Source organism: Periplaneta americana, chromosome 13 (genome assembly GCF_040183065.1).
Source record: "Periplaneta americana isolate PAMFEO1 chromosome 13, P.americana_PAMFEO1_priV1, whole genome shotgun sequence".
NCBI lineage: Eukaryota > Metazoa > Arthropoda > Insecta > Blattodea > Blattidae > Periplaneta > Periplaneta americana.
The window spans coordinates 145,699,856-145,771,944 of NC_091129.1; the positions used below are offsets into that span (position 1 = coordinate 145,699,856).

Below are 72,089 nucleotides of genomic sequence, written 5' to 3' on the forward strand. Positions count from 1 at the left end.
ATATTAGAAATATGTTTCGTAAGTGCCAACGTACTGTCTGCATTTCACGAGAAGTCCGAGCAAGGAATGTGAGTTTTTCCCCCACTCTTATAACCTACCCCCGATACTGAACCGGCCAGCCATTGACTGAGCCTTGTTTGTCCCAGCCGGCCAATGACATCACCCCCATCCACCTTCTTCTTCAAGAACACCGAGTCACTGGCTTACTTTCTCCTCTTACCTCGCAAGGACCATACTCCCCTCGCAGGGATCCTCTCGTGAAATTTGGACAGTATCTTCTTGCATACCTGTATATAAAATTAAGACATGCTTTATCAAATGAAAAATTTATTTACATGAATTTTTTTTTTTAAATCAACTACATCCATTCGTACTTTGCATTCTGAATAAACTCAATTTACACATGCACACACATACATATACAAAGACACGCACATACACTTCTCATATATATCTTTAGAATCTATAAAAATGCTACATTAATTCATTATTTCCCTAATACATTAGATTTTGAATGAAGTCAAAGTGTTCTTAGTCAGATTATTTTATAGTATTATGAAGAAATGGCTCAAGATATGAAGTATGACCTCAAACAAAACAGTTATTCTGGACTTTATCATAGACACTTAAGTGATATCATCCCATATGAGCAAGTTTCGTCAGTAAATTGTAATACATCTGAGAGTGTAAATATGTATAAACTAAATACATATATTCATATAGACATGTGTAAAATACGGCTATAGTCTTACGAGATTTTTTACTTTCTTACTGAATGGTTTGTGAAGAATACTATAAAATTATCAAGCAATCTTCAGATTTACTTTCTCCGACATTTCAGAACTACTTAAGGTTCCATCATCAATACCAAACATTGCCCAAGGCCTAACATGATGTTGAATGCGTAATAGGCAGCAAATACTAGCTTACCAGTTGTTATTTTTAATGCTATTTTCTACACAGACATAATATGTGTGTGCGTCTCCAATGCCTACCCACTTCACTTGCGTGATTCAGATTCTGCATATTGCAGATAGATGGAAGGACTGTGACCCATTTTCAACTTACACACCACTTTGGCAGGCCACGATATGCATGATGTGTATTTGTGGGGAGTTATGTCGTGTACTGGGGTAAGTGTATGTGTAAATGCAGTATATGGAATGGGTGAGGATGATCATGAAGCTGAGAAAGGAAGAAAATTATTTTACACTTCGACAACATCAAAGAAATGCCAAATTCAATTAAGAGTGAGGTCTTCCATGAGCATACTCACTTACTTATACATGGCTTTTAAGGAACCCAAAGGTTCATTGCCACCCTCACATAAGCCCGCCATCGGTCCCTATCCTGTGCAAGATTAATCCACTCTCCATCATATCCCACCGCCCTCAAATCCACTTTAATATTATCCTCCCATCTACGTCTCAGCCTCCCCAAAGGTCTTTTTCCCTCCGGTCTCCCAACTAATGCTCTATATGCATTCCTGGATTCGCCTATACGTGCTACATGCCCTGCCCACCTCAAACATCTGAATTTAATGTTCCTAATTATGTCAGGTGAAAAATGCAATGCGTGCAGTTCTGCATTGTGTAACTTTCTTCATTCTCCTGTAACTTCAGCCCTCTTAGCCCCAAATATTTTTCTAAAACACCCTTAATCTCTGTTCCTCTCTCAAAGTGAGAGTCCAAGTTTCACAACCATAAAGAACAACCGGTAATATAACTGTTTTTATAAATTCTTTCAGATTTTTTGACAACAGACTAGATGACAATAATAAGACGCATTTCCCATATTTATTCTGCGTTTAATTTCCTCCCGAGTGTCACTTATATTTGTTACTGTTGCTCTCAAGATATTTGAATATTTCCACCTCTTCGAAGGATAAATTTTCAATTTTTATATTTCCATTTCGTACAATATTCCGGTCACGAGACATAACAATATTCTTTCTTCCATGAGCATACATTTAAGAATATTATGAATGGCGTCATAGTTCTAAATATAAAGTTTAATGTGTCCAAACATTTCCTAAAAAATTCTATCAATATTAAATTTAGACATTCACTTGGCTTCAGTAGTACAGCAACTATGCTTGTCATACTACATACACAGGCAATTCGTAGAGTACTGTGAACCTCTGGAAAAAGAACTAAAGAAGAGACTAGTGAAGCGCTTTGTGTGGAATGTGGCATTGTATGGAGCAGAAACATGGACATTACAACGAAGTGAAGAGGAGTGAATAGAAGCATTTGAAATGTAGATATGGAGAAGAATGGAGCGTGTGAAATGGACAGACAGAATAAGAAATGAAGCAGTGTTGGAAATAGTGGGTGAAGAAAAAATAATGCTGAAATTGATCAGGAAGAAAAAAAAAAGAATTAGCTGAGAAGAAACTGCCTACTGAAGGATGCACTGGAAGGAATGGTGAATGGGAGAAGAATTTGGGACAGAAGAAGATAGATGATAGATGACATTAAGATATATGCGGAGACTAAAAGGAAGGCAGAAAATAGGAAAGATTGGAGAATGCTGGGTTAGCAGTGAAAGACCTACTCTTGGGCAGAACACTATGTATGTATATGTACGTGTTTGTATAACTCTTAATGATTTGTTTGGATCTTTGTTCGTAGCCCATACTGTAACATCATCTGCATAAATGCTTATTTTTACCTCAGGTGGAACAACATCAGGTAAGTCATGTAACATTATATTAAATAAATTTGGGCTTAAAACAGAACCTTGAGGTATACCACCTGTAATTTTTTCGGATAAGATAGTCTACAGTGGACTATAGTGGACTTTATGTTGCCAGCAAATAGCTGGATACATTAAGAAGATTGATTGATATATATATACACGTGTCAGTTGAATTAGGCAAGTTCAACAGACAAAACAGACTAGGTGACCACTCAGATACTGGATAACATAACCTTGATGATGGAAACCTGAAAGTAGTTACAGAATTTCGGAGACAGTAAATCTCGAGACACATTTCATAATTCGAAGTTATTCTTCATACTTACATGGCCATATTATTATTTATTCCGTTACTCTTCTATTTCCAGCTATAAAAAAACGTTATATGCCATTTCTTTCTTGCTCAAATTAACTTCATGGGAAGATATGCTAATATTTGTGGCATGGGTAAATTTCTTGCACACCGAAGTATGTTCCATGAAGAGAGGAAACAAAATAAAACAACACGAAGAATGCTGCCTGTAACTGTAAGAACTTTAAAATAAGTATTCTTACACACAACACTACTTCCAACACTGAATTGGCAACGTAAAATTAAAGATCATTAATCATATTTAGCCATATTATATATGGAATGCATGTCCATTAAATGCAATAGGAAGAAATGTTTGGCATCTAACACAGTAAAAAAATATTTATATGCCAGCCACATGGTACACTATTTAACTTCTTATTATAATATGTTTAATTCCGTAAAAGGCTTTTAATTTCATTTAGTAACATAGAACCTATAACCATCTTCTCACAATTAACAGAAACATTAATTTGGTCACCCTCTAGTGCCTTAACTGTCACTAGGGCTAAGGACTTGGAAGACAGAGACTGACCAGCAAACCTGAAACAAAAGAAGTACCATTAGAGCAGTGATGTTTCTGCTAGACTTTAAAACTGACTGTACTGATTCAAAATAATTACATTTCTTCCTACTTAGCCATTTTATTAGGCTGACCAGATGTCCCCGGTTTTGAGTTGCTGTCCCTGGGGAGCAAACGTCCCCGTTTTTGTCCCCAGAAATTAATTTTGTCCCCAGAAGCTTTGATTTTGTTTCAATAATATTTTACACATAAATAATTATTTAAGTATCGTCACAGTCTACTACATACAGTCATACAGATAAATTGAAAATCAATGAGAAAGTGTACATTCTCGAATACTGTGGAAAGAATTGTGACAAACCAGAGTTTTGGACTGAAATCTAGCAAAGACAGGTGAATCAAGGCGCATTGAAACGGAGGTTCAATGGACGCGAAAATATGCGTACGTCAAGGCAGCATGCTAGGAAGAATGGAAAAATGCATACAACACAAAACTTCAATATCAATGAAACGAGAGATGGACAATGACGATACCTGAAGTCTACTTCGAGTACGAAACAGCAGACCAGAATAAACCAAGGAGGAAAACATAACGTGAGGCAGATATAAAATACTGCGGACGAAGGATTAGGGAAACAACTGGTAGTGTCTGAGGTCAGGAGCATAGACAAGACTAATGGACGAAAGGCAAGAGAAGACATGAGAAGAACGAGTGTAGGAATGAAGCGACTACGAGATATTAGTGATTGTGAGGACTGAATAGATAGGGCGTTGGAGAGGTTATAGCGAAGAAGAAGAGTGCTAAAAAGTGAGTGCAGGAAAGTTAGGGGTGGCAAAAGTGTAAGAAAAGGAACAGAGAAGAAAGTGTTAAGTGTAACAAGATAGGGTAAGAGTGTAATAAGATAAACTATCAAACAATGAATACAATGAGAATTAAAGTGGGGAAAAAAAAAAATATATATATATATATATGTGTGTGTGTGTGTGTGTGTGTGTGTGTGTGTACTGTATATATCTGAACAAATGTGAGGTGGAATGAGAGAGAAATTGGAAGTGTAATTTAAGTGTATTAGATATTTGATGTTTTTCAATGTTTTGGATTGGGAGTAGTAGCAGGGGTACTATAACTGTAGGAGTATTATCGAAATAAATATATGGATAGGGGTAATAAAATAGGAAATTTAGGAATGGAAGGGAAACAGTCTAGGTAGGAGGGAGAGAATAGAAGAGGATAGAGGGGGAAGGACATATAACAATTCAGTCATAACAGAACATTAGAAAGCAATCAAGAAATTCTCGGCAAAGAATACATTAATAGAAAAGAGTTATATGTATAAAGGGATGGTGGATCGAAAAACAGAAATGTGAAGGTCCACCATAACTGTGAATTGTAAAGTTGAATGACAAATAAATATCAATATCAATATCAATATACAGTCACGAAGCTTGGGGTGATTTTTTGCAAATCTCGCGATTGTTGCTAGCCGCTTGGAGCGCTGTGAGTACTAGGAACAATAGACTGTGCCACAGCCTTCGTGATCTAATACAGGCTGTAAGGCAGACCATGTAACTCGCTTAACCCGATCACGAAGGGCGGCATTTCAACCATATAAATATTTCGAAATTCTTGTACATTCATTTATGCACGATTTAATAATTTTCAATTGCACCACACGGATACTTAGATATGTTGAAATTATAGGTTATGTTTACTATACCAGTTGCCCCTTTCTGTTTAAATTTAGTGATCTCCAATGCCTTGCCATTCATATGAAAATTAAAGGTTATGTTTACTATATTTAACTTATATTCCTAAATTTGCAATCATACATTATAATTAAGCATAATGCCATGTATGATACCCGGACATTCAATTTGTCTATATTTTAATACTAAAATTGAGTACTGAATTACTGTATTTATCTACTACTTAAGAGATGAAGTAACACAATTGTAAGTACACTAATTTCATAGGAGTGGTATGGTAAATGTTTTGTCTAAAATTAAGGAAGGTAGATGTGCTAAATTGAAATCCCAATATAAATTCTTTTTTATTAAACCTCAAAATAGCTTCCATTCTAAACTTGAAATGTTGACGCGAACAGATTATGTTAACATGTAAAATTCTCTTCACATTAAAATAACACAGTTTTGTAATTATTTCCGCAACATATTATGCAACAAGGAGTAAACGGAACTTATAACACATTACACTAAATAAAGCTTAGCAACGATAAGCAATAAAGTTATAATATTTCACTGAGCTCCATACACTGAAATAGAAAACCCGAACAAACATTACGGCCTGGTCTAGATCGAAAAAGCATTGACTGTGCCGTATTTCGCATTTTTGTGAAAAGTTCGTTATCGGTTGTAATAACTGTAAATGGCTAAAATACAATAATTTGAATAATAATATGGGACAAGGAGACGTTTGTAGTACTATAAATTGTAAGAAAAGTAGGTTAGAGTTATCCTTCTGAAAGTTCCAGGAAGGTGAGTTTATAGAATATAATATATATTTTATGAAAATAATATATAAACCTTATGTATTTCACATTTCAATAGTGGAAGGAAGGTGTTAATTTTTTCAAAAGAACACGATATCGAAAGTACAATACATTTTATGGTCTGCTAGGGAAAGAGTCTGTGATGAGGCGATAGTAGTGATCCTGGTGGTGAGCAACTATCTATGGATGCATATTTCAACTGTTTACGTTTGCATATTTAGTACGTATTAAGCTTCGTGACTGTATATACTAGACTGTGGTATCGTGATGGAACTGCTGTGATTCATGCACATTTTTGAACAGTCCTTAGTATGAGACAGAAGCACCAGCGAGCACAGTATGAGATATCACACTCTTTTTCTTTGGTCATCTTAACATTTGCATTGCGCGAAAGCGTTACACTTGCCATAGCATCCATTTTTAAGTAGTTCAAAAAATGAGGAATTTTGTGACAAACCAACAGGTGAAAAGTGGTATGTTTTTCAACATTTAAAAAAAGAAAGCCATTCCACTTGAAAATCTTCTCAATATAGTGTCGTTAATCATGTGTCTTCCAGGCAGTAATTCATCAGTTGAAAGACTTTTCTCCACAGTGAACTCAATTGGAATAATGAAAAGTCAAGAATGTAAATTAAAACAGTTAAAGCTTTGTTACAAGTGAAAACAAACTGTCACTTCTCATGTGAAGAACTTAGTGTGAAGCTGTATGGAAATGAACAGATCCTTAAAAAGATACATTCTTCAGACAAGTACCGTAAAATGTGTGTGTGTTAGAGTACAGTGTGTACAATATTATGTGAAATACTTCCATGCATGCGTCAGTACTGAAATCGAATTCTTAGTGGCTATAATAATATTGTGAAAGCCATGTCAAGAGTCGATCACGGGTCCCGCAAAAGGGAGGGCGCGCGGGAGACAGAGGGGGCTGCAGCCACGCAAACTGGAGGGGACGGACGTAAGAGGAACAACGGCACACTGGGCCACGGCAGACAGGGGGAAGTAAAGCAGCTGCGACTGAGGGGAGAAATCCAGAGAAGTCTAGAAAGGTGCCATCCTCTCGGCATCTGTAGAAATTTCGAGCATCGTACTTTCTGGAAACTATGGTTTAGTGATAATAGGAGACGCGAAGGAGCCAGTTAGTTGTTGTTGGTATTGGACAGATTGGACAGCGAGTGAATCAGCAGCGCCCAGGAGTCTAGGGTTCGACATGCGAGTGAACTTGAGCAGCGTCCAGGCGGAAGCAACGCAGTTGGAAGACTTGAGTTCGAGTGCAGTGGACTGTCCCCGGAAGTCCTGAGTTCGAGTGCAGTGGACTGTCTCTAGAAGCCTTGGGTTCGATATACTGTGAACTTGAGTGAATGAGCTAGAAGAACTAGCCAAGGCAACGAACTGTGAACTGAGAACTGACAGTTCTGTTTTGTAAATAGTGCTTTGTGAACATTAGTTAAGATTAGCAGTACATTGTTGTTCTCAATAATCCAAGTAAATTGTCATTGTCGTCTGTGGAGTGCAATAACGAATACTGTGTTGCTGCGTGGAGTGGAAATCCCATTGTTGACGGGCGTGTTTAAATTCAGTATAGAAAGTGATTATTATTGTTGTAAATAAAAGTTACATTGTTGTGTTGAAATAAAAGTTACAATATATAGGAGTTACGTGTGTTTATGTATTTAATTTAAAAAGTTAAGATACTCTACAAATTTAGTGTGCAAAGTTCTGTCATTATATCTACTGCTACATGTATTTTCTACATTTCAAAGGAGAGTGACTAGGTAAGCGTTTGTGGTTCTTCTTGAAATTGCTGATGTCTCCTGTTGGGTCATAATAAATCTGGTCAGCCTACATTTTATACTATTTCTTCCTGTTCATTAAAGAAGTAAGAGTAGCACAATTAAAATAATCATGATGTTATTACTTTACCTTAGGGTTTTTGCATCAGTGCTAGGTATAGATGCCACGTTTGCTGCCTCAAAGACTCTCTGACTAATTATTTTCTGGTCATTATAGGCTGGAGGTAAATTCACTACAGCACTATGTTCATTCATTCCTCTCAATTTACCTGTAAATAAACATATGCCATTTGTGCAGTGTTTCTGGGTGGAAAGCTACGCATCCAATCTCATTATTTTATTTAAAAACCTCGTATAGCAATCACAAGTAAAACATGTAACTCACTTTGTTCTGTGATGAAGAGTGGTTCTGGCATTGTCACTGCTCGGATCAGTTCACCTACTGGAGCTTTTAGAGTGGCCTGATTACTTTGCACTCCTCCTACACTGATGGTGAAACTGACTGGCTGTGTTGAATCGTTGAAGTCCACGCCTATTGTGCCAGGAAGGACAGCATTCACTGGCAGGACTGAGATAGGAGCAAAGTCGTGCATAGACATCCCAGAGGGTAGACTCTGAAATATAACAGATACAGTGAAATCTCAGTATAACATACATCACAAAATAATATTTATACTTTATTTTGAAAAGTACACTATAACGAAAAGAGGAAGTTTTATCCAAAGAAAGCGGTTCTGATTCTACAATAGATAATATAGAGTTATTCCACAACATATATTATGTACTGCAGCTGTGTTTACAATCCATGTAAGATTCAACAAACTAAGGAAACCCTCTGCGCCTATACAAAAGTACGCTAAAGTGGAGAATTAGCACTGTAGCTTTGAACTGTGCAGTTACGGTTACAACCAAATTTAACTAAATACACAATGTTGCCAACATAAGAACATGACTTCGGTCTGTGGTGTCGTTAGAAGGAGAAATTTGTTTCTTTTTCTCTCTACCTTCTTCGTTCTGAACATTACTGAGAGATAGCACCATTGTTACTCTCAACTATTTCAATGATTTTTCCCTGGACCACCAATTTCTTTGGACGACATTTCTACATTAATAAATTGAATCAAATTTATTATTGTTACAGAAAATAAAGGATCCGTCATGGATGTTACAAGATTTGTAAACTCACTTCACACCTTATGAACAAAAAATGTAAAACTCAAGTCTCTACCTCAACCAAAAAGATTCATTATCATAAATTAATTAAATTAGGTTTTCTTTTAACGATGCAACTGCCGAGAATATATCAGCATCACCGGTATGCCGAAATTTTTGGAAAATGTTTTTTTAAGAGAAATTAAATATTAGGTATAAAGAATTTCTTTGATTTGACGTTGCAAGTTTGTCCAAGTTCTGGTTAAGCAGGTAAAAGGGAATGGCTTCTTGCCCTGTACTGAGGATTATTGTTGTTAGTAGTAACACATTGTGTGCAACACCTAAGCAATGTCTTAAGACAGTAGGAATCTTCACAGAACCTCGTTATATAGTATTGACATACTTTAATGCTGTCGTCATCATCCTCCTCCTCTTTCTTCTTCTTTAGGTATCATGCCTGTTATAGTCCCCATTAGTCATTTATTCAGTATCCCAAACTTCTCTTTCCTTTATATTTATAGTGTAGAAGCTGTTTGGGTATCCTGCCATTATTCAATTCAACCTGTAGTCTTCAATAACTTGGTATATATAGTCTTCTAAGATGTCAAAGTTCCTTTTACAATCTAAACGTGAATAACGAGGTGTTATTTTGATATATATTTTGGCATTTAATAATTTCGTTTTTCATAAAGTCGTAACTCGTAAAAGCAATAATAGAAATGTACAATGTTGTGTAACTGTTTCGAGTAAATTCGTGCAAGATTAGTTACATAATATAACTACTTAAGCTATAATGACTTACGGAGTAATTCAAATATCTTAATTTTGGAATTATAAAGAAATTATATTATGCATAATTCAGAAAAGGAACTGAAATGCATAAAAACATATAATGAGAGAGTATTTGTCAACTTCGCAATACGTTTCCTATGAAGGTGTCAAGAATTTGTACATGCAAATGGTCAGCTTTCCAGTAATATCTGTAAGTTAATTGTCGATAATGCATGCTATATCTGTTCTATATTGTTAGTGCTCTCAGGTATGTAGGTCAGCCTACTGGCTGCACAATCGCAGCAGAATATGAAGGAAATAATCACACTGTATAAGATAGATATTTAGATATGGTAACAGTGACAATGGCAGATCACTGTTATCTGAAGAGAGATACACAAGTCAAGGATGTAATTGATGATTGCAACCATAAGTGATGTTGAACGAAAGATAAAACTTCCTCACAGAAGATAAGACTTCCTCACATCCTGCTCCAATATCCTGAACTGCAGGGCAGGCATATATATCTTAGGAATTATTCTTTGGCCCCTGGGATGTTAAAGGAATTAACTTGTCTCTGGGTTGCCTGTTTAATTTGTGTGGATGAGTGGACAAAATGAATAGGCATCATTGCTTCAAATCATGTTAAGTTACCTTGAAAAAGAAGACCTGAACCGAACTTTCACTATATGAATTTTATAATCACGTGTATTAGCACAAATTTTATAATAAAAAAGTCGAAACTATCGGAACTAAATCCTCAAATTAATGAATTTAACAACACTTTCTAATAAATTCTATATTGGTACCCTATATGAAACAATTCACTTACTTTTTGGCTGACTTTAATATCTGCCAAATCTTCTGTACCCAAATTAGTGAAGGTGAGCTCAATAGACACCATAGCTGGAGAGAACAGATGTGGCGATCTTGTGAAACGAGACAATACATTGAGACCCCGACCACTTATTTTGTTCAGTAATTCTGTTGTCTTCAAGGGAATAAAACTTGGACTTGCAGGCTGAAACATGCAAGAATACAAAATTAAGTGTTCAATTCTGCATATTAGATGCTACTCAATATTATGTGTTATTTTATTACACTATTACAAAATAATTTACATATACATAAATACGTAACAGCCACTGAAAGGTAAGAATTAATTTACATTCAATATTTTTATTTAGTTTAGGATCAGCATGAACCACAACCAGATTTTCATTTTCTTTTGCACATGTTTAAAAGCACTGCAGGAATTTATGTAAAATTAGTCTATTCCTAATTTGAACATTTATTACTATTAGGTTAAAGTTAATGGCAATTAAGTCTTTTTCATTCAGGGTTTCATATACACAACATAATACAATAAACAAAAACACGATCAAAATATAAATGTCATCATTGTCATCATCATCAACAGTGTCACCACTATAATCATCATTAAAATTGTCTTTAGAGACAATTAATATTAGGTATCCTCCACAAAACTGGCTTCATTTATACACCGATGGATCCTTGATCTCCAGAGAACAAGGTGCCGGTGCAGGTGTTACGTGCTGTCTCTTCTCACTTTATAGATCTCTTGGATGTGGAACAACAGATTTTGATGGAGAAATCGTTGCAATAAGTGGAAGTCTCAGGAATCTTCTATTTCACATCAATACAGCCGTAGGACTGCAGCCGGATGGTCTATGGCGAGTCTATGGCGAGTCCTTGGCATCAACCCCTTTGATTTGATTACCTGGTTGGGTTTTTCCGAGGTTTTCCCCAACCAAAAGGCAAATGCCGGGTAATATTTTGGCGAAGCCTCGGACCTCACCTCATCTCACTACATCTCGCCAAAATATTGTAAAAAATTGCACAAAATTATAAAAATTGTAGAAAATTACTAAATTGTAAAACTATAAAAATTTGTAAAAATTGTAATTGTAATATTGTAAAATTTTGACTTGTTCCACATCTTAAAGCTTCATTGCTCATGTAAGATTTATGGAATAAAATAAATGAATGAAATGAAATGAGTGAATAAATTTAAAAATGCAGTTATATTGTCAGACTACAAAGCAGCTATTCTATCAATAGTCTCTAAACACACACCTTCATCTCAAACAGCAGAAATAACTAAAATGCTCTCTCAATTAATATCACTCAATAATAGAATTGTATTCCAATGGATACCATCCCATTATGGAATCCTGGGAAACGAGAATGAGGATGCACTAGCAAAGAAGGGTATTTATTAAATCTACATACTTAGACTTCAACAAACAAAATTTGATAACACAATCTCAAGGGAAAAAATGGAACTCTCTGCAACATAATCCACAGTTAATTCCTGATTTACCAAGAAAATCGTCTGTAGCTGCATTTAGATTGGCAACAGGCCATGACTGTTTGGCCAAACACCTGCATAGAATTGGAATATATCAGTCCCCTAACTGCCCATTGTGCAACTCAAACCAAGAAATGGATTTGGAACACCTCAAAATCTGTGCTTCAGTGGCTGACCATGATAATATCTTTGAAAAATATTGGAGTGCAAGAGGTCGAATGACTTGATTGTCAAACACCTGGCATTAGAAAACAACAACATGTATTATTATTAGGTTAAAGTTAAAGGCAATGAAGTCTTTTTCATTCACGTTTTCTTATACACAACATAATACAATAAACAAAAACACGATCAAAATATAAACGTCATCATTGTCGTCATCATCATCAACAGTATCAACACTATAATCATCATTAAACAACATGGATTAGAGCAACTCAACTGTTCTTACGAAACACTGTGTGCATTCACATGCACTCAATAGCAAAAGAGAGCAATGCTGGCATTGCAAGCATTGGACGATTTGTTACTGTATTCTGCTTGTGTGCAACGAAGAGTGCACAAGTTGGTCACCACTGTTCTGTTTTAATATTTCAGTTAATACCTCCATCTCTTCATGGGATGGCCAATGTCACCTTAACTCTTCATTCTTTTGAATTCTGTCTGCATTTACTCTATGTTGTGTCATTTTTTTATTAAAGTGTTATATTCCAAAATGCATATGATATTGTTACTTCCTTTCATTAACTTTCAATAACTACAGTTGTCTGCCAAGGATCTTGGTACACGTTTCTCTGCAGTCTCCACTCTCTCAGCTTGTGTCGTTATCAAAGTTTATATTTCAGATTCATACTACGAAATCGACACAACCATAGTTTCAAAAAAACTTTAACAGTTTCCTTCCTTCACTCGTTAAAAGTGCTCTTTTGATTATACAAATAGGATGAAGAAAATGAAGTGAAATAGCTGAATCATTGCAATACAAGTAAGAAATACTTCACCATGCAGCTCATATAATTAAAAATATTAATTTGTTACACATATTACTGCTTTGTAGCAGAACAAATCATCACCACCAATGAAATTGTTCCACCCTCTGAAGAAATTTCTGATATTCTACATAATATATTTAAAAACTCGTCTAGAAAAAGATAAATACGAGGATCATTTCATAAGTCATGGCAACTATATTATATCAGCCGACCAGCCTCATGGTCTAGTGGTCAGAGCTTCTGGCTATAGTTCATGAGGTCCCGGGTTCGATTCCCGGTTAGAGCACAGGAATTTTTCCTTTAGGTTAAGTTTAGATTTAAGACCTCTCCTGGCACCACATTGTCATAATAATCCTATCACATCATCGGGGTAATGTAACTCCGCCTTCCAGGCGCCCCAACTTCAGAAGTGAGTTACAACTAAGCCATGGCCAGGAGAGAATACCAGAAATGTCGAAAAGACAACCTGGTGGCATTGGATAATATATATATAAGAAACATAAAAATTGAACAATTTCAAGGGAAAAATTGTTCCAGGGTCGGAGATCGAACCCGGGACCTTTGGCTGAGCGCACCAACCTCTACTGACTGAACTACCCAGGAACTCTACCAGACTCTGGCTCAATTGGACGGAGTTACGCAATAATAGACCAACAGACAATTTGAAAAAAAAATGAGATATTTGCACAAATATGTCGATTGTAGGCTAATTTAACTCGGAAAAAATCAAGAATGCGATATATGATGAATTTTGCTGCTATTTATAAGCAAAAAATTCGTTTATTGCATGAAATTCATTTATTTATTTTGCTTTGAAATATTGATTCAACTGCTGGTCTCTCATTAAAAATCGGTCAGTCTTTTTTGGTATTATTTGTGCTATTTTTTGTAATAGTATGAATGTTATAATACTTCTTGCATAAAATGTTTTATAAAAAAAACAGATGTATTTCAATGGCCAATATCTCGAAACAGGTTTTTGGCGCTTGGTCTATTATTGCATAACTCCGTCCAATTATTCCCTTGAAATTATTCAAGTCAGCTTTACAGAGAGCTATACCTGAAAGCCACATTTGTATAATCATAAGTTACTCTTCGTTAACAGAAAACCACAATTTAAGTCACACAGAACGTGTGCACTCAATGTTGGGTCTCTGGCATCTTGTCAACCCACTTGAGGTATGTGGATAAAAAAAAGGGGAAAAAAGGAGGTGAGGGGCAAGGGGGAAAATTGAGCCGTCTAGTAGAGTTCCTGGGTAGCTCAGTCAGTAGAGCATTGACGCGCTCAGCCAAAGGTTCGATGCCCAACCCCAGAACAATTTTTCCCTTGAAATTATTCAAGTGAGCTTTACAGGGAGCTATACCAGAAAGCCAGATTTGTATAACATAATAATAATTTACAAATACACTTAGCTAAATTTAAGTACTTAAAGTAGTTAAAAAAATGTTAGAAAGTATTGTGACAGTGACGTGAGAATCGAACTCACGACCAGCGTCCCGCATGAAAGCAGATCGCACAGGCTTCACGGAACATTGAGTGACGTCGCGCGGTGGAGAGAAGAGAGAGGGTGTATTACGTCACGCGACGAGTTTGCGCGCGCATCTGGTGCTGGTAGAGAGGAGAGGGCCCTGGATTTCTCTGGAATGCCATCTCTAGAGACGGGTGGAACCTTCGAGGTTACGTCGCTATGGTTATAAATTACGGTCGCGAAGGAACGACAGCAGTTTTTCAGTTGATTAGTCAGCCAGTCAGTGAGTAAGCCAGAGCAAGCAAGCCAGTCAAGCCAACCGGAGTTCGACTCGAGTGTGCGTCGGCATCTGCGTCAGCATCCGAAGGCCTGAGTTCGAGTGCAGTGGACCGCAGTTGGAGGGACCTGAGTTCGAGTGCAGTGGACCGCAGTTGGAGGGACCCGAGTTCGAGTACAGTGAACTGTCTCTGAAGGTCTGTGGTTCGAGATACCGTGAACTCGAGTGACTGAAATAGAAGAACTGTGAACTGAGAACTGGTAGTTCTGATTTGTAAATAGTGCTTTGTAAATATTAGTTAATATTAACAGTTCATTGTTGTGCGTAATAGTCCAAGTAAATTGTCATTGTCGTCGGTGGAGTGCTATAACGAATACTGTGTTGAGTGAAGATCCAATTGTTGACGAGAGCGTTTAAGGTGAATTGTAGAAAGGAATTATTGTTGTGACGAATAAATTACATTGTTGTTACTAATAAAATTCACAGTATGTACATATTTTGATAAAAGTACGTACCTGAATAGAATTCGAAGTAATTGGCATTACAGGTGTAGAAAGAGGTGTGAGAAAACCACCCAATGATGGTGTTAATACTGGAGTCATTGTGGGTGGCACTGAAAAAAAAGTCCAACATTTAATTGTCAGACTAATTCTAAACATAGTCATGTGAAAGTCTAAAGACTCATATGTTAGATTAACTGTTGATTTAGTCTTAACCCATTTGCCTTCTGGTATCCCAATATAGAACTTAGATCTTTTTCATTTCTGGTTAAACTTTCACCTATTTTGTATACCTATAGTAAATGTTTGACATGTCCTGTTTCTAATCCAAATGCTAGTACTATTACATTCACATACATCCTGGATAAAAACATATGACTAGCACAAATAGTACGCTATATCTTAAGATTACCCAACAACAGAATATCATATACTGTATAGTATATATAAAATGGGTTTACTGCAGGCAGGCTTACAACTTGCTAACGTTTTGCATGTACTGAGTAATTAACATTGTTATTACAGTCCCAAACCATTCAGAAGTTTCAGCACTCACCATCATCCAGCTCTAAGAGAAGATCGAGATTGCTTTTTGGTTTTGACTCTTGGGTTGAGCTCTCATTGAAAGATGAACTTTTAGCAGAGCCTTTCTTTGATGTTGCCTTCTTCTTATCAGCTGATGACTCAGACGAATCACTTGCCTCTTCTTCAGAGGAATCTTCCTCTTCATCACTTTCAGATTCTTCTGTGCTTTCATGACTCGGTTCTTTTGTTGTTGGTTTCTTTGATTCTGACTTCTTCGGTTTTGCATTGGCCTTGAAATTAAAACATAAATTACATGTATTCATTTGTAAGTATTTATACCAGTGGTCGTCAGCACTCTCAGCAGGAAGAGGGAGAGAGCATACCCGCCAGCAGCCACAGATGCACCATAGTGCAGTCTCTTATCTGCGGGAAAGAGATGCTAGCTCGAGGGTGCACTGGGCTAAGGACCGCTGATTTATACCAATTAAATATAAAGTAAATTAAAATTATTACAATTATCATGAGTTTGAAAAAAAAAAAAACATTAGTGTTGGGCACTGAAAAAAAAAAAAGAAAAAAAAACATACAACCACACACACAAAAACACATACATACAGATATATATATATATATATATATATATATATATACTAACATATACATACTGTATATTAATCCATTATCAAACATGCCAAAACTGTTCTTTTACAAAATAATAATTAAATGGTTCTGTACACAAAATTCACTCTATACGAGTATTTTCACCGTGCATGTGAACAAAGACAGTGCTTGATGGTAGGTTTTTAAAGGGATACTCCTGTTTTCCTACCAGTATTTCGTCATTGCTCCAATAATCATCATGTGATGCTAGGCAGTTCACTTTCCATGGTAATAATAATAATAATAATAATAATAATAATAATAATAATTCTTTATTTATACTGGCAGAGTTAAGGCCATAGTGCCTTCTCTTACACTCTACCAGGTCACAAAGTATACAAGCAGTTAAAATTTAACAAAAAGTTAAAGAACAGAATACTAACATATTACAAAAAAAAATAATAATAATAGCATAATAAAATCGACACTAAACAACGTGAAAAAAATGCCATAATAGAGAAAAAAAAAGAAAGTAAAATACATTGGAATATAGTGAAAGCAACTCATTTAGTACAAATGGTTAATATGGAAAAACATAAGGAAGAATATATCAAAATGGAATGTAATAAAATAATAATAAAGAAGAAAAACACGAAAATTAAATAAAATTCACGATAAAAAGGCTATGATAATAAATTCATCAGCTGATAAAGAGAACAAAAAGGGGAAACGAAGGAAAAAGAAATATATAGCCTATATTTTTACAAAACTATCGCAGAGAAAAGGGCTTATAACTGAAAGGAATCTAATTCAAAAAGTGCAATTTTAATTTATTTTTGAAACTAGACAATGTCCGACAGTCTCTAATATGTTGTGGTAGAGTGTTCCAGAGATGAGCTGCAGAGACTGTGAAAGATGAAGAGTACACTGGTACACTGAGGGCAAAGCCCACAGTGGCAAAAAGAACTACAGCTTCAGTGCATCTCTCCTAGATGGGGATGCGTTGGAGAATGACGCAAAGTCAAGTACCTGTCAATGAATGGGGGAGGAAGGGGAACTTTCACTAAGCTTGCATTGTGAAAAATATGTCAAAGAAAATTTCATAAAAAATACCTCACTTATATAGCACAATGTAAAATCTATCATTTACCAATCAGTGCATGTGGAAAAATCAGGCACTGAATTCCGAATGTGTATGTTAATATAAAATATTGACTCTAAGCTTCAATAACTTGACATAATAGAAAATTTAACAGCAATTTCATGCAGGACATTGCAACTGTGAATACTTCAAATTTCTCAATGAACGATATACTGATGATCTCGCATGGCTAGTCAAGGATTGTGGTTACCTTGATTTCCAGATTTAAATCCTTGCAATTAGTATTCATGTAACATAAGTGTATGTATTACGTGAACCATCATCACAGTCTAGATTAATTAAAGGACAATATTCATGTTGAAATTTCCACAATCACTGAACAGAATTTAATCACGTTGCTGAAAACATTTTTACAAGATGCAAGGCATCCATCCAGGATCGTCCTTCGAGATTGTATTAGTATTATCAGGCCTTCTCTGCCCCTCTACCACGGGATTACAACTATAATATGAAGAATAAAATTACAATATTAAATTTACAATTACAATTACAATAAAAATTAAAGTACGACAAGATTACCTGATTAATGAAAGCTAGACAATTTATCATAGAAGTTAAGAACAAATAATATTTTTGTATTTACTGAATTACAAATTAAGCCTAGAATAACAAAACTCTATAGTGATGAAATTACCATATATTGAGATAGGCTATTTTGTGATAGATTAAGAGAACTATTTACAAGAAACCATGTCTGAACGAGTCTCAATTACTGACCAAGTGCCTAGTAAGTTTGCGTTTGAATTCAATTTTATTTCGACAGTCCCTGATGCTAGCAGGTAGCGAATTCGAGAGTCTTGGCAGGGCTATTGTGAAAGAGGATGAGTATGAGGAGGTGCGATGGGTTGGTATTGTTAGTATTGTTTTATGGCGAGAGCGTGTGTTCAGATTGTGGTGGGAAGAAAGGTAAGTGAAGCGAGACGACAGGTACGAAGGAATAGAAGAGTTCAAGATTTCGAAGAGAAGGAGAAGTGAATGTAAATTTCTTTTCTTATCTAGTTTAAGCCAACCTATTGTTTCCAGGAATGGAGTAATATGATCATATTTACGAACATTGCTTACAAAACGTACACACAAATTATGAGCACGTTGAAGTTTCGTTTTGTTGTCGCTGGAAAGGTGAGTCAGTAAAATGTCAGCATAGTCAAAATAGGGAAATACAAGCGTCTGCACAAGGGACTTTGTTTGTACTGTAAGTTGCGGTTAGAGTAAAACTTTAAGCCCCAAAAACCAGCCAGCACTTCAACAGTCAATAGCACACATTAGTTCTTGACATCAGAATCACTGAAAATTAAGTTGACTTTACACAGAAAGAACATCATTTACATTCCAATAAGTCATATGCAATAGAAGTAATGAAGACAAGACTCCTGCTAAATGAAAAGAAGTGAAATTAACATGATGGTAAATACAATTGCATACCTTTGTCCCTTTTTCGTCTGTTGAATTATGACTTTCTGAGCTCTCTGAATCACTTTCTTCCTCTCTGCTGCTGTCTTCCTCTTCCTCTGAAGAACCTTCCTCTTCAGTGGTACCTTCTTCTTCACTACTATCTTCGTCTGAATCTGTTACACAGAAAAAAGAAGTATGAACACGTAGTAACTCAAAACTGTGCTGGAATGCTATATAGTCTATAAAATATATTACAGTAGAATCCATTTTTAACAAATCTCTGAGGGATTACTTTTTTTTTCCTTAGAAAGGGGTTTTTCCTTAAAAGAAGATTTACACAAAATGGGAAGGAAAGGCTAAAATAACGTGTGTTATACTGTATACCAAACATTGTAACCATTTAATTAGGCCTACCATCATTATTTACAGTACATTTCATTATAATATTTTCCAACTCTTCGAATGGTGAGGCACGAATGCTTTTCTGTTTGGTTTAACCCAAACCACACTATAGTCACGATGCTGTTATTCCCGGCGTGACTCCTACTCTTTGCTTACGTCTCAGAAAGTGAAGGCTCTATGAAGTCCAGGTATGTAGTATCGTTCGCCATTTTTGTTCTTTCGTTGCCGAGCTACCAGACGAATCTATTTGCCACACCGTTAAACATTATCATGTCGTAGCTCCTCAAATAACTCAAACGCACTGTAATTTAGCAAATAATTGAGCGGCAAATACTGTTCTCCAACCAGGAGATCAACTGTGAAAGGAATGTGCTTACTATTGCGTCATCTATTGGAGCGAAGTAGATAGATGATATTATCATTATGTCAGTTTAAAGACCATGCGCTCTCCTGCATATGTATGGAGAGATTAAAAGACCAGGAGATTAACAGTGATCTAATTTTGTAACTAGAGTAGTATAAACATGTGTCTGTCAATGTTATTGTTTGTGCTGTGATAGCTAGCCAATAGAGATACGAGTACCCACGTGTGTGACCTTATGACATCTTATGACATCAACATTCATTCACAGCATCACCCCGCTGCGTTTCATTCTGGAAAGACTTTCTCGTGGTTGGAGTACAGTAATGTCCTCGTGTGCTTTCTGTGAACACCAACGAAAGAGCCAAAATGGCGGGCGATTATATTAAGTATTTATCCAGCCTTAGGAAATGCATAACGTCATCATCAGTGAATCACAAGACGCACACGTTTGAATGTAGCCGACCTGCAACGTGATTGGCTGCCGGAAATTAGAGCGACGGGACTATAAAACTCGGCATTGAAAATTTATTATTTCTTCTTCAGTAGTTCGAAAACCATACCTTTTGCCATACGCAATAGTGTTATTTAAGGATTAACCTCGACATCCCTTATTATTTTCACTTCCTGTGTGATAGTTAATGTCTTCTGTTTAATCGCAATCATAACGATGCATAAACACCTTAAACTAACAAAAAAAATTTGGAAACAGGATCCACAAAACTCGCGAGAACAAAGCAAGCAAAGCAACCACTCTATGAAAGAAACATAAAGGAAGGTCACGAAGAATGATAAAGAATAATGCTGCCACGTGGTGCCGCGTTACTATTGATTGAGATGCACTATAGAATATGCTGGTACTATTGATTATTGAAAGTCGAGTCCATATTTCGGGCTTCATTATCACAAAATCCACTTGAAAAGTATTCCTTAATTTCCTTAAACCGGGTTTCCTTAAAAGTGGGAATTAATTACACGATAATTTGGCTGGAACTTAACAGATTATTACTTAAAAAAAACAGTAACATTAAAACCAGGTTTTACTGTATGTTCATTTGAATAATAACATCTGAACCTGAAATATTTAAGTTCATAGATTAAACAATTTACAGTTGTTCTCGATCTTACATATATTTATTTAAATCCTGATCATGAACTATGTTATGGTTGGAGAGGGAAGTTTTTACATAAAGATTAATTTTTGGTCCTACAGAATTTATCTGTTATGGTAACAATTAGAGATAAACAAAACTAACTGCCGCTCTCGCTCGCTGTGTTCGTTGCATTTGTCTTTCGAGTCTCGTCTCGTCATTCTATTGCGCTTCGAGTCTCGCTCATCATTCTCGAAATAGCATTTGGTCGGCGTGAAAAGATTTCGTAACTTTGAATAACAGACATTATATTTTATGAAATAAATTATTAATAAACTTATATAAAGAATTCAAAACATTGATTGGAACAAAAAATTCTTATAAAGGAGCTTCATTTATTTTTATTTCCCTATTTTCAATAATTATATTCAATAATTTTTTAGGTCTATTCCCATATATTTTTACCAGAACAAGTCATATAGTACTAACATTATCTTTAGCAACATCATTCAAATAAATAACATTATAAATGAGATAAAAAGACAAAACAGAACAGTATCTTAGTCATCAAAATTTTCTGGTTCTATTATATGATATTACCTAGGTTATACAAATAAAAAAAAATAATAATTATCAAATAAATTTGCATGTCTAAGAAACATAAAACATGACATTAATATGTTTTTACTTGAGATTGCACACTTGATCTTCAACATATGAAAAGAAAATTCCTAGCCTTTTAATAAGGACCTAGTAATTAAATAAAGACTGGGGAACGGATTATTATACACTGAAAGGTAGAGATGATGTTTCAAATAGGCTACCTGATTGTTTATACATATATAACAGTTGCCAAAGTAGATCAAAGTTCAGTCAGGTATAAACAATTGCTGACTTCGGGACTTCGGAAGATGATCAATATCGAGTCTCAGAAGACTCACAACCAGTCTTTATGTCAAGGATGCGACGTAATACAACACTGTCGTGTGGGTTTTCGGCTTTGCAGGCGCTTTTAATCTCATCTTTTTGCTCGTTGTTCATCTCTAGTAACAAATGTTAATAGAAGAGAAAAATTTGATCCGGCCAATCCCCGGTGCCAGAGCGAATTCTTCTCCTCTAATAACAATTGTTACTATAACAGATAAATTCTGTAGTGTATATACTGTGGAATCCCGGCCACCAAGTCACTCAACTGAGTGCACTCCTTGTATAATGGCAGTTGACTTAATATATTATGTCAACATGGAGTAAAGCCACAAATGAAAAACACTATAGAGGAGAGAGATTCGATCCGGTGCTGTGGATTGAACTTCAGCGTAGCTCAGTGGTTAGTGCGATTGGTATATATAACCAAGGACTCGGGTTCGATCCCCGGCGTTGGAGCGAATTTTTCTCCTCTAATAACGAAAGTTTTTTTTTTTAATTAATGATATCTTTATCTTTGTACTTTTCTGAGCTCGTTTCCTCATGTTCATATAATTTGTTCTCCTGATGTCTTCCTTTTCTCAATACAGTACAAAAAGCTTGACACTTTAAGTACTCAAACACAAACAAGTGCATAATAGTACAGGAAAAACGAGAAAAAGATGAAGACACCCCAGTATCAGTCATAAAGTGAAGTAACTGTTACTAATATGCAGTTATGCAAAATGAAAACAAACAAGTACTAGGTTTCTGTTTGCCATTACTGGAAAATAACCTGCACATTCTTTCAAAATGAAAAGAAGTTAGACAATTCTTCATCGTGACTGGAAAGAATCCACAATTTCCAATGTAAAAATTATTCAGAAACACGTGGATTTACTCGTAAACATCAACAAACTGCAGAGTTCTGAAACTTATTTCGATTTTATGTTAATATTTCAACAGATCATGTAATTGCGATTAGGATAATTCGATGGTGTTTGGTAAAGGGAAATAAATCGTAAAAATGAGTTTTGAGATAAATGAAAATTAAACTTCGAAACCTTACTGCAAATAATTCTCTATACAAATAAAACACATCAAATGCTAGTATTCTTTTATAGATTTACCAATTTCTCATACAGAATAATATCTGTAGTACTGACAATTAATATTTGAGGAGAAAAATTCGCTCTGGCGCCGGGGATCGAACACGGGTCCTTGATTCTACGTACCAAGTGCACTGACCACTGAGCTACGCCGAATTCAATCCATAGCACTGGACCAAACCTTCCTCCTTCAATGTTTCCCTTTGTGGCCTGACTCCAAGTTAGGCATATATGTTGACGTATATGTCCAATGCCAACTGCCATTATATTAGGAGCGCACTCAGCTAAGTGACTTGTTTGGCCGGGATTCTGCATAGCGGCGTAGCTCAGTGGTCAGAGTGCTTGGTACGTAGAACCAAGGACCCGGGTTCGATCCCCGGCGACGGAGCGAATTTTTCTCCTCAAATATTAATTGTCAGTATTACAGATATTATTCTGTATGAGAAATTGGTTAATCTATAATATTCTCATAGCTGCAGTGCATATGTCTGTACAGATTACTGTGCACTTAACTGCGGAATCCCAGCCAAACAAGTCACTCAGCTGAGTGCGCTCCTAATATAATGGCAGTTGGCATTGGACATATACGTCAACATATATGCCTAACTTGGAGTCAGGCCACAAAGGGAAACATTGAAGGAGGAAGGTTTGGTCCGGTGCTGTGGATTGAATTCAGCATAGCTCAGTGGCCAGAGCGCTTGGTACGTAGAACCAAGGACCCGGGTTCGATCTCCGGCGCCGGAGCGAATTTTTCTCCTCAAATATTAATAGTATTCTTTTGTTTTTGCACACCCACTTGTAGAATTTAACTTTGTGTATTCACCTGGAGAACAAAACTCCAGTTGCACAAAAAATGACTTAATTCCCTTTACCCGAACACCATCGAATTATGTTATCCATCACAACTTCATTTAGAACACATGACTCCAAATTTGCAAATACCTTCATCTGCAGGAGAGCTCTGCTCTGACTCTGAGTAGAAAGAACGTTTCTTCACAGTATGCTGCTTCTTGGTGCGTGTCTCTTGAACTGGAGCAATTGGTTCAACATCTCGCACACAAGAATCAGTAGCTGTCTCAGGAAATGCGGGCAGATCATGGTAACCATTTGCTCTTGCATTTATGTAATGGGAGAGAGAACCCAGCTGAAAGTGTTCTCGATCTAAAAAACCACAATCAAGGATATATTTTAAGACTATAATACAGGAAGGAAGGAAGGATGTTCACTTGTGATCATATTTTAGATTTTGTACTCATCTCAAACTTTATATGATGTAGGCCTACTTTTATAGAAGAGCAAAAAAAGTCACATGTACAGAAAAATGTTTAGTTACAGAATTATTGCAAGTTGTAATAAATTAATTATTTTTTTACTCTGTATAAAAATACCGTATCCATCTTCAAGAAGGGAGAAAGTCCAGTTCATTTTAGGATAGCTTATGAAAGAAAACAGCCTCATAAAATAAAACTTTCTTGACTTTGGTCTGTTTGCATAACACACTTTCAAATTTGTTAATCTTTCGGGCTATTCCATCTCAAATCGACCGAAATATAGAGAAAATTGACCTTGCAATTTTTAAATAAAATGAAACTTTTTCTGTCCATAGACAATTATGATACAATGATTTGTGCAAAGTTTGAGGCATCAGAACTTCATAGTGTTTAAATTAAAACCATTTTAATTTATAGTATTTTCATAAAATTAGCAACTTTAAACTGTTGTGGCTCCGAAACCCTTTCACCCAATGATCAAAATCATGGTTTATTTTGATGCTGAAAAGTTAAGTTTATATTGACATGTAAACAGTTTTTCTTACTTTTTATGGAAATGAAGAAATTTAGATGTTTCTTAATTAAGACATCTTTGACCACGAAAAAATATTTTTAAAATATATGGTTAGATTCCGCATTGAAAGTACAAATAAACACGTATTTTTTACTGGTGCATCGTTGATAAGAAAGTATTGAAAAATCAAATAAAGAATATAAATAGTACACGCGTGAGCTAACCAGCTGACTGTGAGGCGGGAGCTAGCCTAGGCAAGCAAGGCCAGGAGACAAACACGTGATGTTTCGTCTAGCAGCGCATAGCTGGGCTAGCTTTATAACAGGTTTTCATAAACACAGGAGTAAAATGACGCCCAACGCTCGCTTATCTTCATCTCTCGGCCAGTGCTTGCTGTGTTGTGCCTTTCCAAGTCTAAGCGTGTGAAAATAATTTATTTAATACCCCCAAAACTTATTGCCGTGACACTAAGCAAACAATGCCGAATCCCTCTTAATAACGCAAGGTTTTTTCTCAATATTTTTTTACATTTTTACAAATGGGCAAAAAGCCTAAAAGGAAGTAAAATCAGATTATCTGTCTCTCTGTGTACAATAAAAATAAGGACTACTTCTTAACATAACCTACCAAATGTCAGCTTCAAAATAAGCTCTCGTTCAATGTCCTGAAGTAAATGGTTCCAGAGTTCTGAGCGCTGAAAGAGGCTTGTTTTTCTAAAATACGCTAAATTTGTCGCTCAACAATAAGAAAACCGTTTGACTTTCGATAGTACATTTTTGCAAATGCACTCTCCTCAGCACCTTGTATAAATAGGGAAAAAATTAGAGTATAAAAAAAGCGAGGTTTTTTACTGATCGATTTCATATGGAATAGCCCTTTCTGTATTGTTTAAAATAAATTTATAGCCAGCACATTCACAAAACAATAATCACATCGTCTGAAGTTGTGGAAAAATATGTCACTGGTATTCTTGTTAGTATGTAACCCTAATAACATCTAACCTCTCTACCAACTGCACTTCCCACATGAACAAAACTTACACTATTTATTAAATCTACATACTTAGACTTCAACAAACAAAATTTGATATCACAATCTGAATGGAAGAAATGGAACTCTTTGCATCATAAACCACAGTTAATTCCCGATTTACCACGCAAATCGTCTGTAGCTGCATTTAGATTGACAACAGGCCATGAGTGTTTGGCCAAACACCTGCATAGAATTGGAATATATTGTGCAATTCAGATCAAGAAATGGATTCGGAACACTTCAAAATCTGTGCTTCAGTGGCTGACCATGACAATATCTTTGAAAAATACTGGAGTGCAAGAGACCAAATGACTTTATTGTCAAACGCCTGGCATTAGAAAACAACAACATATTTTAGTATATACTCCTTATGCTAAGAACATGACAAATTGCAAGGTGAGGCAGAGGAAATGTATGTTTTTCAAACAACAATAACTCAGTAGATTTGCACGTTAAACACAATTTAATTAAACGAAAATAAAGCTTGTACAATGCAGCTTTGTTGACAATTCTGAATTATCTTAAAAAAATAACATCTGTCAAGCAACGTCCTTCCTTCTGTATGCACTCTTGCAATCTCACTTTGAAATTCTGCATTGCTCTTCCCAACATTGCTTCCTCCACATTAGGAATTTCCGGTGAATTGAGTCTTTCAGTGCCTGGATGTTGCGGGGTTTGTTTCTATATACTTTTGATTTGAGGTAACCCCACAAAAAATAATCGCATACAGACAAGTCACGTGAGCGAGGCAGTCAATGGGTAACACCAAAACTGGATGGCAAATACGGACTTTGTTTCAATGTAAGTTTTAAAAACAAACATTCGATGCTCCAAGGTCCATGGTGCCATGGCTACTGAAACTGCATAATCGAAGATGTCTACTAGAAGCAGCGGAAACCCCAAATCCTCCTCTTTGCAAAGTACTAGCCAATCGAAAAACATACACTTCCTCTGCCGCACCTTTTAGATATAAAAAGGACTGTAAATAATTTTATAATATAAAAAACATGTAAACAGTAAATGCTAAGAATAACTTACTGTAAACTGCAATAAAAAAAATCACTACTAGCATTTTGTATGTATTAACTTACCTTTAAATTTTGATTCAAGAACTGGCGCTGGTTTTGTAGCAAGAAACATTTTCTTGGCATGTTTTGCCAATTTCGAGTTTTCCACACCATTTGTTGGAAAGATGAACTGACGAAGAAACCTAGCTCGATCTCTGATGTCGTAATTTTGGTCATATCGAGCTAAACTGAACACATACTGACAAAGCAACTTCGTCTGCTTTGGGTTTGTCAGATATAGTTTCACAGCAAGATTCAGAATCTGAAGTTTCACGATGTCTTCCTGAAACAAAGAAGTTATTTCATTTTCACCTAAGACGTTTTATAATGAGTATGGAACAGATTTATAGTTCCGTACATAATTTACTTGCTATGTCCTAGATGAATGTCATTCAGATATCTCTATGTTTCATGTAGATATGATCCCTCCACATTAAAATTCTATAGGACCTAAAATACCTAAATGAACCATAAAGTCTTACGAATACCTAAAAACTATGTTCGGTATCTATAAACACAGTGTTCTCACTATTGAACCTGTGTAGCTTCCGTTCACAGTTGTTACAGATATCATGAGAAGTTGAAGGTGGCAGATAAATTTCTGCCTGAGCAGAACATGTACTGTACCTGTTAGTTCTAATGAATGTATTGGAAAGAAAATATATTATTATGATGTACCGAAGTACATATGATATTTCCGTGCAGATATTCTGCGTCATCATCAGATGAGTGGAATGGAAAAAAATTCTCTCCAGCACCGCGATTTGAACCCGAGTTTTCAGCTCTACATGCTGGCTCTGCTGCTGCCGACAGAATAAGCTCTGTCTTAAATCACTAAGTGATTATTTCATCATATGATGATGCAGAATATCTGCAAGGAAATATCATATGTACTTCGGTACATCATAATAATATAATTATGATATGCGAAAAATAATCACTTAGTGATTTAAGACGGAGCTTATTCCGTCGGATCCTGGCCACTTAGTCACTCATAATGAGTGCACCTCTGCACATATGTGGACACTGTCCCACTGTCATACATCTGTAACACAGTGCATAAGGGTAGGCCACTAGAGGGAACTCAAGAGGTGGAACATAAACTGAGAGGATTCGATCCGACATAGAGATGGGAATCCGGTGTGACTTAGTGGATAGAGCGTCAGCACGTAGAGCTGAAAACCCGGGTTCAAATCCTGGTGCCGGAGAGAATTTTTCTCCGTTCCACTCGTCTTTCATCATAAGATAAAATATGTTTTGTGACTTGTGGGACAATGAAGAAAACGTTAAGGTTTATCATATGCAATGCATACCTCATTAATGAATGTTTTAGCCATTTTGCGCAGCACATCTGGCGCTATTTTAGGAACCCGATCTGAGTACTCTCCCAGCAGCCAAAGTATGGAAGCTCTGGCCTGAGGCACTGTAATGAAGTCTACCAGTTTTGCCATGTGGATAATAATATCTTTGTGCTCATTGGGCTGGGTCTGGAGCAGCTTCTTGATTACTACTACGCTCTCTGCCACTACAGCTTCTGCATAACAACAAACAACACACAATTACATTACGAAAGTCTTCAAAGACATTTCACTTCATGTTTACTTATGTATGATTCATCAATTGCAATGATTCTGCAAATTACCTTACAAGTTTCCAATTAGTGGACAGAAAAGATTTTAAAACAAGGATGTTCTTGTAGAAAAAAAATGTAAATATAAAATGCATTATATTTAAGTTGTTTATATCAAAGAAATGCGATATTGAGGATATTTTGTAACTACAAGATTTTGTAAACAGGAAAGATCAAAAGTTAAAATTGACTTATTTTAACAGGGTTAATCCAGTGGTTTAAATAAATCGTCATACACTACAAAAATTCAGAGCTTTGCCATATTTTATGAAGATAGATAATTTTATATATATATATATATATATATATATATATATATATATATATATATATATATATATATATAAATCTTTTTTTAAATAAAACACACAAATCTTTTTAGTGAAATATGTGAGAAGTTTAGTGACATATCTTTTTACGACCTTGTAATATAGGTAGCTTAGATGACCTCAATCCTATGCCATAGATTACCTTGTGTTGGCATTTCTAAGTGTATAATGAAACAGAATCTAAAGAACCTGACGAAAGGATTACTAGGAGCTGGAGATCTACAACAACTATAAAGAAGACAGGCTGAACTCCTTATTGCAGAACCAAAGCCTGATTCAACTAAAAAACTCCTGGCCTTGGCAAGGAGAATTCTGAGATGGGTAACCGGACTCTTCAGTAGACATTGCCATCTAAATAAGCCCGACACATACTGCGCCTTACAAGGCAAGGGTTTCGGCTCGAACAGGAATTTTTGGTTAAAAATTTGTACAGACGCTTACTTCACAATGGTTATGAAGACCGTAAAAGCATTCACTTGTGTAACTCTCCGTTTGGTTGGTATTGGTCAATACACTTCTTTAAAAATGTACATGAGGATTCTCTATAAAATGTATGAAACAGCATGGAGTAGAGCAATAAGCACAACACGCAGAAGCAACACCTGAACAATCTTCTGAACCACACTCCAGTGCTGAAAAATCAAATGCTACCTGAATTACATTTTTGAAGTCCAGGACTTGTTCAGGATTCATGTAACCACCTGACTGCCAGGAATACTGAAGGATAGGGCAGTATACTGGAGCAGACAACTGGTTATGAACAACAGAGTGCATTTTCATTATAACACTCGATTTCCCAAGTTAAGTTCTGGATTTTCAGCAAGAGTCCTTATGCAATCTGTTATCCTCCGAGCATATATTTTGTATTGTCTAACGAAATAGATATTCAGAGGCTGGATATATTTAGTTTTTTTAGGTGGAATGATCATACATTCCACGTCCTAGCCTTGGAATGATCCATTTATTAATGTTGCGTCCTTGTGTGCATTCAATGACTCAAACAACAGTGTACACTTTTGATTAGCTGCAATATATTCAGACAGAACGTTGGAGAAAAATGTTCTTAAATGGGCTTTAGACATTTTACCACTCACACTAGTTTCTAGGCTAGGCTAGGCTTACGGGTAAGGTGTCCCAGCCCCTTAACTTGTGCAGTGCTCTCCCCACCCCTTAACTTGTACAGTGCTCTAACAGACAAACCACACATTACACAAACGAATACTTTTGGGAGCTTTACAGAGATGTAAAGATGGGCCTGTAAACAAATTTTGGATATGAAATTCCTGTTCGAGCCGAAACCCTTCCCTTGTTAGTGATGGGGGGGGGGGAGGGGGGAGAACACAAAAGGCACGCACACGCAAAAAATCCTTCAAGTCTTTTAAGAAAGTGTTTTGTATGATAGCTTATTACGTGGGGGGAGGGGGGGGGGAGGGACTTACCATCTCTATTAGACAGAAGTGATACCAAACCATTCAAGCAAGAATCCGTCACTTCCTTTATGTTGGACGCACATCTGAAATTATAACACACAAAATAATGATGAAAAAAGATGCTACAAAAATTCTGAATTACAAATAAGGTACACACACTGACAGAATTGGTAACACATTCTATTATGGAAATTCAGTATTTTATATAAACTATTCTTTTATTTTTTGTACTATAATTGTTGTTTAGTCAACGGTCCGGAGACAGGTTTGAACCTCATAAGTAACACCAGTCAGGCAACACTCATGAGGCAACTAGGCCAGGAGATAATGGAAGCGAGAGAGAGAGAGAGAGAAACTAGGGACTAGCAGAAAGGAGAGGAGATGGGTGAAGAGGAAGGGAGAGTTAAAGTAAGGGAAGTGGAGAGATGAGAAGTGGAAAGAGATGAATGGAAAGAGATGAGGCGAGAAAAAGCAGTGAAGAGAGGCAGGAAAGTGAGAGAAGAGCAGAGAGTAGAGAAGAGAATGGAAAATAGAAGTATGATGGAGAAGCAGAACAAATGCGAAAACGAAAATGGAAGAAAGGAAGAGAAAATTCTCAACTATCTACTAGCGAACACAATTGTAACAAATATTAAATTTTGAAAATTGTATGTATGTGTGTGTATAACGGGCACATGACTTACAACATGCACTCAATATTCGGAAATACGGTCATTACCAGAATTAAAAATTAAATATACTTTACCTTCCAATAGCTTGAATAGCTGCAGCAACAAATTCCTTGTCATTGCTTGAAATATATGTCTGAAATTCTCGAAGAATCACAGAAATGCTAGTTTCTGTGGCCAAATTCGTAAGAATTTCTAATTTCAGAAGTTTAATGTGTGTTGGGTCACTTGTTCTTACAAAGAAACTCTTTAAGAAAGGTTCAAACATTCCCTGAAATAAACAATATGATCACAATTTATGTTGTAATAAAATCTTTGCTTTATTAAATACAATTGGATGGGGAAGAGAAGAAGTCGAAGTGAATTGTGACATAATTAAAGAAAATAAAAGTTTTAAAATTATAGTGACATATTAAATATTATATTACCGAAAACAAAACTTTAAATATTTACAACAAATGATTAAAATTTTCTGAAGCTAAGCCAAGGTTGAATGCCTACAACTGGCAGTATATAAAAGTAATTTTAGTGTACTGATGCTCTACCACTATGGCAAATTATGTAATAATTTCTCACTTTAGTAATTCAGTTTTCTAATAATAAATTGTAAAGAATGAAATCGGATTTCATAATAAGCGAAAATAAAAATTAAAACAATGTTTATAGATTTTATAATACGAGGGGGATCCAGGAAATAACGACCGTTTTGTTGTAATAATTAAAAAAATATATATTTATTTGAAAAAACAAAGTCTGTTACACAACTGAAGCTTCCTTTACTTCTCTACATAATCACCACCTACATTTAAACATTTGTCGTATCTGTTCACTAGCTTTAGAATTCCCGTGTGATACTCCTCTGCTGCCAGTTCATTAAGCCAGGTGTTCACCGTCTTCTTCAACTCTTCATCACTTCCAAAACGCGTACCACCCAGAAAGTCTTTCAGCTTAGTGAAAAGGTGAAAATCGCTAGGAGCAAGGTCTGGACTATAGGGCGGATGATCAAAGATTTCCCAATCGAATTGATCCAGCAATTCTCGAGTTGAAGCAGCAGTGTGCGGGCGGGCGTTGTCGTGAAGAAGCACAACTTCTCTCGAAAGCATTCCTCGCCTTTTATTTTGGATGGCTCGCCGTAGTTTTCGTAAAGTCTCACAATAACGATTTGCATTGATCGTAGTGCCTTTTGGCATGAAATCCAGCAAAAGAACACCTTTGTGATCCCAAAAGACAGTAGCCATGACTTTTTGTGTTGAGAGAGTCTGTTTGAATTTTCTCGGTTTCTTGGGTGATGAGGGATGATGCCACTGACGTGATTGGCGCTTGGTCTCTGGGGTGTTGTGAGACACTCAGGTCTCATCACCAGTCACAATTTGATCAAGAAAGGCGTCTCCATCTGTGTGATATCGCATCAAGAATGTCAATGCTGAGGCCATTCTCTGAGTTTTGTGTTGGTCACTCAGTTGCCGTGGAACCCATCGTGCACAGATTTTGTGGTAGCCAAGATGTTGCGACACAATTTCACCAAGCAAAGAACGAGAAATGTCAGGAAAGGCAATATGCAATTTGTCGAATGATGTGTGCCTGTCTTGCAAGATTCTGTCGTTCACTTTAGTCTTCAGGTCTTCTGTGATGAGTGATGGGCGTCCGGGTCGAGTTTCATCGTGGACATTTGTTCGCCCATTGTTGAACATTTCGCACCATTTTCTCACATTTCTTTCATTCATTATAGTATCACCATACACTTCTTTCAATTGCCGGTAAATTTCTGCAGGTTTCAAATGTCGGGCATTCAAAAATCGAATCACACTCCTCACCTCACAGTCAACGGGATTATCAATCATGTCGTTCATTTTGAAGTAACACAAAATGCACAATGGCGACTTGTTGCAACCAGTACTCACAACATTATGAGAACACATGTTAAGGAAGCCAGTTGACCTTCAAACAAGGAAGGGGAGTCAGCTGTGCAGCGGGTATGCGCGAATGGTCGTTATTTCCTGGATCCCCCTTGTACTTGTGCTTTTGGGTCAGTATTTCATGAATGTGCCAACTATGATGTGGAAGTGACAAGCAGCTTGGCAAAATTTACTATACAAAGAAAATTAAAAATTTTATAATTTCAATGGTTAATTAAAACGTATACATACACAGATCAATTTAGGAGAAATGACTTATACATACACAGATCAATTATGAGCAATGACCTAAGGAGACAACAAAACAAATTTCCAATACTTAAAAAATGTACAATAATGGCAAAAAAACGGACTGACCTTTGTAGCCTTGTTCACTTGTTTACTCAAGAGCACAATAGACTGGTACCTAAGACTTTTGTGGTTCAAATCCTGCCTGGGAAGGAAACTTTTTTTTGTTCCTTATTCAAATTTATTCCCAATACTTTTCGATTGCTGGTAAAGGAACATTAAATCCAGACGTTTGAGATGGGCAGGGCATGTAGCACGTATGGGCGCGAATCCAGAAATGCATATAGAGTGTTAGTTGAGAGGCCAGAGGGAAAAAGACCTTTGGGGAGGCCGAGACGTAGATAGGAGGATAATATTAAAATGGATTTGAGGGAGGTGGGATATGATGATAGAGACTGGATTAATCTTGCTCAGGATAGGGACTGATGGCGGGCTTATGTGAGGGTGGCAATGAACCTTCGGGTTCCTTAAAAGCCATTTGTAAGTAAGGTAAAGTTCATGTTCTGGGAATAATAAGTTAATTAAGTGGTAAAATATCGCTGCAGTCGAAAAGTATTGAGAATAAATTTGAATAAGGAACAAAAAAAAAAGTTTCCTTCCCAGGCAGGAATCGAACCACGAAAGTCTTAGTTACCAGTCTATCGTGCTCTGGAGTGAACATGGCTCTGAAATCAGCTACAAGGGTCGGTCCGGTTTTTTTTGTCACTACTTGACATAACACAGTATGACAAAAACTACTTTTTGGTAGTAGAAATGTTTAACAGTGGCGAAGCTCTTGAGAGGTATTTAAGGCTTAGGCTACCCCAAAAAATTGAGTTATTATTCCTAGTAACAGTAAGCCTATAAGTCTGTAATAACGATGTATTGCAACACTTGGTTGCACTGCGATCCTTTCATATATTATTAAGTTCACTGTTGGCAGTCATTCCAGTATGGAGGGAGCAATGAGAGCTTGTGATTTAAAGCCTCTAAAGCAGGCCTGCACAAGGTTTGCGCTCACCGAGCCGGCTCACAGCTCATGAGCGGAGGCAGATATTGCCTGCGCTCTGTATAAGGGTGGACTGGAGAAGGGTTGATCTCGTACAAAATACTACTAGGTTCAAAAAGTTCCCGGAATTTTACTACCATTTTTCGTATTAATATATAACAAGGGATATTATACATTTGTTTTGTTGGTAACATTCATGATGTCATTTCCTTAAAGTTTGTTGATAATGGCGAGTATTGGTTTTGAGTTGTAGGCAATTGTTTATCATAGTGTTTCGTTTGTTCGTCGCATTTTGTAATTATGTCCACAGAGCAAAGTACAAACATCAAGTTCTGTGTTTTGCTGGGGACATGATCAGTATGGCTGATGAAAATGGTGATTTCTTAAACAAAATGAAACTGGTGCTACTTGTACGATCCAGTCCCTAAACGACAGTCATCTGAGTGGAAATCGAAAACATCTCCTCGGAAGCAAAAATTTCCTAGGCACACTTCCAAAGGCAAAGTTATTTTAAATGTTATGTTTTATTTAACGACGCTCGCAACTGCAGAGGTTATATCAGCATCGCCGGATGTGCCGGAATTTTGTCCCGCAGGAGTTCTTTTTCATGCCAGTAAATCTACTAACATGAGCCTGTCGCATTTAAGCTCACTTAAAGCAAAGTTATGTTGGAAGTTTTCTTCGACTCTCAGGGTCTCATGCACCATGAGTTCACTCCAGAAGGTCGTACTGTAACGAAAGAATTGTACGTAGAAACCCTCCGTCGCCTCTGGGATGCAGTGAGAAGGAAACGTCCAGAAAAGTGGGTAGAAAACAACTGGTTCCTTATGCATGACAATGCACCTGCTCATCGCGCAATTATTGTAAAGAATTTTCTTGCCAGGCACAACATAACTGCTTTGGATCACCCACCATACTCTCCTGATCTCTCACCACCTGATTACTTTCTGTTTCCCCGTCTGAAAAGTCATCTGAAAGGACGGAGATTCAATGGTGAAGAGGTTATCGCAAACGCGACGAGAGCACTAAGACGGGTTTCACAAAATGGCTTCCAGGCCTGCTTCCAGGAACTCTACACGCGTTGGCAAAAGTGTGTTGTTGCGGAAGGCAACTATTTTGAAGGAAATGTTGTAGAATAGTGTTTAAGGTACGTTGTTTCTATGATGCTAGCAAATTCCGGGAACTTTTTGAACCTAGTATGTATACACAAAAGAAAGTACTATTACGAGTGTTTATGAAATGAATTCTCGTTCAGTGTTTGCAAAACTATCTTGGACTATTATTAATTAATAAATAAATATTTATTTTACAGAAATAATAGAAATTCTATAGCTACTTAAATGTACATTGTCATTTTGTTATACTTTTATTTATCAGTACAACAAAACGAGGTTTTATGTTGTTGGCAACTGAAAGGAACAGTAGCCTACTGATCATAATGAAACATCAGTTACAGATGTTCGATGTCTGCCTTTATTAAAGTTGATTATAGAAAAAGTTTCTCACAAATATAAATGTTGAGCCAAATATAACAATCATTTTCACAGTCAGCCTGTGTAGTCGTGGATATTATTGCTAATATTTAGTCTTGTAAAACTTAACCAGGCTAGTAGTATTATTCAAACAGTCTTTAGCCCTTAGGCCACATTGAAGATCAATAATTTCGAGCTGTAAATTGTTAAATGTTATGTTCCATCTTTTAGATTCCTCCATACTGTACTGTAGCAGTAGGTAAGCAACGTGAAACTCTTACTGAGAATAGGCCTACACACTGCACTCCACTAGATAACCGAGTGGTCGTTTCCCTCTCCTCTACCTATAGCAAGTCTATGTCATTCTGACGTATCTTCCTTTCCGTTTCGGCAAGCTGTAAACACAGCTCACCCGCTCCGAAGGATGGTTTGTGATGGTATTCTCTAAAGGCATGGCTGCGACCTTGACTTGCAAGCTTGAGGGGGACAGGGAAGGGGGTATCAATTCGCTACATCTCCATACAGGACAAGGCTAACCTTCCATCATAATATTACATTGCGCTATATTGAAAGCTATTCTCTGGAAGTGCTGCGCTGTTAAGTTTAGTTTAATCAAAAGTGCATGCATGTGTGTATTAATTTTGTGCAAAATGGCTTATACTGAGAGAACATTCAGGTCATTATTCGTAGAATTAAAAGAGAAATAGTTTTCAAGTTGGACGTATGAACAAAATGTGCTTACCAAGATAGGAGATCGACACCACAATTACATATTAAAACAGCAGATGAAGGAAGACATACAAATTTTCAATTTTCATGGTATAAGGAATATTCTTGGCTAACAGGGTGCTCTGCGACAAATAAATTACATTGTTTTATCTGTATTCTGTTTGGAGGTCAAAATGAGTTATCATCTTGTGGGGTCTGTGTCACAAAAAATTGTGATAGAAAAGCTGATAAACATCTGCTCTATAAAAAGATACAAGGTAAACAGATTTTTTCAGCCTACCCAATATTTACACCTTAGCTTCGCCACTGATACTTAATGATTATATTTCCATACAAAATGAAAAAGTAACATTTTGAAGCAATGGGCTAAAATAAAATAATTCATTATATTTCATATAACGCGAAACTAAAAGGAAGCATGCATTTTATGTCTGACAATTTTTAAAAGGAATCTACACTGAATACAGCCAATACCTTTCTTAAAGTTGAGATGGAAGCAATGCAATTCAAAACCACTGACTGAACTTCTCGATGAGATCTCAACAGACGAATCAAAGCCTTAGCTACCACCATCACTTCTGATCTTGGGGCCAAATGATGATACAGTTGTGCCACTCCCATCACAACCTGCACATAAATAATCAGAACTATACACACCTCATAATCCTACCCTGGCTGCGTTCTCACACACATTTCAAGAGACGGGCAGAGTAACCTAGCCAAATTCCAACAGTTCCCAAGCACAATGAAAAGAATATTACTCCGAAAAATGACACCAGAAACTATTTAAAAATTGTGCAACACATTAGCCCTCCTTACATCACAACATGGCTCTGAAAAATGGACGGGAATCTTAAGTATTTATTCTTACAAATAACATAATTTTACTATATTTACTCGCATAATAGATGCCATCATACAATGTATGCACTTTCAATTTTTGACAGTAATATCACAGTCTAGTATATACAGTCACGAAGCTCAATACGTAGTAAATATGCGTTCATAGATAGTTGCTAACCACTAGGATCGCTAATATCGCCTCATTGCAGACAATGCAAAATAGTACCAACACAGTCTATTGTTCCTAGCACCCTCACAACTCAAGCTTCGTGACTGTATATGCTAGACTGTGGTAATATGTACGGCCGAAATGGAAGAAGAGTTGGAAGAAGAGCAGCTTGGCTTCAGATTATGAGAAACGGGGGAGGCCGCCAGCTGCACAATCGGTGAGTGCTGCCTTCCTGCCAAGCTAATGTTTTCCGAGCAACTCCAGAGACTTCAAGTTACGTCGTACGTGAGAAACTCGGTAGTAGCTTCATTCTCTACAACGTAATAATTATTTAAACAAAGAGTCTCACCGATGCATTACGACTCTGCAGAAGAGGTTTAGTGTTTCTCAAAAGCAAACGATGATCAGGATCTAATGTGTAACTTTTTTTCACTTTTTCTTCCTTTTTTGGCTCTTCATCTTCATCTTCGTCATCTTCCTCATCATCATCGTCATCATCATCATAAAAAGGTTTATTCTGCGAATCTTCACCAGCTTCCTGTACAAATATGAACACCAATGCAAATCTCAATAAATACAGGATGTAACAAAAAGGAACGTGCAAACTTTCAGGAAACATTCCTCACACATAGAAGAAGAAAATATATTATATGGACATGGTTCCGCAAGCGCTTTATTTCCATGTTAAAACTCATTGTCTAAACTCTTCATGATACATTAATCATGGGAAACACACAGGAACAGAATGTACCAGCACACCACATGAAACTCTCTCTTACATGAAATGTTCAAAATGCCCTCTGTGAGCATGGATACATGCATCGACCCGCCGCCGCATTGAATTCCAGATGTGCCAATATATCTCTGGAGAATTGCGTATTGTTCCGCAGCCTTCCATAATACAGGCACAAAGACTCTCTGCATCTTGTGCCAGGGTTTCATACACAATAGCTTTCAAATACCTCCACAAATAAAAGTATAGTGAGTTTAAGTCCGGAGAGCGTGGAGGCCAAGAAATTGATCCACCTCAATCTATTCATCTGTCATGGAATCTGTTATTTAGAAACCAACAAGCTTTAACACTGAAATGAGAAGCTCCATCGTGCATGAAGTACATTTTCGTCGCACTGGTAAAGGCACATCTTCTAGCAAAACTTGTAGAGTTTTCTCTAAGAATGCAAGACAAGTTTGCCCGTTGAGCCTGGGTGGAAGAACATGAGGCTCTAACAAAAAGTCACCAACATTACCTTCATCCAATTGGAACACAAAACACTGACGGTGAACCTAAGAATTACAACTACATTCTAACCAGACATAACCAAGAGGGCATTTTAAACATTTCATGCAAGACACAGTTTCATGTGGTAAGCTGGCACGTTCTGTTACTGTGTGTTTCTCATGATCAATGCATCATGAAGAGTTGTAGAAAATTAGTTCTAACATGGAAATAAAGCATTTGTGGAACCATGTCCAAATAGCATATTTTCTTCTTCTACATGTGAGAAATGTTTCCATACCTTTTTGTTACAACCTGTATAAATGGACAATAAGGAAATTACAATGTATCCAGCTATTAGAAACTAACTAATTAACAATGTTTTAAAAATAACTTAATCTTGTAGAAATAAATTTATTGAAAATAAACAATAGAACTAATTTACTGCAATGTTATTTTGTAAAAACGAATACCGCCACTTCAATAAATGCCCTTGTTGTTTTACATGTACTACTACTTACATCAGCATTTGGATTTGTGAACTGTGTGCGAGCATATCGAGTCAGCATGTTGATGATGATAACTTGTCCCCATTCATCCACATCCACTAAGAGATTGCAGAGTTTCCTGTAATTTTTGTGAATTAAGTCAATACGCTCAGGGCAAACCTGAAACAATTTTGCGTAAATTAGATACAATTAAATACTATGAATACAGCTTCTTCAATTAAATATGAATACAGTTTCTTCTAACTATTCCATTGTTGGTTCCAAAGTCGATTAAGAAAGGACAAGGGGCGAAACATACCTCGTTAAAAAAAAATAGGGATCCAGCTAACCCAACTGCTCAGGTTTATATGTGATGTCTCTAACAGTTGCTGCAGCATAAGTCAGGATATATTAATAATACTGACAATACAGATGAAAAAAAAACAACCTTCCCTTATATAAGATGCAAGTAGGAAAAGAGTTTTTACACGAGACACAAATAGAAAAGAATATCTTACACAAAATGTAAGTAGAAAAGGGATACGATCTGATGTCCTAAGGGGCAAACTTAGCTAGATACAAACTCCACAGCTTTGTTGTTGTTGGATTGTACCTCGAAATGCAATGAATATCATATTTCAAATAATAACTCATAAACCAGACATTTCCGGACATATCAATCAATCTTCTTAATGTTTGCTGACAATATAAAGTCCACTGTAGTCTATTCAGTTGTTTTTCACGAGAAATGAGGGGTATCATAATACCTCGCTATCATAATATTAATACTCGATCACAACGCGATAACACGCTAGAAATTCCACTTCACACATCATCTCTATATTCCTCATCTTTCACTGTTGCTACCTCTCGTCACTGGAACTCTCTGCTGCCTGAAGTCAAGGGCTACCGAACATAGAAATCTTTCAAATCCAAGTTAGAAAATTATCTTATGATGAGTTGCCAAACTAACTTACTATTATGACAAGTGTTGTATTGCATGTTTCTACGTATTCACATATTTTTTTATGTTGTAGTGATATTTAACTTATTTTATATTTTTGTTTTCATATTTTCCGATAATGGTATATCTCTAATGTGATAAGTTGAGTTATATATAAACATAATTTTCCTTACTGTGTATACTTAAAAATATTGTATTCATTGTATGCTTTGTACTGCACTATTTTATTACTACTATTAGTATTATTATTACTATTAGGCCTGTTATTATTATTTTATTATTTTTTATTATTATTATTATTATCATTACTATTCTTATTATTATTATTATTATTATTATTATTATTATTATTATTATTATTATTATCAATAATTGTCTTATTTTTTTATACCTTGTAGGCCTCATTTATTTTTGACCTGCTGTTCACATTTTATTATGCTTTTTTCTTTCCTTCTCTATGTTATATATTATGTCTGATTTCTTCTTACTTGTTGTTTACATTTTATTATTATTATCTTATTCAGTTTTGTGTGTACTTTGTAAATTTGTAGTGTTTCTGTAACGCAGTTTTTACTCCTGGTTGAGTGTTAAGAAGGCCGTATGGCCTTAACTCTGCCAGGTTAAATAAATCATTATTATTATTATTATTATTATTATTATTATTATTATTATTATTATTATTATCAATAATTGTCTTATTTTTTTATACCTTGTAGGTCTCATTTATTTTTGACCTGCTGTTCACATTTTATTATGCTTTTTTCTTTCCTTCTCTATGTTATATATTATGTCTGATTTCTTCTTACTTGTTGTTTACATTTTATTATTATTATCTTATTCAGTTTTGTGTGTACTTTGTAAATTTGTAGTGTTTCCGTAACGCAGTTTTTACTCTTGGTTGAGTGTTAGAGAAGGCCGTATGGCCTTAACTCTGCCAGGTTAAATAAATCATTATTATTATTATTATTATTATTATTATTAGTATTATTATTATTATTATTTTGATCGGTATTCATTATAGATGTCTGCTGGCAGTAGCCAGAGTTGGGGTGTAGTCAATATATACTGCAGGGTTGTCTTCTGCAACTGGTACTGGGTACTCACCTCGTCGCGATGAGTGGGCTTGAACTTGTTGAAGCTATAGGTCTCGCAAGTACGGATTACCGACGGAAGGAATGCGAATCAAACCCTGCGATAAAGAAGAGCGGGTGACAGGAAAGGTCACGAGATAACTTTAACGATATTCAAGAGTACAGTCGCAAGAGAAATGACATCGATAGAATCAGTTTTGAGTTGTGATAGTTACATTACGACTTTAGTTTGTTCCATTGCATGTGAATACGTGTTCTTGTATCGCACAGTATTATTATTTCATTCGTAAACATATGTTGCGCGCTTAATTAGCTTTGAATTTTTCTCTTGCTACGTTCTTTATTTCCACAGCGATGCCCTCATTTGTTCATCTTCTTGGAAGAGACAGTACTTCCATCGGCCCGCACCTCGCTCCCCTTGGCGTGCCTACATACACACGTCAAAACAGACAGCAAATGCCATCATTGCTTTTCGGTAATCGTTTCTTGCGCGAGCTATAACAAGTAACAAAGAGGTTCTCACAGAAGCTGCATTAACACGAACGAAGTTCCGTACATTTTTCACTGCTTATGATACATAGAGTCCCTCAGTGTAAAATTCTCCGGAGGTAAATTTCCGGACATATGTTTATGTGAAATTTTCTCTTGTGGGTTGCAAGGAGTAGTGAAGTGTATTTCATAATCTCGCTTACACAAATCAAATCCTCACCTTCCTGTGGTGCAACCTGTTTTTTTAACAAATGAGCCTTGGCAACACAGTTAATAGTTCTATAAAAAATGGGGGCTGACTTGCCATGGTATGCATAAGCGTCCCCTAAGTGGTGAACAGGGGATATGAATAGTGGAGTTGTCTGACAATTCTCCCAGTTAGGTCATATGGACCCGCTAACGAACAACAGATGTGGTCCTCCAACAGTTTAGGGGTTGCATATAGGTGATATAAGTGCCATAACATAAAAATATGGTGTCTACATTAAACAGTTATACCTCAGTCTACTATATACAGTCACGAAGCTTAATACAGTGAAACCTGTTCAAGACGGAAGTGGCATGGTCCTAATTTTTTTTCCGTTGTGGACAGTTTTCCATATTATTCAGGTGTGACATTAAAATGGAATATTTTGTCATTCATATACATGAAAAACAAAATGGCACGCCACAAACTGCAAGAAGTACAAAATATTCCATTTAACACTCATCACATTAAATCAGCTGTCGCTCATTACGTTGGTGAATCATCTTGAATAAAATCTCATTTTCTGTATAAATATTATCGTAACTCACTCATTAGCCATTAAACATTACTAAAGTTTACTAATCTCATTCTGTTTAATATCTAACACTATACTCTAATACTGCACTGCATATCAATGCACATTATTAATTAATTGGACTAGGAGCCATCTATTAGAAGCCTTGAATTCTGGGTTATCTAATTTCTTTGCCAGTTCAATAGCTTGCTTTGCAGAACAGATCCAGAAATTGGCTTGTTCTTTGAAAGGTCATGAAGAACCCACTCCCACAACAGTTCATTTATTTTCACATAAACAGTTGCTTTCTGGTTCCTTTTGTGTCACCAATATTGGTCGCACGCCAATCACTCATTATGATCTTTATTTTTTAAAGTGTCACACCTGAGTTTTCCACAACTGAACTTCTATATTATTTCACATAGACTTCTAATTTTCCTTTATCTCGATAACTTTTACTTCATCACTTAATGTTAATGCCACATTTTATGCAACTTTTTTTTTTTTACCTGGAAATCACTACACTTGCGCTCTGTTTAGCTACGACAGTATACGGGTGTGAAGCATTGAAAATCTTTGAAGGGACTCGTCTGCCTAGTCAACAGGGTAATAAAATTTATAACCGACAGGCCAACACACCCTCGTACCCTCTAGAATTTTGCAAAGAAAACTTGTTTTTATCTTAGTGACCTACATATTTCGTATATTCCTTGAAATTACACGCTGTTTCAAAATATAGTTACAAAATATAGTGTGTCCAAAATATTGTTTCCGTTTTGAACAGTAGCAGACAATTTCCGTTTCTGCGTTGGACAGTTTCCGTTTTATTCAGGAAAAATTACACATAATACATACAAATTTCGCCAGGACCAATAAACTGTTCCGAAATAGACAGGATTCCGGATTATTCAGGTTCCCATTTGAACAGGTTTCACTGTACTTACTAAATATGCAAACATAGACAGTTGAAATATGCATCCATAGATAGTTGCTCACCACCAGGATCGCTACTATTGCCTCATCACAGACTCTTTCCCTAGCAGACGATAAAATGTATTGTATTTTCGATATCGTGTTCTTTTGAAAAAATTAACACCTTCCTTCCACTATTGAAATATGAAATACATAAGGTTTATATATTAGTTTCATAAAATATATATTATATTCTATAAACTCACCTTCCTGGATCTTTCGGAAGAAGGATATCTCTAACCTATTTTTCTTACGATTTATATTACTACAAACGTCTCCTTGTCCCATATTATTATTCAAATTATTGTATTTTAGCCATTTACAGTTATTACAACCAATAAGGAACATTTCACAGTTTACATAGCTTTCCACAAAAATGCGAAATACGGCACAGTCAATGCTTTTTCGATCTAGACCAGGCCGTAATGTTTGTTCGGGTTTTCTATTTCAGTGTATGGAGCTCAGTGAAATATTATATTATAACTTTATTGCTTATCATTGCTAAGCTTTACTTAGTGTAATTTGTCCATAAGTTCCATTTACTTCTTGTTGCAGAAATAATTACAAAAGTTTGTTATTTTAATGTGAAGAGAATTTTACATGTTAACATAATCTGTTCACGTCAACATTTCAAGTCAGAATTGAAGCTATTTTGAGGTTCAATAAAATCGAATTTATATTGTGATTTTAATTTAGCACATCTACCTTCCTTAATTGTAGACAGAAAATTTACCATACCACTCCTATGAAATTAGTGTACGTACGATTGTGTTACTTCGTCTCTTAGGTAGTAGATAAATACAATAATTCAGTACTCAATTGTAGTATTAAAATACAGACAAATAGAATGTGACGGGTGTCATGCATGACCTTATGTTTAATTATAATGTATAATTGCGAATACAGGAATATAAGTTAAATATAGTAAACATAACCTATAATATCTATATGACATAACATACATATGTAGTGACAGGGCATTGAAGACAACTAAAATTAGACAGAAAGGGGCAACTGGTACAGTAAATATAACCTATAATTTCAACATATCTAAATATTCGTGCAGTGCAACTGAAAATTATTGAATCGTGCATAAATGAATGTACAAGAATTTCGCAATATTTAATCGAAATAAAGGCAGGTATTACACATATGAATAACGTAATTTTCACACCAAAAATAATATTACACCTTAACTCGCAAGGAATTATGTCTGAAGTGTCCCCTAATCATGGTTTTAAATTTTATTAATGCAATTACACTACATTTTAGAGAAATATATGTTACTCTTTATGCATTCCAATTAATTTATATGGTTGAAACGCCGCCCTTCGTGATCGGGTTAAGCAAATCACATGGCCTGCCTTACGGCCTGTAATAGATCACGATGGCAATGACACAGTCTATTGTTCCTAGTACTCACAGCGCTCCAAGCGGCTAGCAACTATCGCGAGAAATGCAACTCGTTGGCAAAAAAATCAACCCAAGCTTCGTGACTGCATATAGTAGACTGTGGTTATACATTTTGCTACATCACTCCCCTATATCAGAGAATTGATGACTTTATTGTCAAGAACTCAACATTAGTTACCAATAATATAATTTTTTCTTGTTTTGATGTGGAGAACTCGCTCCCAAAGTCTGTCCCAGTATTTCTGTTACACCCTGTATATTCTGCATGATATACAAAGAGATAGTAGAGCACGACATTGAAATCTATTTAAGTTATATATAAAGATGGGACTCTTTGAAGAAAAAAATCTGTATTTGCAAAATAAAAAGACGTTGCTATCTCAAAAATAAAGCTTGTTTTTCACAGTAGCTGTTTACATGTGAATAGTGAGAAAACCAAGTTTGTGGGAATATTGGATTTAACAGATTCTGCTGTGAAAGTTAACTATATCAAATAAATTTGCAAGTCACGTGTTAGATATGAATCTGGTCATTCTGACATTAAATCACTAGTTCGTCCAGTAATGGAATATGGTGCTGCATGTTGGGATCCTTACAGATTAGAACATATTAAGACATTGGAAAAGATTAAAAAACGAGCTCTCAAGTGTTGTCGTAATAATTCACCATTAAAATGGGACACACTCATAGACTGGAGAACGCGAATTCGATTATGCACAATGTTCAAAACATACAGAGGTGAGCCTGCCTGGAGAGAAATAAAAAATAGGTTGCAGCCGCCAAATTACTCTTCAAGGAACAACCACTCATATAAAATGAGGGAAAGAAGACAGAGGATGGACACTGGAAAGTTTTCTTTTCTCAATCGTACTATCAGGGACTGGAATGCTTTACCTGCAGACTTACTAAAGGCTTTACCAATAACCAAAAATGTATTTAAAAATAGGCTTAAGGACTTTACTAATAGACAGTAGTATGTTATATACACTACTTAAAGGGTGTAATTGATATCTTGTTATTTGAAGTGTTCTATTAGTGAGGAAGTGTGTTGTGTCAGTGAAGTGTGTAGTGTCAGTGAAGTCTATTGTGTTGGTGTCAGTGAAGTGGCTGTGCAAAGTATTTGAACAGTGAAATGGTTAGAAGTGTTAGTGAAATCAGGTAGAATCAGTGCAGTGAGTGAGTTGACAGCAAAATAAGTGTAGTGCCGAAAGGTACTTGTGCCTGCCACACTCGTGGGTCTTAGTTCGAACATTGCGCATAATCGAATTCGCGTTCTTCGGTCCGTGAGTGTGTCCCATTTTAATGGTGAATTATTACGACAACACTTCAGAACCTGTTTTTGAATCTTTTCCAATGTCTTAATATGTTCTAATCTGTAAGGATCCCAACATGCAGCACCATATTCCATTACTGGACGAACTAGTGATTTAATGTCAGAATGACCAGATATATATCTAACACGTGACTTGCAAATTTATTTGACATAGGTAACTTTCACAGCAGAATCTGTTAAATCCAATATTCCCACAAACTTGGTTTTCTCACTATTCACATGTAAACAGCTACTGTGAAAAACAAGCTTTATTTTTGAGGTAGCAACGTCTTTTTATTGCTTCAAAGAGTCCCTTCTTTGTATATAACTTAAATAGATTTCAATGTTGTGCTCTACTATCTCTTTGTATATCATGCAGAATATATATGTTCAAAACATACAGAGGTGAGCCTGCCTGGAGAGAAATAAAAAGTTGGTTGCAGCCGCCAAATTACTCTTCAAGGAACAACCACTCATATAAAATGAGGGAAAGAAGACAGAGGACGGACACTGGAAAGTGTTCTTTTCTCAATCGTACTATCAGGGACTGGAATGCTTTACCTGCAGACTTACTAAAGGCTTTACCAACAACCAAAAATGTATTTAAAAATAGGCTTAAGGACTTTACTAATAGACAGTAGTATGTTATATACACTACTTAAAGGGTGTAATTGATATCTTGTTATTTGAAGTGTTCTATTAGTGAGGAAGTGTGTTGTGTCAGTGAAGTGTGTAGTGTCAGTGAAGTCTATTGTGTTGATGTCAGTGAAGTGGCTGTGCAAAGTATTTGAACAGTGAAATGGTTAGAAGTATTAGTGAAATCAGGTAGAATCAGTGCAGTGAGTGAGTTGACAGCAAAATAAGTGTAGTGCCGAAAGGTACTTGTGCCTGTCACACTCGTGGGTCTTAGTTCGAACTTAGGATTAAGATACAAATTAGATTTACTTTAAATGTTATTTTAAGTGATCATGCTTCATTTAATTTAGGATGGTCCTTATTATTATTATTATTATTATTATTATTATTATTATTATTATTATTATTATTAGTTGTGTTTATTATTGTCATTATTGAATGTAATTAGTTACTACTGCCACCGGGTATACACCCATTTGCAGTGTGAATAAATACACATACATATTATCTGTAAATAACACTAATACTCAAGACTCGATCAATTTTAGTACATATTTAGTCCAAAGTTTGCTGACCTGTATTGGATATGCATTGAAACTTATGGAAGTTGTATGTAAACAGAATGACACACCTCTTCAAATGCCATAACAGCTGATCCAACAACCAAAGTAGTTTTGTCAGAGAGAAGTTTTTCTATAACGTGTACCAGTTCTTCCTTTTGTTCTTGATCTAGGCTGAAAAAAGAAAAAAGAAATCTTCTGTATTATCAAATACTGTTGGAACAATGTCACTGATATTTATTAGCATTTTAGAATTGATAAAAATACTATAATTTGTGAAACAGAATATTTAATATATGACTTTTATATGGCATGAGACCCATAAGGAATTTTGTGCGAGATCGTGCGTATTTCCTTGGTTTCCGCACAAAACCAATCTGCGGAAAGTCTAAAATTCCACATTCAGTATTCCCAACCTAACACACATAACAATTTCCCTCTTCTTACCGCTTAAGTGATGACATATTGATTTTACTGCTTTAGGCTTTTAACGTATTATTTTTAGACACGTTCAATATAGTAATAATTATAAATTGGAAACTTACCACTGCAATTTCACCTAAATTGCACTGTTAATTATTGTTTTTAAATATTTCCAAAAATTAAGTAAACTCTACAACTCCACTAAAGTTACTGCATTCGTGATGCAAGTAACATTAAGGAAGCCATGAAAAAATCAACAAGATTCCAGACTCATCATAGACTGGGGGGGGGGGGGGAAAGACAGACACATATCACGGCTTGCTGGAGTATAGTAAACACAGAAAACATTTTAAAGTAACAATGTTGAAGATAGATATTTTTGTTTTGCAAATTTGCCGTCATTGAACAGAAACCAAAATGGAGATTTCATTGCAACTAATTACAAATTCCTCTTTCAGGTATGTAATAAACGATCTTCGCACACAATAATGTATGATACACAAGCGATATGTTTTCTTTCAATTCTCGGAAATTAAAAAAGCTCAACTACGTTTCACTTTTTCAAACTTTTCCTCGAACTTGAAAGCTTCAACATACCGCTCTTGTAACGCATATTACTATTTATGTACCTGTAAAGTTTTGGTATAGCATGTGCAGCTGTTTTGCGAACATAAGGAGACATGTCTGAAGCAGAATCCTTGATGGCTAACATCACAATCGGCACTATCATAGGCACACGAATACTGGACAGCACACGCAGGGCACTTGCTCTTATCAGTTGATTTGGATCCTTCGAAAGAAATATTCAATTCATGTTAAAATTCTATGATAAATAATGTGCAATAAACTGGTAGGCTATGAATCATATGAGGAGACAAAGAGGAAGGCAGACGAAAATAGGAAGGATTGCAGAATGCTACGTTTGCAATGAAAGACCTGTCCTTGGGCAGAACAATGAATGAATGACAATAAAACAAATCTCATGTCCAGTAAAAGGTAAAGGTAAAGGTATCTCCGTCACACGCCATGAAGGCACTTGGGGGCATGGAGGTAGAGCCCCATGCTTTCCATGACCTTGGCACTAGAATGAGGTGGTGTGGTCAGCACCACGCTCTGACTGCCTTTTACCCCCAGGAAAGACCCGGTAGTCAATTTTATAGGAGGCTGAGTGAACCTCGGGGCCATTCTGGAAGTTTGGCAAGGAGAAAAATCCCATCACCACTTGGGATCGAACCCCAGACCTTCCAGTCCGTAGCCAGCTGCTCTACCAACTGAGCTATCCGGCTACCCAATCTCATGTCCAATTCTAGAGAAAAGTTACAACATGACAACAGCAATTTCAGTTGATTGCTCTTCAGGAGTCAATGTAAAAATAAACTCCGTACTAACTCTGAAACTAAGATTTTGAGAAGTACTATGTTTATATGAAAGTTTTGCTATGTTCTGTTTTTATGAACACGTCTCCAAAATCTATGATACCAATTTGTATACAACCTATATTGATCATTTTTTACTAAAAAGATTTAAGAAAAATACAAAATGACAATTTGTGTTATCTTTTTTTTTTATATATAAAATAAATTAAACACAGAGACAGTATCATTCACATAATTACCAATCAAGAATTCCAAACAAACGTTTTATAAGTTAAAGATATCTACAAGAATGACTTTTCAAAATTAAAGTATATTCTTGGGCACAAAAAATAATAAAAAGAAATTTTTATGAAAATTAATTATCAGTGAACTATCATAGAAATGAGCTATGTGACTCATTCCAGCCTCGATTATCCAAAAGTCTCTTCAGAGGATGCCCTTGATTTCTCCTGAACTGTGGTCTGTATATGACAATTGACTATGGAATTCTGTTCCTGTCTATTCTCTATGCTTCGTGGATCCAGTTAGTTCTGTATTTATCAATATTGTTGTCAAATTCAGATTCTTTAATAATCTAATTTTAAAATTATACAGTATATAACAAGTTACCAATGCAGAAAGATTAAAACAAAATGTAAAATGTCGCGAAATCGTGGAATGACCCTGCTATTAACAACTTAAAATACAAAATATCTCCAAGTCAAGATGCGCCTAACATTTTAAGTTTATCTATGAAATGTTCTGTAAGGTCTGTAGATAGGAACATGAATGCACCTCAAATGTAAATCTCGAGGGGAGAAAATTTGACTGAAATGTTATCAGCAAGAATCCATTGCTAAACCTAATCTGATGAAAACTGAATTTTACAGTTTTTATTAAAAAGACACACTACTGTATGTGTATATGGCAAAAAGATCATATAGGGTGCGTCAGAAAGAATGGATGGATTTCAAACTATCGATACGCAGCGAGGGGAAGGATAGAGTGAGGGGGACCACGACTGTTGGGTCAGCGAGAGAATGCAGTTTCAGTTGAGAACATGGTGTTGGTCTGGTGTACAACGTGCTTTAATCGCAGAGACATTTTTGAAGAATGAAGAGTCTGTGATCGCTACTCAGGACTCATTTCGACATCGGACGTCACGCTAGGATTCCAACTCAGAATACAGTTTTGCGATGGGTGGCTTCATTTCGTACCACAGGTTCAACATTAAAGAAGAAATCACCTGGACGAACAAGGAGAGCGTGTACACCTGCAAATGTGGAGACAGATAGTAGGTTGTCCGGCCACCTCAACGATCAGCCCGCAAACATGCTATTGCACTGAGATTGTCCGAGGTTACGGTAAGATCTCGCGCCCTGCGAGCTCTTTCTTTGGGACCACTTGAAGGCGTAAGTAACCACATACACTGGACGAACTGAAGACGGTGATTCGTGAAGAAATCGCGGCAATCCCACCAACTATGACTGTGAAAGTGATGGCGAACTTCAGAAAACGTCCGGATGCCTGTATCGAAAGCCAAGGACATCATATGGATGATGTTGTATACCATAAATAAACTGCATGTATTGGTGAATCTGTTGATAACAATACATTTTTGATTTGATGAATCCTTACAATTTTCTTGCCCTGTGAAATCCATCCGTTCTTTCTGACGCACCCTTTAATTACCACCTATTTCACTGACTTTATAAAATAATTGCTATGATAAATATCCTACCTTTAGTGCCCTCTGGAAAGTCGATATGGATAGCAATGCCAAATCTTGTTGCTCTTCAGCATATCGTACCAAATAAACATAAACTAACTTCTTAACTTCAATATTTTTAGAAACAACATTTTTCACTACAGCAGGAAATAGGTCAGATGCATCCCTCCCTTTCGCAACCATCTGCAAAGCAAAATTACCAAAATTTTATACGTAACAAAGTATTATTAGCAATGCAGAATATAAAATATTAAATTTAATAGGTACTATAATATATGAAATTTGCACATTACTAGAAGTGTTAGTTATACTCACCCCTATTATCCTCTTCATAGCTTCTAATTTCAAGCTGTCCTTATTGCTGTCTAACATCTGCTTCAAGTCTTCATGTCTGTTTGTAACAAAACGAATTTCATTCTTAGGGCTTACAAGGAAAATTATGGAAGCTAATTTCATATTATTTCAGGAAAATATTAGGCCTACACGACGTTTCTTAAAATATCTGAACAACTTTACCATTATTTGGTAGGTTAATGACATACTAAGCATTGGCCAACAAAGAAACTGTTAATGAATTCATATCTTAACCTCACTTCAAACTGCAAATATTGTTACATCTCCAAAACACGCAAATAAAGTAAAACTGATGGAAGACGGAATGTCCAATGTGAACACTTTCTTTTGTCCTGGATGTTAGAATAGGCATTATAGTGCCACTTATTCTGTACAATGCAGAACCTGCCCAATGTAGAAACAAAAGGGAATATTTAAGGAATTTGCAAAAAAAAAAAAAAATGCCCAATGCAGAAACAGAAGGGAATAGTTCAGGAATTCATAAAAAAAACTACCTCTATAATGCAGAAAAAGTATACAGTTTTGTACAGCGTATATACAGTATAATCACTCAATCTGTTATTAATACCTTACTTACTTACTTAAAAATGGCTTTTAAGGAACCCACAGGTTCATTGCCGCCCTCACATAAGTCCGCCATCAGTCCCTATCCTGTGCAAGATTAATCCAGTCTCTATCATCATATCCTACCTCCCTCAAATCCATTTTAATATTATAAATATATAAAAGAGTGCTATTTTCTCACTACAACAAATTTCGGGGGAAAGAGGGGGGGAATTTAACTCGTCAATATTTTTTTTATTGATTAGTAAAAGGCATATGACAAAGAAAAATTATGGAAAATTTTAAAAGAAGCAAATATAACACCTCAGCTACAAAGAGCAATACCGGTACAAAGTATTTAGAGTAACTTAAAAATGTATATAAAATATTCTAATGGCCACTTATCAGAACCAATTAACATTAATATGGGAGTAAAACAGGAATGTGGAGCATCGCCTGATTTATTAAATATCTATATTGACAAAATTGTTTAAGAATGGAAACAGACAATAAATAGTGGCATCCAACTCAACAATAGGAATAAAAACCCAACTCTATTGTACACTGATGATCAAATTATACTTGCTAAATCTGAGGATGAACTACAGAAAGCTGTTAATGAATTAAATAAAATTTGTCAAAAATATATGAAAATCTCCAACTCAAAATCAATAGGGATATGTGGTAAACATTCAGAGAGTAAAAATTGTTATTAACAGAGTGCGAATTAAAGGGGAGAATGTAGGGGGGGGGGATTGCCGCCCCCCCTGTTGAAAAGTTATCCCCCTCTCATAAATTCATATTAACATCCCTGCCAGAAATAACTTCTATCCCCCCCTCACAAAATATAATTGTTTTAATACAAGTATATGTATTTTATAAAGTAGGCAAAGAAAATAATATTGATGTATTATCATCACTGGCAAGCTGACAACAATCAATGACTTAGGAATTACACATCTTATCTCAAGCCTGCTCATTAATATAATAATAATTATTATTATGATCAAGATGCAAGACAAGCAACTCAGTGCGACCAAGCATTGAGTCATATCGAATGAGGATAATAATAATTTTATGTATGATATTCTCTGTCTAGGATTCTATCCCTCCCTCATCAGAAATCGTAATTCGCACCCTGATTATTAACAATAAAATAATAGAACAAGTACCTAATTTCACATATTTGGAAAGTCTAATAACAAGTTAAGAAAAAGAAGAAAAAGATATGAACATTAAATTACAAAAATACTACAAAATCAATGGAATAATTAAGTGACACTTTGATAAACAAATGTTAACTGAGAATAAATTACGGTTACGTAATATCACGTCTCGATGATGCCTCGTGATCAGAATATAGTACGAAACGTAACTATAAAAATTGCAGATTTATCTTTCGAAAAGGTGGAAAAATTCAAATATCTTGGAGCAACAGTAACAAACATAAATGACACTTGGGAGGAAATTAAATGCAGAATAAATATGGGAAATGCCCGTTATTATTCGGTTGAGAAGCTTTTGTCATCCAGTCTTCTGTCAAAAAATCTGAAAGTTAGAATTTATAAAACAGTTATATTACCGGTTGTTCTGTATGGTTGTGAAACTTGGACTCTCACTCTGAGAGAGGAACATAGGTTAAAGATGTTTGAGAATAAGGTTCTTAGGAAAATATTTGGGGCTAAGAGGGATGAAGTTACAGGAGAATGGAGAAAGTTACACAACACAGAGCTGGACGCATTCTATACTTCACCTGACATAATTAGGACCATAAAATCCAGACGTTTGAGATGGGCAGGACATGTAGCACGTATGGGTGAATCCAGAAATGCATATAGGGTGTTAGTTGGGAGGACGGAGGGCAGAAGACCTTTGGGGAGGCCGAGACGTAGATGGGAAGATAATATTAAAATGGATTTGAGGGAGGTAGGATATGATGGTAGAGACTGGATTAATCTTGCTCAGGATAGGGACCGATGGCGGGCTTATGTGGGGACGGCATTGAACCTCCGGGTTCCTTAAAAGCCAGTAAGTAAGTAATATCACGTCAAAACCAACTTTATTATATGGCAGTGAAACTTGGGTGCTAAATAAAAGTGATACAGAGATTGAATCACCAAAAATATGTACTAGATATCCGCAAAAAATTAAAAGTAGACACTAACTGATGATGTTAAAAGTTATCAGAAAACATTGTTTCAACACATGCAAAGAATGATCCCACACCACATCCCAAAATTAACTCTACATTATAAACCTACAGAAGACCACGACAATGATGGAAAGACCAGTAATATTTTCAAGAGTTTTTACAGAACAGGTATTAGAGGACCTAAGCTGGATTAGTTCATGATGATGATGATGATGATGATGGTGGTGGTGGTGGTGGTGGTGGTGGTGGTGGTGGTGGTGGTGGTGGTGGTGGTGGTGGTGGTGGTGGTGGTGGTGGTGATGATGATGATGATGATGATAGTTTTCTATAATGTGGAAACTTATCCTAATCGGATCACTTGCAATTCTGCTTTCAACAAGCTTTACTGTACAAAAAAAATTTGCTGTTAGTTCTAACTGTAAGGTTGTGAAATTAAATCATTAATAAAGCATTGCTGAAAAATTGAGTAGCCCCTAGCCTTGAGTGCAGTAGCTTATCTCGCATGTTAACTTGATTAGCTGGGCGTTCATAAGAATGGCAGTTCAAATACCGCAACGAAAGAATCGAATTCTGAAGTTTCTAATAAAGCCTGTGCAAGGTACAGAGCATTGCAACTAGCAGTATTCCCTCTCCCCTCTCTCTGAGGAAGACAGCAGGTGGATTTGCAAACAGGAGCAAACTTTGTGTTCACTAATGATAATCACATACTGGTACTTTACATTTCACAGTTGAATAACAAGGATTCAGAAGGGGAAGGTCCTGTACCAATGCTATCTTTATATTTAAACAAATACAGTAAAATGGAGTAAACTTATCACTGGGGTAAACCTGACCGCAAAAAAAATAAAGATTTAAATCGCAACTTCATTCAGAAAACTAAAGTACAAAATTGCATACAAAACAAATAATACAACACAGAAATACTTAAATAACCACACTAAACATTCAAATATATATAATTCAACTGGAGTTTATAAATTAAAATGCAATAGTTGCCCACATTTTTACATAGGACAGACAGGAAGATCCTTTCATACAAGATACAACGAGCATATTAAAGCTATAACCAAACCTTACATTACATCAAATTATGCAGATCACATTATCGACAATAATCATGACTACAATAATATAGAAACAGATATGGAAATTTTACACATCATACCAAAAAGTTTACAGTTAAATATCCTAGAACAATACGAAATATATAAGAATACAATAGCACACCCACATTACATACTTAATACGCAACTACAGTTCAATACGCACACATTGTTTGACATCATAATACGTCATAACATACAGACAGCCAACCCCCACCATAGGAACAACACACCCCCACCCCTACCATCGACAACTGCACATCGCAGAGCCAAAATCAGCAGTGGTTCAAGAGACACTGAAGACGAAGACAAATAGCGTCGAAACGGGCCGTCTGTCGAAGGTAAATACCTTTTTAAACAATTTTAACACTTTTAACGTGTGACAGTGTACATTTTATGTTTTTAAATCATGAAAGCAGCCCTGATTGTAGAAAAAATGTAGAAAAAATAATGAACTTTAAAAATATATTCAGTGCATTTGATATCATGATTTAATTTTTTTGTGGTTAAGTTTACCCCAGTTTACGATAATTGAAGAAACAAAAGGATAAAATATAACTACATTTATATGCTTTGCAGATCTAGAAAAAGCATTTGACAGATCAGAGGATGTACTGGTACCTACTTCATATTTTAGAAAGAAGAAATCTTTTACGAAATCTGAACAACATCATTAGAGAAATATACACAGATAATACAACAATAATTAAGACAGAAAAGTATTTATTTAAAGAAATCTTAATCATAAAAGGAATAAGACAGGAAGACTCCTTAAACTCCACATTATTTATGGACGAAATTACAAGAAAATTAAATGAAGGAGTAAAAAATGGAATTCAGATATATAAATTTAAATCTGATCAGTTCTGCAAACAACACTGTATTTTTTTTTTATTTTAGTAGGTTATTTTACGACCCTTTATCAACATCTAAGGTTATTTAGCATCTGAATGTGATGAAGGTATAATGCCAGAGAAATGAGTCCAGGGTCCAGCACCGAAAGTTACACAGCATTTCCTCATATTGGGTTGAGGGAAAACCCCAGAATAAACCTCAACCAGGTAACTTGCCCCGACTGGGAATCGAACCCGGGCCACCTGGTTTATTGGCCAGACGCGCTGACTGTTACTCCAGAAGTGTAGACAATACCACTGTATTTTTAGCAAATTCTGAATATAATTTAAGGTGAATGTTACTTATGTCCCCCCCACTATAGGAGACATAGGCCAGTTTTACACTAATCCTAAACATTTAGTATAACTTGTTGCTTGTGTGGGCAGTCTTTTACAGTAGATTTGCGAAAATTGGTTTATAGCGCAACATTGGCAGTGATAAAAGTGTGAAATATTAGAAACGAGCGTTGAGCGACTTCCGCCGATTTTGGAAGACACAGACACACTTCAACTGCCAACATAGAAAACAAAAAGTCACACTCAATCGCTTTCACCTTCATCTTGACGGGATAATAAAAGCCTAACCTAACCTAACCTAAGTGCATTGGTGTCTATTCGAAAATCGGCGGAAGTCGCTCAATGCTCGTTTAACCAATATGCGTTCAGTGGGCGGTGGATACTCTACATTGACCTAATTTACAAATATTACTCCATAAATTTAAACAATTAGCAAGTAAATATAACATGAAAATATCATTAGACAAAAAAAAACATTAACAGTCCTCAAAGAACCTAGAAGAGTAAAATTAGAAATAGATGGTAAAATAGGTGAGCAAGTAATGAAATTTAAATATGTAGACATTGAGATCAATAGAATGAACTCAATAATTGATGAAGTGACACATCAAGCCAACACTTCTTTAGCAAAATTGAAGGTTCCTCAATAATACGACATGGAAGAATAAACATTTAAGAAAGGAAACCAAAACTAGGATACAGATAAACTGACTAGACGTCCCCCTTTTGGCACAACAGTCCTGCTTTGGGGGCTGCTTCCGTCTTCTGTGAGTCTGGCAGAATGCCTAAATGCCCTCCTTTGTAGAATGTGAACTTCAAATGTCCCAGTTCCCCGCAAAATGATGAAGAAAAAAAAAATGTGGAAGAAACTGCAGTAACTTTTTATGAAAATTGTGTAGAATATTTAGACATGCCATGTAACAAACACTTCAAGGACTTAGATATTTTCCAGCGGGCTTCGTTGGAGCATGTTTCTCTGTGGTTTAAGGTGGAAAAGAGCGCTGAGTTGATAGCTAAGCAAGGATTTTTTAAATATTGATAATTTTACAGAACTTGACCAGTCGTCCTGCTTGACGAAGAATACAATTTCAGAACAAGTAGATTTATGGAAGTCAGAAGATTCTGTAGAAAAATATCGGAGAGAAATAATTGTTCATTTCAGAGACAACAATGTCAGGCATCATCATCTTTCATTTAATTCATTTCACTTCTTGGTAAAAATGCGTCTGTAAAAACAGCATACTCCCAAATATACAAAATTTGGACATTCGAAAAATGTTAGTTACAAGTAGAAATAATAAAAGTCACTATCACGACACAGTACAATTTCGAACTATCTTGCAAATTAATTTCTAATTTTTTAAGAGTTTCCCAAAATTATTGAAGAAAATTTTGTCATCCGATGAATATGAATATAAAAATGAAGGATAAAAAATAACACCATTTTGTCCTCTGATAAATGCAGGCATGTATCTGTATCAATCATTAATAAAATGTTATCTGTATTGGCGCAATAATCATTACATTTTTAATGCCATAATTATGTCGACATAGGCCTATTTTATTTATAAGAGATTAAGTTTTCTGGTGAGCATGCAAAGCTACGACAAACTCCAACTTCTTCACATAGCGTAATATTTGATACATTGTTATCTCAGGAGTTTCACTGCAAGAACTAAATTATAAGTATAAAATAAAAATATTATAAGGGAAGCTTAAATGAAATTGGAAAATCTATAGACCTTAACTTCACGTTAGTCAATGTTTTAGATTTGAGCAAAGCACTTGTCACTAATATCATCAAATCCTACTTATCCTTGTCACGATGCTCTATTTGTCATTAATGGTGAGGAGAGATGAGTAGAGAAAGAAACCAAATTTTTCCTTGTAAGAACGCACAAGTAAACGTCATCCTGTCATCTTCTGTTCGCTGTACATAAGGCCTATAGATTTACATATAACAGAAACGTATCAATGCAACACGATGGATACTACTGTGAACTTAATAAAACAACCTTACTTATGGTTGTCACAGCATCCATAACAAGGAAAGGGCAGATCAGCTATGATTAAGTTACCTATAGGTTATGTTACGTTGGGTGCGGCTAAAATGTGTAATTACAGTAATTTAATTATTTTAAATTTCGTATCTCATCATATCAAGACTTTAATTATAACCTTTGAGGAGGTCATTGAACAGTAGGCCTGTGCGTGTAGTTTTCTTCTATAGAGGCACATGTGACAGCAATGTGACAATACAGCACAATCTTTCAAACCGAGAGAGTAAAAGAAGGAACTGTACATTAAATGTCATAATAACAAGACACCTGTGAGAACCAATCTTAACCTGCAAGCAATTCAGTTTTAAACAAATGGAGGAAATATTGCACAAAATGTCAATGCAACATATGGACAACATTCAGCTATTTACTTTTTGTAGTCCGAATGGAAGAAACTGCCGGATGCTGGATCAGTAGAATACTCGGGTGGATCTCCAGATGAAGGACGGTCGTTACTGTATGAACCATTACTTGCCATCGTGTTCTGCGGTGCTCTGTCAAATTAAATCTAAATCCAATAGTTTGTCAAATAAATCAAAAGCAACTTAGCCTATAGTTATAACACTCGTATCTTAGAAAAAAATTGTCTCAAAGTAATGAAATCATATGAATACAACTACCAATATTTTAGTCGTTGAATGCACCGGGCTACACCACAAAGTAGTATGTACATACAATGTATATACAATTTCAGCAGAACTATACTCAATCACAAGTACCGCAAGTAGCTCAATCACAACCTGAATCAGTGTAATTGACTTCTACTACTTCAGACAGAGAAGCAATCAAGCAATGACATGTCATCCAAAGATAATAATCCACATATTCATAGTAGATGGCGGTACAAACGGTAAATCTAAATAATTTTGATGTTACAGTGGCTTTACTCTTTCTTTGCTAGAAGTGCAAAAAATTGTATAAGTCCACGATGACACGGTCTTAGTAATTACTGTTACAACAGGTATATAATACGCGAAAATATATATCAATAGTATTGAACTTGGATGTGAAAAGCACTATACTTGTGTTGACTGCCACAGATTACTGTCACCTATGCAAGGTCTAGTCTAGTGTCTTTGAGTCTAGTATATACAATCATGAAGCTCGTGTTTATGAGGGTACTAGGAACAATAGACTATGCAGGTACTATTTCGCATTGTCTGTATTGAGGCGATAGTAGCGAACCTAGTGGTTAGCAACTATCTATGGATGCATATTTACTACGTATTGAACTTCGTGACTGTTTATACTAGACTGTGGTGCTATCTATGGATCAACATGTAAGATGCTATACAAGTGGCTGTGTCGATAATTTAGCACACTCCTATGCCACGTAAACTGTATCACATGCCAGTTCTTTTATTATATTGCTGTGTCTTTGCAATGTCAGTTTGCAGTGAAAGGAGAGAGAGATAGCAAAAGGTTGTAATGCTTTTTAATACTCTGATGCCCACGACCAAGAGAAGCCGCTTGAAATGTAACGGTCATTCGTAGTCCAAAAACATAAATTTTTCAGGAGAAACAGAAAACTATCTGGCATGAGTGTTGTTAACACTTCAAATATGAAATTCATTATGCCATTTCTTAAGGTGTTGTACAAACTTGAGAAAACTGAAGTACTTTTATAACTTAAATTACTGTGGACAATGGTTGTTTAAAAAAAATACTCTGTTGTGGCTGAAGTGTGCCTCTCCTTTAATCTTCTTTTCTTTATTATATCCTATTTCTTCTCCTTCCATTGCTTACGTTTCTTCCATGGGGTTACTTTTGCATCTAAAGATGACTCCGTAACACTAATACAACAATTCACGTGCCAAAGTATTTTTCTCTGAGGTTCCTTTTGGCGCATATGTAAGAAGCAGTACTGCCAATCTAGTAGAGTTTAAAATTGTATGGATAAATATTTCAAGATGTATAAATGAGATATTTGTAAATGCTACTATTATTCTGGCTGGACAATGACTGTTTCCACAAAAAAAGTCTTTGGACTATGGTTTTATGAAAACCACTCCTATAACATAGGCCTATGATGTTTTTTTTCCCTAACAACTAATTCAGTAGATGGCCACTACCATATGCTCACCACATGCTTAATATCTCAAATTTGCATTTTTTGGACTACAGTTCTTCTTTAAAAAACTTTTAATTTGTAACAGCATCTATTTAGGTACTTTTCATTTCTAGATGACTGATGATACAATGTCGCAATCTCTCTAAATGTAGCCATGTCAGGTTCAAATATCATGAGAGAAGAAGAAGAAGAAGAAGAAGAAGAAGAAGAAGAAAAAGAAAAAGAAGAAGAAGATATCTTTTGGTACCGGTACCATAGGCTGATGCTGTCTAACAGAAATTTAATGAATTTGCTTTTAAGAGATGCCATTGGGAAATTTTTAATTTTTCTATGAAAACCATCTGAAAACTTAGGATTGTATTATATTCGAGGTTGCATTATGTTCATTTGGTCCAATACGGCTTATATGGCAAGTCAAAAAATCTTAATGCATGTTTATGTTGTGACTCATCTGTAAAAGTAAATTTTTATGAGAAAAACAGGAAAACCTTTTCTGTATTTACATCAACGATTATGATTACATTAATTTCATAATGTAATTAGTACAAATGAATCGCACTTTTTAGAAAGGAACTAAGTCAAAATTGTCATTTTTATTTCTTCTGATGAAATGATTAATACTTCCAAGACGCAAAGATAAACAAAGGAAGGAACTTAAACAAACCTTTCCCTGTATCTCTAACATCGAGTTGATGTTTATATTACGGCACTGGTACACTGGTATTTATTCATGAAAGTAAGTTCTTTTGCTCTCCTGAAAAATAGAACATTTTGACTTAGTTCCTTTCTAAAAAGTGCGATTCAAATATCTTTAAAAATGTAAAAGTGTCTGAATAAATTTTTTTATTGATAAATAATTTTATAAAGAGTAATTTAACTCACAGGAATACATTTTTTGGAAACATACTGTCTACATCATTTTAATGATCAGTACTTATTTCTTATGTAATAAACAGAGTTCGACATAGATATTTTCACAAACCGGGAGCGCTCTGCTACTTTTCTGGAGAAGGTGGTGTTCAAGATGACAACGAAGAAATTAATGACTAGCAAGGTAATGCCGAGTATTATCATGTTACTGAATTTAATTTTTAGGAGGGGCACTACGACCCAGCAGTGCGACTAGAAGATCTATTGCGCTAACCTCCAGTTAAGACATATTCCTAGCCCACACCTGCTGACTACGCTAAGGTTCGCTATGTATCCAAGTTTCGAGCAAGAAATCCCATTCATCCCTAGACCAATCCCCTTTGGTGCTCGGGGTATGCTAAGGAATGATGATGTAACGCGAGAACCCTGAGAAAAATCATCCCAAAAAAATCGATTGAATAAAATGCACACATCTGAATAATATTTACTTCGACGAATCTTTCAAAATGAATTTAGGCTAAGCAAAGGAAAAATAATAATTATTTTTATTTTATACATCTCACCTCAACAGAGTTTGCACTTAGATCAGAACACTAAAACAATAATTCCATACGACGGTTTTTACTTCGGCTACAAAGAAAGATAAAAAACTGAATAAAAATATAATTATTTTGTATAATTATTAACGGTTATATTCACCTAATGAATACCAAATTAAAACAAACCAGAATGGGTAACAGCCATTTCTTACGAAATGAAAAGAGAAAGATCCTGAAAATAACCTACTAGAACACCGTTCTGATAATTATAGTGGGGTACAAAATAGGCCTACATAACACTGTGAATGTATCTTTTTTTTTTTTTAATCTTTCTTCCTACTGTATTTATTTTTTATAAACACACTCGTTTATTGCGACGTAATTTCTTTACTCTCTTCAGTGACACTATAACAGAGTTCAACTGTATCAAACAAAAGATGATATGATGAATTGATGACGTCACATTAAGACCAGTAGATAAGTATACTCGAGATCAACTATCAGTAGTTGATTTTGGTGTAGTGTTGCTCTTTATTGCAATATCGTTATTTCAGCTGGGGAATCTTATGCTGCAGCAGCATATCTTTCATTAACATGGTCCAACAGTACAGTCAACACTGAAGTTTTTTTAACACCCCAATACAAACCTCAAAGTTGATGGTAATACATTTTTGTACTGCCATCTTGAAGCAAGCATCCACCAAAGTTCCACAATACTGTTGCTGAGGTCACCGAAGTGCTCACTATTACCATGTCTACCCAGTAGATCTGCAAAGTTTGAGAATAACATTTCCTCTGTTGTGATCGTAAAAAAAGTGTCTGAGGAGTGCAAGGTCTCAGTTTCATTACGCAGGTAAACTCGCACCCTTGTTTCGTAAGGTTTATGAGAAGGATGCAAATTATGTATAAAATTACATGTACTGCTCAGGGATGTAGTTGTAAATAAAATAGTACCAGGGTGCTTTGCAAAATGTTCATTATTATGAACAAATAATAATAATAATAATAATAATAATAATAATAATAATAATAATAATAATAGTAATAATTTTCTTTTTGAATTACATCATTCACGGACAGCAGTACACTATTATCCCATTATGTAATAATAGTACATTATGCAACCAGCCTATAATGATAGTAATTAAGAAGTGAGTATGGATGTTTATGAAACGAGCACAAGCGAGTTTCATAATTTTCATACGAGCTTCTTAATTACCATTATAGGCGAGTTTCATACGACTTTTTATGCTCGACCATATTTCTAACTTGAAATTATTCAGATGTATACATTTTATTTGTATCTGACAAGATCGGAAGTGACCTTGTTCTAGGTCGTGAATTGTGAGATGTGCGCAGACGCGAAAGTATTGATTTTTTCCGAGGAACAATAATGTCATTGACCTTGTGTAATCCCGTTAAACTTAGTATAACTTTGATTATTGAATTCGACATTGAAAAACGAGATGACAAATTGAATTTATTTGAATATTATTTACAATTAACGCTAATTATTATAGTAACAGAACATAACCTTCTGCGACAGTATTGGATTTCCAGCCTCTGTGACTTTTCGCTAATTCTCTTTCGATTGCATATCCGAGAATAATCGATACTTGCGGTTTTATAACGGTACAAAGCTGACTCGTTATTGGCTGAACACCTGTAAGCTGAGTTGTCATTGGCTGAAAACACCTGAACTTTAATGAGTAGGTGTACTTTAATGACATGCATTAAAGGACTGCTACAAGGTGTATAATTACTACATTTCGGCATGGTCGAGCATAAAGACATTTACAGTACCAGTAGATACTTGATTCTTTCGAAAAAAAAATATCATTTTATAGTTCCTTGCCTAGTATTGAAGCCTTACCATGAAAAATCGCATATTAAAGACAATTTAATTATGAATTTACACTGAATGACACGTCATCAGAACAAGAGCTTTCAGTTTAATATTATTGTAATGTACTGAAGTACGTATGATATTTCTTTGCAGGAATTCTGCATTATCTTATGATGAAGGATGGGTGGAACAGAGAAAAAATTCTCTCTGGCACCGGGACTCGAACCCGGGTTTTCAGCTCTACATGCTGACGCTTTATCCACTAAGCCACATTGGATTCTAGTTCCGATACCGGATTGAATCCTCTCAGTTTAAGTTCTACCTCTTAGTTTCCCTTTAGTGGTCAACCCTCACGCACTGTGTCACAGATGTGTGACCGTGGTACAATGTCCAACACACTATGTGCAGAGGTGCACTCATTACGAGTCTTAAATCGAAAACTGAGATGAAAATTAAATATATTTACAAGGGGTTATTACCCACATAGGAAGGTATAAAAACCAAAGGAAAAGAAAATTCCAACTTTTTTGGTAAGGTGGGATAAAGTGAAGTATCATACCCGTTTCATAATGACGCATTTAATTTACAGAATCTATTGAATCAATAGAATAAGAATATTGCGATAATGAAAAAATTGTAAATGGATATGATGGAAAAATCGAAATAATCGCACAAAATTTGCCAAAAATTCGCTTTCTATCCCAAAAATATTCCAGAATCTGCCAGGAATTGATAATAATCTGTTGCTAACCATTAATTAATCGTTTTTTCTACTTTTATTTTGTGGGAAAAGATAACTTCTTTCAGTATGCTAGGTACACATAAAGATCTATAAAAAAGAAAATAGTACTTCAAACCTATATTTATAATGCTCCAATGAATAATTGATTAAATAGCGATCTTACTCGTGTTAATTATGTAAGCATATGTGGCTTACAGCTGTTTCGGTGTTACTTGACACCATCCTCAGAGACTACTAGATCTCGGCGCTGTCTCAACTTCGCTGCCTGTTGTGTGGGTGTGTTCGTGTGATGAAGAGTTGTGTCAAATAGTGTGTGTGTTCTGAAATTAATCTGTGTGTTGAGAATTTGATTAGGGTGTGTTTTAGTGTGTCTGTATATTTCATATTAACACGAGTAAGATCGCCATTTAATCAATTATTTATATTCAAGTGTTAAAAGTAGTGTACGAAAGATTCAACATGGATGCTCCAATGGTTAGATAGAACAGACTAAATGTTGAGTGCATCTGCTTGCTCTATGACGCTCGGCTCTATTGTGCAATGTCTTTGTGTACAGTAAATTATGCTATGTTATTTCAAATTTAATTTCATGAATATTATTGCCATCTGATGATGTCTTTCAAGGATGTTCTCAGTATAAATAGGCACAGTGCACAAATATATACTTGTATGGTTTATTTTACTAGTAAATCTTAAAATAATTTGACGAAGAAAAGACTAACTTAGAACTGAAAGCATATTGTCAATAATGTTTTGTTCTTTCGTGTAATTATATTGTGTATGAATATTATCACTTTATTCTCTGAATTTTTAAAGGATATATTATAAAATCTAAGGTTAACGAATAAAAATAACAAAATATATTTTTTAATTTTTATTAATTATAATTTTTCAAAACATATACACCAGTTAATATTCAGCCTTTTGGACGAGTGAAGACTGAAAAATCTAGACATTTTATTGCCACAAATTTGCCATAGTTTGTCACCTATAGAAGAGATTTCCAGAAATGTATATATATCTTTCATTTTCAAAAACAGTGTGAAAAACGAAGTTAGAATTATATTTGTTTTGTAAAAGATTCTTAAATAAAGAATTTGGCATTTATGCCTATGACTGTTGATATATGTATTTTTTTATTTGAAAATTTGAGTATATAACCTTTTTTTTTTTTGTCCCTGTGTAGTACATTTACTGAGACAAAACGTATATCCAATCTCACAGAGACATCTTGCAAATGGGAATAGTGGGGCTAGAGGAATTAGTATACAATTCTATTTCCATTACTTACACAATATCTATGTTTCATATGACAATCTACCTTAGTTATGTCCTTTTCCATTTCCCCTCTCCTCTTTTCTACATTAGGAAAGCTGCTAATTGCCTTCGGTATTATGAGACTTCAAACTTATTGGATGCAAGAGAAATAAATCTAGGGTTTTATTTACACGGATTTGTTGCATCACTCGAGTTAAAACTTTCCTACTTCCAAAAATCCTGCTTTTCTTTATTTCTACAATATTTGAACATTAAAATTACATAAAACAGACTAATAAACATTGTCTATGACGTTTGCATTTCTTTCTCCAAAGCTACCTCTTTAATTAGCAAAAGTATGTCATTCAATATTTTATTTTTTCCTACTGACCAAAAAACAAAGAACACACCAATAAAATTAAGGTTACAATGCTTATAAAAACCGGGCACACTGATACAATGTTATAGTTAAAATGAGTATACACTTATTTCTCAGTGATACGTAATAATATATAACGAATAGCGTCTGGCAAACACCCTGTATTCTTGCTAGCAAATGAGAGATTCCAACAACAAGCCATAGGGTGTTACTTTGCTGTGACAGTTATTGCAGTGTGGCATCCAACTAAATTGAAAATGGCACATCTCATATATTCTGTGTGTTATTTGTTATGTTTTTCTTCTGCTGGAGAAATCTTGCACTCGGCCATAACTTAAGGGGGAACAGTTGATCATAGGCTCCCAACATACACATCTTGAAAACAATAACTTATCAGAATGAAACACAAGTCATCATTCCTCTGCTTTTTTAAAACAAGTACAAAATTATACATGCGACACAGAATTCGCAATACTTTACAGAAAAGTACCAGGCAATGCAAGTTTTCAAGTATTTGTACTCTATCATAAAAGATGAGGAAATCAACATTTTGGAGAAACTTACAAGAGTTACTAATCCCTTACGATGGAAATGGTGAGCTGTAGCTATACTTCTATGGAAATAAGTTTCTTCAGACTGTTGGAATCTTCTTTCTTCATGGTATGGTGCAAATAACTAAGACTGTTGCCCATACTGACAATCATGAAAACTTTAATAAATTTTCAAAAATTCATATTTCTTCCTCTTTTTGTTGGGGAGCAATGGAGTTTGGGCATAAATGAGCATAAAAGTTGAATTATAATAATACTTGTACCGGTACTCAATTGGGATGCATTGTGTTTTGAAATAATATGTTATATACATACGTTATGACGAAGATTTATTAGTAGACTAAACTAATTATGTAAGTGAAGCAATGGACGGTCTAGAAAAATGACGAACATAAAGAAGCTTTAATACCATTCAATAAATAAAAAGCTTCCATTTATATAAACATGGAGAGTTAAACCAATGTAAAACAGCTCAACAAGAGGTATTAGTTTATAACTAAATATATATAATTCTATAAAAAAAAGATAAAAAATCTAAATGCGTATATTGTGACAAATAAGCCGTTTATTTTTAATGGAATGTTAAATATGGAATGGATTGGTTAGCAAGACAGTCTGGAAGATTGCTGTTATAAACTATGACTAACATCTTATGTCAAAATGTCCTTTGTTTGTTGTACCTTGTCTCTCAATTGACTGGAAGTAAAAAATTGGGTTGTCATTGTAATGGCTAGAGAATTCTGTACAAGCATCGAGGCCTTGTGCAAAGAGTTTGCAGAGATATCTGTAAGAGTCGTCAAGGTTTCAGAGCTTCAGACTGTCTAATATTGCCTACTAACCAGGGAGTTATTCTATAACTCAGGCATAAAAGAAGTGTAAAACACTACTTTATTTACATATTTCATCAAGATGTTGATTAGGTTATATGGAATTTTACATAATCGATTTTTCTACCAAAGTTACAGAATAATCTCTCTGAAGTGAAAACATTGAGGAGTTATAGCCTTAGACACAAAGTAGTCATAAATGTTTCTTATAATTAATTTACGTCAACTTCACAATGTCACACCTCTAACTACAGCAGACATAGTTATAAAACGATAGAAACAACACCACTCAAACCAAGATGAGACATGGCACAGCTACTGCCTTTGTAGATAAAACATATAATGGTGCAAGAATCTCACTTGTTTTCACTTAGGCGGCAAACAAGTCGGACAATTGGCCAGGGTAACACCTCCAAACAGTTAACATCGGTTTTATGTGCAAGGAAAGTATGAGACAAACCAATCTCTTATGATTATTTCCACAAACTTTCAGCACACAGCTTATACAAATTTCGAGAAAATCAGCACTTCACACATTTGATTATCTTAACTTATTACTTAATTCTTCTATCACTGATAAATAAACAAATTTTGTTTGCTGTAACACACATCTATATACAGGATGTTCTCACGTTGTAGCAGAAACCCTTTTGATTAATACTCACTCCTCATTTACAAGTGTTTGACAGTCACACACACTTAAAGCGACTTTTGATTTCATGTGAAAATTAACTCAAAACACAAAGAAGGTATATGGCACCATCAACACAGAATATTTGTCTAAGTGGTGAATAAAAGCGAAAGACATTGTACTTCCAACTTGTACCGGTACAAGAGCACTAGCTGATATAAGAAAAAGTGATAATTTAGATGAAGAATAAGAGTGACAAAATCGATATTCCGCAACATTTGCCAATTTAGTAACGAGATTCAAAGGCAATCACTAAATACATCATTATCAGAGAGCAAAACTAGTGGGATGAGAATTGTACCATTTGTATTTAATACTTCATAATTCTGCAATTGAAATATTAATTCGTACAAGAAATGATTAGACAATACAATGCAGTATCAGCACTAAAATATTCAACAAAAATCTACAATACCGCTTCATGTTTGGTACACAACAATTTGGAGGTTATGTTGAGTAAATCAGGTCAAATAGAGTAATTTTGTTTAGAATAACAGGGTTGCCACTATGGTTTTGAATATCAACTCAATAAATCCTTGGAAATAGAGTAATTTTGTTTAGAATAAAAGGGTTGCCACTACGATTGTGAATATCCTCATTTAAAAACATTAATTCAGGTCGCAAAAGGTCTTCATTTTTCGAAGCTTATAATACAATTTTTTTTTCCCCGATGCAGACAATACTGACACATTACGGACAACTATCACACAAAAACTCTTGGATGGGAGGGAACAAAACCAAATGGAGTTCGAGACTCCATATTGCCAAAAATTTTTAGATGCTACCACTGACAGGAATAAAATAAAGGAAACATATTATAGCTCTAAGTACATAGTACTGAGGTGTGATTTTTGTTTAAAGACCCAACACTGCAAATAGCGAATCATTCTCTTGTCGTCTTTACACTAGGTACCACTAGCAACATCAGCTACAATGTGCTCTCATGGGAAGGCTTAGGAATCATGTGACTTGATTTGTGGTGCATAATACAAAGCAGTTGATTTATAAGTAATACCATTAATATTAGTGTGAGTAATGAGTTGTCCAGACAGTTTGTTCTTTCTCTGGTTCCAGTCCACTGCTACATACGATACTCTATGCCACATGGTGTGAATGACAACAGTGCAACAATGTGTTTATGTATGTAGTTAAAAGTCTTTGTGTTGAATTGTTCCTTTTGTCTTCGAAGCAGTAAGTTATACAGTTAATCATTCATGACATCCCTCCTCTTCCTTCTTCTGCTGCGGGCTACAGGGGTCTGCCCCCGATCAGACTTGTGTTGATTGGAGCTCTGTAAGTGATAACCAAAATTTGGAAGGGAGAGGCAATAATGGGAACGAGGTAAATGGGGAAAATGAGATTAGGGACATGTGGGTCCAATAATTATTAGCCAGAATTGGTCATCATTTTCTTAAAATTGCAACTGATTATGAAAGGTTTGTAGTTTATATACATTTAATAAATAATATTATGAATGGTGAAGTTACCGTATACAAAGTTATCACAAATTCCGAAATTAAATTTGGAATTTGTTCTTGAAGTAGGCACCAGTGAGGGAAGGAAGACGGTATGCGCGGTATGGAATACCACCACAGGTTTATATGGCCAGAAAACATACCATTAGTGAAAAATGACATACCGTCACAGAAACAAAAAAAAAATGAATAATTGATTAAATGGCTATCTTACTCGTGTTAATTACGTAAGCATGTGCGGCTTACAGCTGTTTCGGTGCTATTCACACCATCTCCAGAGCCTACTAGATCTCGGCGCTATCTCAACTTCGCTGCCTGTTGTGTGGGTGCGTTCGTGTGATGAAGAGTTGTGTCAAATAGTGTGTGTGTTCTGAAATTGATCTGTGTGTTGAGAATTTGACTGTAGTGTGTTTTAGTGTGTCTGTATATTTCATATTGTTCTAGTGTGTTGAGTTTTTGGTTTTTGGGTTGTATGTGTAGGATTTCCATGTCTGTATTTATGTTATTGTATGTGTGGTTAGCATTAGTTATGTTTTCGACATATGTGGATGTATTGTGTCCTCTGGTTATTGCTTTAATGTGTTCTTTGTATCGAGTTTGGAACGATCTGCCTGTCTGTCTGTCCCAACCCAAAAACCAAAAACTCAGCACAGTAGAACAATATGAAATATACAGACACACTAAAACACACCCCAGTCAAATTCTCAACACACAGATCAATTTCAGAACACACACACTATTTGACACAACTCTTCATTACACTGAGCGCACCCACACAACAGACAGCGAAGTTGAGATAGCGCTGAGATCTAGTAGGCTCTGAAGATGGTGTGAATAGCACCGAAACAGCTGTAAGCCGCATATGCTTATGTAATTAACACGAGTAAGATCGCCATTTAATCAATTATTTATATTCAAGTGTTAAAAGTAGTGTACGAAAAATTCAACATGGAAAAAAAATGACCTGCAAAAATTTGTTTATACATTCTTTCACAGCAAAGAGTACTACTATCTGTTTGCTTCGTACATCTAAACCACAGCCTTCTGGAACTGTATTCAACGCATATTTAGACACATTTATTTGATAATTCCAACGAGCACAGAATGCATAGAGTAGACATAAACAGCTTGGAGGTGAAGCCGCTTTTGTGGACAGTCGCCATTATGATGCTACCAAAACATTGTGCTCCCGGTTAGCATATGGGCAGTTGATTGTGATGTTGCATCGTTGTTTTAATTAATAAATTAACTAATTTCAATATGCCTACATGTGCTGCGTATGGCTGCACAAACAGGTTTCCAAAAAAAATTCCTGGAATAACTTTTCACAGGTAAATATGCATATGTGAAATGTACTTATTACCGGAAGATACGGTAATGAATGATTTAGCCTAAGTTAGTCGGTTAGATTCGTATTGTTCACGTACTAGTTTAAGATAAAGGATTAGTGTATTGATACTATTGTAATTAATTTTTATAATCACTAAATCAGACTTACGCTTTGTACACTTAGCATTTACGAGCGAAGCTAACCTAACAACCCAAGTTGGAAGTTTGTGTCGCGTGCTATAGAAAATGGGTATACCGAGGTTTCTCTTCAACCGAATGCACGTATTCGTTTGATGAAGAAAAAGAAATAGTGTATTAATATTATTGTAATTAATTTTTATAATCACGAAATCAGACTTATGCTTTGCAGATTTAGTAGCTGCATTAACTCCATCGTGATCTAACTTAACCCACTTGGTAATAAAACTTCACTTTTGTTGGCCGTTATAATCTAATTATATACTATAAACCTATAAACGAAGAGCCTATCAAATATTATATGGTTAAGAGCATTCCACTTTTTCTCTAAACAAAAATCGGGACATCTATACGAAATACTGGAAAAAGGAAGAGAATGATAATTTGCGTTAAGAAGCAAGTTGCATTATTAAATCGAAGCAAATGGATCAATCTATGAAAGTATTTATTATAGGTTAGCATTTTTATTGGACTAGTAGCAAAATAAGGTCAAACTGTTACCTTCCTTTTTTTTTTATCATTACTGTTTGTTTAACTTTCCAGAGTACCTATTAAATACCATACTGCAATTTGAAGAGCTGTCAATTTAAATATGTATATATGTGATTTATCGATAACAGTTTTGCAATTTTTGCTAAAAATACGTGCCTAGGTATTCTGTATTACGAAACAAACAAGAAAGTGTGTGTCCTCCAGGAAATTAGGGACATATGGAATTCCTATTATCATAAGATCTTCTATAACGTAATAGCTATTTTACAATATTTTGGTAGCAACAAGATGGCGTCAGGCCCATCAAACCGGCTTCACTCCGTCCAATGGTATTAAGATGCTAGTGTCTACTCTATGTATTCTGTGCTCGTTAGATAATTCAACCCCTGGAACACTTAACAATGGTAGCATTTCAAGTATAGAAGGCTGTGATCTATATCTTGTGGTGGCCATTGTTGCCAATTTAGTGACTATGTCATCAGATCTTATTCTTTTAAAATATATGTCAGTGACAAATATCGTTACTTATCTATTATTTAAATAGGGTTACATACTGGTACAGTACTATTTTAATTATTCGCACTTTGAAGCTGTAACATTATTTTAAATGACAAGTCTCGATGGAAATTGCAAAATAATCTAGTAAATAACTGAAGTAACTTGAAATTATTTTATTAAGAAATTTAATGTGTTGCGTAAGCTTCAAAGACTCGCGTTACTGACTAAATGAAACAACTTATTGTATATTATAT

General features: G+C 35.5%; 2 protein-coding genes across 4 annotated transcripts in view; both read right to left on the reverse strand.

Moving 5' to 3' along the window:
* Positions 1 to 310: 310 nt before the first annotated feature.
* On the reverse strand, positions 311 to 58,848 carry rb (adaptor related protein complex 3 subunit ruby). 2 transcript variants are annotated; one of them, XM_069844412.1, is made up of 21 exons: positions 58,691 to 58,848; positions 58,442 to 58,564; positions 50,984 to 51,059; positions 50,681 to 50,851; positions 48,214 to 48,374; positions 47,233 to 47,335; positions 38,997 to 39,143; positions 37,609 to 37,797; positions 36,722 to 36,874; positions 30,932 to 31,125; positions 30,196 to 30,269; positions 28,111 to 28,331; positions 26,822 to 27,080; positions 23,856 to 24,074; positions 19,078 to 19,220; positions 15,925 to 16,183; positions 15,384 to 15,481; positions 10,631 to 10,819; positions 8,261 to 8,489; positions 8,006 to 8,144; positions 311 to 3,595 (listed from the first exon to the last, which is right to left on the reverse strand). In XM_069844412.1, the coding sequence occupies exons 2-21, from the start codon at positions 58,546 to 58,548 to the stop codon at positions 3,445 to 3,447; spliced, it is 3,282 nt and encodes a 1,093-aa protein (XP_069700513.1). In that variant the 5' UTR covers positions 58,549 to 58,564; positions 58,691 to 58,848; the 3' UTR covers positions 311 to 3,444. The 2 variants fall into 2 exon arrangements, with proteins under 2 accessions (XP_069700513.1, XP_069700514.1); XM_069844413.1 differs by having other exon boundaries at positions 58,442 to 58,578; positions 58,691 to 58,844.
* A 6,149-nt stretch (positions 58,849 to 64,997) lies between these two features.
* The window catches only part of Cow (Proteoglycan Cow), a 1,076,490-nt gene continuing 1,069,398 nt past the window's right edge, over positions 64,998 to 72,089 (reverse strand). For both annotated transcript variants that reach the window (XM_069844415.1, XM_069844416.1), the window contains exon 11: positions 64,998 to 69,134. The gene's annotated coding sequence lies outside the window, so the exon portion shown is untranslated. The remainder of the gene's footprint in view (positions 69,135 to 72,089) is intronic.

Coding starts and splice junctions, on each gene's coding strand:
- rb (XM_069844412.1), bottom strand. CDS start 58,548: ATGGCAAGTAATGGTTCATACAGTAACGACCGTCCTTCATCTGGAGAT. Junction 30,270..30,931: donor GCTATTCAAGCTATTGGAAG/GTAAAGTATATT, acceptor TTATAATTTCAG/ATGTGCGTCCAACATAAAGG. Junction 27,081..28,110: donor CTAAAACATTCATTAATGAG/GTATGCATTGCA, acceptor TCTTTGTTTCAG/GAAGACATCGTGAAACTTCA.